Raw genomic sequence first — 72,089 nt, forward strand, 5'->3', positions numbered from 1 at the left:
AAGGTATCTCACAAATTACAGATTTTGTTTTTTTAATAGAAATGGTAAAATTTATACTTTAATGGAATTTCAAGACAATTGCGACACTGAAATATCTTTTGTGACTTATTATGGTGTTGTTCAAGCAATTAGAAAATATTAAAAATAGTTAAAAATTGTACAACCAGACATCTTCTCTTTACTGGATGACACTAATGAGGAAATTCTTCTCAATTAAAAAGGGCTCTAGACAATACTATTATATATTAACAAATAAAACTAACGTTATAAAGGCTGAATCAAAATGGGAAGAATTATTTCATTCCGATAGCGACTAGACAAAAGTATATTCCAAGCCGTTTAAGACAACCCCAGATACAAAGTTACGATTGTTTCAGTGCAGAATACTACATAGAATTATCACAACTAATCTGTTTTTATTAAAAATCAACAAAACTGATAATAATCTTTGTACATTTTGTAAAGACACTCCAGAAACTATAGTTTATCTCTTTTGGGAGTGTATTCCAGTCAAAACATATTGGAATGCTTTTGTCCAGCTGATACACGATAACTGTCCACACATTTATAACTTGTCTCTTGGTGCCGATTTGATTTTTTTCTTGGTGAAAATAACAAAACAATAACAGATGATATTTTAAAAATCTTTTTTTATTACTTTCAAAGTTCTTTATTTACAAATGTAAAGTAAAGGATAAATTATCAAATATTAAACATTTAAAATATGTTCTAAAATCAAGATATATAATTGAACGAAACATCCATCATAGTAAAAGTTTACACCATAAATTTCAAACAAAGTGGGCTATGTATTATAATTTATGTAATATATGTAGCCAGGCAATAATTGGACAGAATTTGATAGTAATATTTTATTTTTGTATGTTTGTATTTCGATGTTTTAAGAACATTCATTATTTTAGTGGAGATGATCACAAGTGGCCCAGGAGACCTCGACCTTCCATATACTCACACTGCACTTTTTAAATGTAAACCTTTTGCCATGTCCTGATAGACCAGAGTTAAAATCGCATTCGGTCTTTTTGCTTTAATGAATATAATTGTCATCTGTGTCTCCGCTAAGAAGTTGAAAACTCTTTAATAGTTGTTTAATAACAAACTGAGAATTCAGCATTTGTTGAAGACATCACTCACGAATTTTGCCCTGCACAAAGGCATACTCATACTTAGTCTTTATGGGCTCAGGCTGTAAAACATTTCTGAAAGTCACCTGCTTGAAGTCCTTATCACTATATACCTAACTCCGTACCACTGATGTCAGCAGTCACCGACGCTAAGGATACTGATATGTCAATGCATAATCAGACAGCCTACATGTCACACATGCATGTTCTGTATTTAGTGGAGAGGTCCAGATATAATTTATGATCGTCACTTTGTAACGAAAGAATGATCTCTGTTATCGTCATCGCAGGTTAGTACACGTCATAGCTGGATCTGATAGTAACTGTCGTATCCGTGATCATGGCAAAGGGAAGTGAGAAATGTATTGCTACAAAAAGAAGCTATAATCTCCTAGATCATCATTTCCTATCTCCACATTGTCATAAAGGTTGTTTATAGTAGAAAAAATTGCATAAACCTGAGATAAAAAAGTGGCACTAACAGAATACAAATAAAGCAATGAAGTTCCTCTTTCGAAGCACACTGAATAATGGCTAGGTACCGCGCTGTCCTCTAGCTCTGCCATTGCCTTCTCACACCCCCATTTGTTGGTCCGGTCTTGAGCTTGGCGAGTGCAGAGTATCTAAATGCCGCACCGTTCGCTATCCTTCACTAACACTCTGATGAACATCCAGTACACAGATTGTAACAGATGTTCAGCATCAGAGATAGACTTAGTTCCAGTTACAATCTATCAGGGTTTCTGCCAAAGGGTAAAACGGTTATGGAGCCATACCCAAATGTTTTAGCAGATTTTTTTTTTTAAAGTTAACCTTTTGATAAATTTAATTGCTGTTATTACTGTATGATTTTCTTAACCCTGACCCATTTTCTTTCTGGGGGACAGCAGGTGCATGCAGCACACACATTGTAAATATTCAATTCCATAGCGCCATACCAAAAAAATATCTTTCTGGCAGAAACACTATCTATCGTACATTAATTTTGTTCATTGAATTTAAAATAAAATTATTTCGAAATATATTGCGCTTCCCATTGTTTCAATATAATTGGCACATTCTTCATATTGATTTCAAGATGAAAATTGCATCATATTGTAAGCATGACAGCATGGAATGGTTGTAAATGTCACGACTCCTCATTTATGATTCTATGTTCAAGGGGTCCAACATGTTCTTATTTTAAATCTCACGAACAACGGCCATCTTGGATTTGAAGATCAAGACAACAAAAATAACCCCAGCAATAGACCGTGCATCAATTTTTCAACATAAAAATAAATACTCTTCACTTATTATTTAAACCAAATATTGCGAGAGCTTTGGTGTTTTCTAATGATCAATGTTGTGCACAACGGCCAGCGTGGATTTTAATGTGAAAATGCCTTCAAATTACAAAAGTTACCACACCAGAAGATTAGGCACCCTCAGTCTAATGGAACAGATTCTAACTCACATATTAAGTTAAACATGGTGATTCCCGATGTTTGACCACAGTCCACAATTAATTTCGCTATATGTTTCTATATAGCCTTAGTGGCTATAACATTTTTTTTTATTAATATCAGCAGGCTCGTGGATTTTTGTATATACCTTTGGCTTTCTGGGGGACACACCCTGAAAAGGACAACCCCTGTTGTCCAGCTCTTTCTCCTAACATATTGGTTTAAACAAACACACCCTGTAAACCTGGCCGGAGTACACCCATTTTACACAAAAAACACTACTTTTGCATGGGCCAGAATTACCACAAACAAGTCTTCAATGTCAACAAGTTACACGTTTACAAACTACATGCTCTACCCTGTCACTTCAGTCAAATAGTTGCCACTTCATAGCTGTATGCCATGAAATAATCACAGTCAAACAGCAGACTACTTGCGCGGACAAATTTCCAAAATGGGAAGATAACTGTAATCTGAGGCCGTTTAGTATGGAGGCCGGCGGCCATTATGGCTTTGGCTCTCTGGTGGAGTTAGCCGCAATTTTCTTCGCGAGGTACATGGACAATGTTTTTTCTAAAGGTCCCAAAGACTTGAAATCCACTCCCAAACTTTGGTCCCCGAATAATGGTCACGGGGCAGCCAAATAAACATCCCGCTATTCTGCAGTAATCGAGTAACCCTGGCTACAGTCAGGTTGTTATCCAAACAAATTGCGTACTATTTCTTTTTGTAATAAAAACAACTGAAAAAACAACAACAATACAATACAATAAATAAATAGGATAGATATATATAATTGAATAAACAAACAAACAAACAAACAAACAAACAAACAAACAGGTTAACAATGCGACAAACTATCATTTTTATTCCTATATTTAATGCCTTGGTTGCACAAAATTATCCAATGTGTCCATAATGATATCTACATCAAACTGATATCTATTTCTCAGTTGACAGATCCACCAAAACCTTCTGGCCAGCTTCGCTTCCAGTCTGAGATGAGTTTTAAGTTGTTCCATATCCATCGCACCTACAAAATGTACTAGCTAAATTATCATCACAAACCCATAGGCGTACAGGCTCCCATTTTCGTAGGGGGGTGGGGGTGGGTGGGGGTGGGGGGTGGTGGCAGACTGGCTTTTGCCCGAATTAAACGAAAATGCTCGAATCTCGATATTTTTTCATATTAGCATTACTACCAAACAGATATATATATAGGGTTGGAAACGAAGTACTACCTTTACCTGGATTACAACAAATTGTGGGAGTAGAATATAGAAATACATGGTAAAAAGGTCTCAGGTTAGCACATTTTGTCCGAACATCTGTATCTTTTGCCCGAATTTGAGGTTTTGCTCCTGCCTCATACGCTTATGCACAAACTTACATTTTCAGGGGCGTAGCGTGATCTGGACCTGGGGGGGGGGGGGGGGGGGGAGAAGGGGTTTCGAATATGAACCAAGTCGACCTTTTTCTATTTTGTTTTTGCACCACCAGAAACTCCATATGTATACACCTGTATGTTTTAGTTCTGAAAGCGGACCATTTGCTTTCCATTTGGGGTGGGGGTGGGGGGTGGGGTGGGGTGGGGGTGTTCGTCCGAACCCCTCTAGCCTACGCCCCTAATTTTTCTGCATCTAAAAGTAATATAATGATTATACTGATATGTTAATTGTACTGATATGTTAAATGTATATTCTACGGAGATAAACATTATAATGCAATTATACAATTTTATGTTTAAGCATCTCACACAATACGATTTGCGCATTCAGGTTGAAAGAAACTACGTTATATGCTTAATGTGTTATTTATAGTGGTTTTGTATTGTTTGAGTTTTTAAATGCTTAATACATAAATATTTTATATGTGTATGTTATTTCATTTTATTGTTTAGCTTATTAATATATTTGTGTAACATAAATTAAATGGCTGGGGCGATTGGACACATTTGGTCCCACTACACAGATGTCATCTGCCATTGAAACCCATGTTAAATTGCCCAACTTCAAATGAAGATTGCCAATAGAACGGGTTCTCGTTGGCACTAACAACATACACCATTGCGAACATACATTATATAACATTTCCGTCTCAGTTTTTTGCTATATAACCGCATCTGGTTGTAATACCGGTCCGAACAGGTGGTTCATTAACCGATTCACCCCAGCTGTCTCTAACGCTATACACCCATGTCCCAAAAGTTCAATGCATTATATTGGACATACATATTGTTTTAATTCTTCACCATTTCCTAAAAGTGAATATGTGAATCATAACTTGTGTCACAGTTAGGAACTATAGTGGAACGTGATCAATGAACTCTCACTCGGAAGTGATCTGTGTAGTGCGACCTTAGATGCGTGGGAGCTGCGTCAGTGTTACTTCCAAACTTATGAAACCTCAGAAATACTTCCACACTATTCTCGCTTTGCTAGTTTTGTGCGTCGTTAAATAAAACATTGCTTCCTTTCTCGCTCTGCTATTTGTTTTTTTTTGCATTTACCATAATTTGACACTCAATAGCCGATGTATTTACCATAGTTTGACACTCAATAGCCAATATATTTACCATAGTTTGACACTCAATAGCCGATGTATTTACCATAATTTGACACTCAATAGCTGATGTATTTACCATAGTTTGACACTCAATAGCCGATGTATTTACCATAATTTGACATGCAATAGCCGATGTATTTACCATAGTTTGACACTCAATAGTCGATGTATTTTTAATGCTGGGGTGTCGTTAAACATTCATTCATTCTCGCTCTGGTGGGGCGGGACGTAGCTCAGTGGTACAGCGCTCGCTCGGTGCGCGGTCGGTCTGGGATCGATCCCCGTCGGTGGGCCCATTGGGCTATTTCTCGTCACAGCCAGTGCACCACGACTTGTATATCAAAGGCCATGGTATGTGCTATCCTTTCTGTGGGATGGTGCTAATCGGAAAGAGTAGCCCATGAAGTGCGACAGCGGGTTTCCTCTCCCAATATCTGTGTGGTCCTTAACCATATGTCTGACGCCATATAACCGTAATTAAAATGTGTTGAGTGCGTCGTTAAATAAAACATTTCTTTCTTTCTTTCTTTCTCGCTCTGCTAATGCTTATGTACCGAACCGTGTCCTTCCATAATTTTTTTACTAACGTTTTGTACATAATTCCTGTGAAAATCGTAGCGACTCAATGCTGAACCTCCCCCATAGTTCCCTTGGCATTCCATCTCATGTCACTGCCCTCCCCCCTAAATGGAGTTTCTGGATCCGCCACTGGATATGGTCGTTTTACCCAGATCGAAGACATTAAAAACGTATTATTTTGATCAATTGTTTGTAAAGTGAGTTAAGAGCGTATTAATAGACTAATTTATAACAAAACTCATCATGTAGTATCTATACACCTGAAATATTATGCATAATAAGCAAACCCCACCCCCCCAAAAAAAAACACCCCAAAAAACCCAACAACAACAAAACCCAACCAAAAAACAACGATTTAACATTAGCATCGAAAGTCTATACCCCCCCCCCCCCCCCCCTTCCCGCCTCCAGTTGAAAGGGAAACTAATCTATTACTGGTCACCCCAGATGCTTCCGTCTTGTGACGCCTGTGAATAGCTGGGGGCGGGAGGCGGGCGGGGGGGGGGGGGGGGGGAGAGCGAATGTGTTACATTTTAAAACCTTTATTCATTCATAACATATGAAGAAGGGATGTTTTATTAGTAATAGTTGGGCTGTTAATATGTGTCTTGCTTATATAGACATGGCCGTTTTATCCAGATAGAAGCAATTAAAATTGTATTGTTTGGCACAATTGTTTGTAAAATGAGTTGATTGATTGATTGCAAACATTTTATTGTACAAGAACAAAAGAATTGGGCACAAGTTTGACAAATTACGAGGCCCTCATCTATATAAAATTAGTTAAGAGCGTATTAATAAACTAATGTATAAGAAGAAAACACACCATGTAGTATCTGTACCTCTGAAATCTTACGCACATTACACAAAATTAACACAAGCGTCGAAAGTCCGCAAGTCTCAAGTCTGTGTATTCCTCCCCATCTTCCAGTTGAAAGGGAAACTAAAACATTACTGATCACTCCAGTTGAAAGGGAAACTAATATATTACTGGTCACTCCAGTTGAAAGGGAAACTAATATATTACTGGTCACTCCAGTTGAAAGGGAAACTAATACATTACTGGTCACTCCAGTTGAAAGGGAAACTAATATATTACTGGTCACTCCAGTTGAAGGGGAAACTAATATATTACTGGCACTCCAGTTGAAAGGGAAACTAAAACATTACTGATCACTCCAGTTGAAAGGGAAACTAATATATTACTGGTCACTCCAGTTGAAAGGGAAACTAAAACATTACTGATCACTCCAGTTGAAAGGGAAACTAATATATTACTGGTCACTCCAGTTGAAAGGGAAACTAAAACATTACTGATCACTCCAGTTGAAAGGGAAACTAATACATTACTGGCCACTCCAGTTGAAAGGGAAACTAATATATTACTGGTCACTCCAGTTGAAGGGGAAACTAATATATTACTGGCACTCCAGTTGAAAGGGAAACTAATATATTACTGGTCACTCCAGTTGAAAGGCAAACTAATATATTACTGGTCACTCCAGTTGAAAGGCAAACTAATATATTACTGGTCACTCCAGTCGAAAGCCAAACTAATATATTACTGGTCGAAAGGCAAACTAATATATTACTGGTCACTCCAGTTGAAAGGCAAACTAATACATTACTGGTCACTTCAGTTGAAAGGCAAACTAATATATTACTGGTCACTCCAGTTGAAAGGGAAATAAATATATTACTGGTCACTCCAGTTGAAAGGGAAATAAATATATTACTGGTCACTCCAGTTGAAAGGCAAACTAATACATTACTGGTTACTCCAATTGAAAGGCAAACTAATATATTACTGGTCACTCCAGTTGAAAGGGAAATAAATATATTACTGGTTACTCCAGTTGAAAGGGAAACTAATATATTACTGGTCACTCCAGTTGAAAGGGAAACTAATACATTACTGGTCACTCCAGTTGAAAGGCAAACTAATATATTACTGGTCACTCCAGTTGAAAGGGAAACTAATACATTACTGGTCACTCCAGTTGAAAGGGAAACTAATATATTACTGGTCACTCCAGTTGAAGGGGAAACTAATATATTACTGGCACTCCAGTTGAAAGGGAAACTAATATATTACTGGTAACTCCAGTTGAAAGGCAAACTAATATATTACTGGTCACTCCAGTTGAAAGGCAAACTAATATATTACTGGTCACTCCAGTTGAAAGGGAAACTAATATATTACTGGTCACTCCAGTTGAAAGGCAAACTAATATATTACTGGTCACTCCAGTTGAAAGGGAAACTAATATATTACTGGTCACTCCAGTTGAAAGGGCAACTAATATATTACTGGTCACTCCAGTTGAAAGGCAAACTAATACATTACTGGTCACTCCAGTTGAAAGGGAAACTAATATATTACTGGTCACTCCAGTTGAAAGGGAAACTAATATATTACTGGTCACTCCAGTTGAAAGGGAAACTAATATATTACTGGTCACTCCAGTTGAAAGGCAAACTAATATATTACTGGTCACTCCAGTTGAAAGGGAAACTAATATATTACTGGTCACTCCAGTTGAAAGGCAAACTAATATATTACTGGTCACTCCAGTTTGAAGGCAAACTAATATATTACTGGTCACTCCAGTTTGAAGGCAAACTAATATATTACTGGTCACTCCAGTTTGAAGGCAAACTAATATATTACTGGTCACTCCAGTTGGAAGGGAAATTAATTTAGCATCCATTAAAGGCTTTTGTAGGAGATATCGCTGGCACTATAATTTGCGATATCTCCTGCGATATTCTCCGCAGGAGATATCGCTTCTTAAAATCTTGATTGGTCAAATTTTAATAACTGCATTCTAATTAAGTCAGTTATCAGGAACTACTTTTTGCTGTCATCTCACCTAAACAATGGCTGCCATTCAGGTATTTAAAGCTGGTGATAGTGTAAACATTGACAGATCAGGGTTTGCAACCGATTTAAATTGTATAGATAATGGAGTGTACACTGTACAACTTGATGGAACTGACCACATCTTCCATGTGCAAAGCCACAGATTAAGGTTAGTGCAGTCTTCAAAGTCACTGACAGCCGGCAGTCATCAGACGTCACCAAGGTTTGTTGACGTTGACATAGACCGGGAGCCAAGTGAGATGTCATTGTTGTGAGAGTTCCAAAAGGTTTGAGGTGGTTGAGGTGTAGAGGGACTCCAACCAATCTAATTAAAATTAGCTCCACTATTACATGTGGATCTAAAGACAGCCAGTTGGAGCTCATGTCCACCAATCAAAACCTTACTTGCAGAATCCTGCCAGTGATTTAAAACTAACAACACTGCATAGTCCCCAATGTCCAGGTAACATTTCGTCTGTAAATAATAATTTAAATATTGACCAATCACACTTCGCCTTTTATAACGTTAATTGGGAGCATACAAATTCTAAAAATATCGGGCGAGTCTATTTTAGTGGCCGCAGTACAGCGAACCATATCAATACGTACGGGGTGGGTTATCAGTCTTCAATTTTACATTAAAAATTATTTATTTATTTATAAAATAAAAAAAAACCTAAATCAGTCTTCAGTTTTACATTACAAATTATTTATTTTATAAAATATAACATGTTTTAAGGCATTCGTAATTCACACGAAACATGTCGTATACCCTCAGGATAATTCGGAATGTTTTCAAATTATTTTTAAATCACTGGCAGGATTCTGCAAGTAAGGTTTTGATTGGTGGACATGAGCTCCAACTGGCTGTCTTTAGATCCACATGTAATAGTGGAGCTAAGTTTAATTAGATTGGACTCCAACTGACTACAGAAACCTTATTCTTAAGTAAATATAGAGCGGGAGTAAATAGGGGGCGCTACTGAAATTACCCCCAAAATGTGATTTAATTGTTGTGAAAGTTCCATCCAAAATTCCTTTTCTACTTATTAGAGGACATCTCACTGAGCCCAAATCCACAACTTAAAAAAAAATATTTTGCGGGAAAGGCTACTTTAGAAAGACTCTAATGAGTGCTAATTAGGGATTTAATTGTTGTGAAAGTTCCATCCTTGGAACCAAATGTAAAATGTAGAGTATGCTCACCCGATTCAGAAAAATATATTGCGGGAAAGACAAGATAATGACTTATAGCATCAATGTGAAAGGTGTTTTTTTTCTTTTCTTTAGAACATGGACATGTAGTGTATCAGTGGATAGCTTTTGGCGAGTATTGTACAGATAAGTCAATATTATATATGAATATGGTATACAGAGTCATAAAACATGTTAATAGCCATTTTTAATTAAATATAGTTTTAAGAATATTAACATCATCATCCAATTCATCATCATCAAGGACAAACGTGTGTCTTTGACGATAGAAACATGCCATTTTGCATTTTAGGACATATCTTAGGAAATATTTTTGAAATAGCAACATTGGAGATTTATTCGGTGATTGTTGTGGCAGCCATTTGGTCATTTTGGCTGCCATGGAAGCCAGTGTAGGTGTCAGAATTGAACATACGAGTATTTATTACTATATAACACTTAATAACACAGATTTACATATATAAGTCCGTTACACATCTTGTAGTTTACTGCTTAATGACAATTCCATGTTGTTTTTTCTTTTAATAGCTAATATTGTTTATACTAGACTTGTATTTCAAGGGCAGCATCAGAATTAATGCCACCAAACACTATTTATTGGAAAACACCTCTTGGTCAATACCGATGCACTTTAGAAACAATCTATGGGGAACCAAATGTGAACTGATCAACACCACACAATTCATCACGAACACACAAATCCTGATCTAAATTAAGAGCCGTAACAGAACAGAACAGAACTTTATTACACTCTAAGCCATGGTTCGATGGCATTTGAGGAACACATATATACATACATATCAGCGTCAAGATAACAGGCTTCAATAAAACAAATAATTCATATACTGTACATACTAACCAAGTGTTTGAACGCAGAAGAAGAAGAGAAGGGTTATGTCCACCATATATATTTGGGGAAAGTGACTTACATATTTAATTATGTTGCGAACATCGCAGGATTCATATTACATTGGTTAGTACATATGCCCAATGCACATATTGCAGGCATGAACCTCGTAGGTCATATGAGTCAATGTACCAGGAATAGTTTTTGAATGGTATGGTTTTGACGAAGATGAGATTATTTCGTGGCTACATTCCACGATAACCATGAGCCAGGGAGTACCACCCCCGAGAGGAATGTGCCTATCATTTCTGTTGTATTCCTGTTTTTGTAACGCTGCCTATTCATCACTCAATGTGTGTAGTGAAAACGGAAGTTCGCGTTCTGAATCCCAACCAAATATTCATTATTATTCTGGACCACCCTTTGTATGCCAATGACAAACGTATTGAATGTATATGTCTATGTTTCTCAGATGCCTTCATATGAAAATGGCAGCATTCAAAGTGGTAGCAGATCTATATTCTTGATGGTAGTGAATTAGTGGATGTCCTAGTATATATAGGCTGGAGTTGCCTCTTCAGGATCGACAGACTCCTTTCCCAAAAGTCACTAATGTGACGCATCCCCACCCTCCTACAGTAGAAGACATGTATGATTTATACTTCATCAGTCAAAGACTGCTGCAATCATAGAGCTGAATCATGAACCCTGTTCCAATTTTGTTTTTCAGTTCTGCAGTTGGAAATAAAAATAATGCTCTTTCTTTAAGCATTTGAAAAGCAAACTTCATTTTGCATACAAGTATTTTATCATTACTGGTTTCTTGAAACAACACAAACTAGGTGACTTTCAGTGCATTTGCAAGATTTGGCGACACTTAATGAATAACATGTTGATGTATATGCTGAATTTTGGCAGGGTGCTTCACAATAAAAAACAAACATGATAACCATTCTTTGCTGTTACTACTGACCAGGAACATGAGGAGAATAATGATTCTATGAAAGGTGGTAGCAGAGATGGAGTTATCTATGAAGATTGGTCAAAAGTTGAAATATCTCAGACACCATGAATAGACCAAATACACACAGAAGACATTTCTGAGAAATATCAGATTGGGACATATCGAAAATATATTTAAAGAAAGCAGCAAATAGATGAGCCATTGAAGTCCAAACTTTCAATGATATGATGAACAGACTTATTAAGATGGGCAATGACAAGTATGGTATATTTATGAAAGAATGGCTTGTTTCTTAGATCGTTTCGAGATGAATAATCTTTTCTTCAAATGACTTCTAGTTTATAATAAATCCAAAGAACAACAGCATCTGTCTTGAAGGAAGACTGTTCCAGGCTTTATTACATTTCTTGTCAAATACAGACACATTTTGCTTTAAGCAGGTGATGCTGTCAGTGAAGGACATTCTAAAATTCAAATACACACAATGGACAGTTTTCTTGGTTCTGCGTTGGAGTAACATAGAGCTAGAAAGTTTGTTTTGTTCAATGACTGGCTAGTGGATGTCAAACATTTGGTCATATAATCTAAGAGGAAACCGCTATAAGTTTTCGTTTTGGGTACCATGCAAGCGCGGGGTACTGGCTGAGGCAGGAAAAACCAATCAGAGCTTGGGTTCACCTAAGGGATTCAATCCTTCGATTCAAGCATCTCAGGTGAACGCTGTACTTACTGAGTTAGATCCTGCCCCCACGGAGAGGTAGAAGTCAGTGTGGACAGTCCTACTGTAGGCCATTAATGCATGTCAAAAACTACATTTATGTCGCTGCAAGAAATGGTGTTGAAATGTTTCAAGACTTTTCTGTTATGCAGAGACATGTCAGTATGTTACACAAGCAGATCCTGGTGGTACAGGGGGTGTAACCACTTTTATGACATACTAGTATTTGCTGTATTGTGACAGGCTGCATGGTCGAAAACTATTTGTTATTAACTCTTTTAAAAAAATCTTTAATATATTTTGCCTTGCAATAAGGGGCCACCTATAAAGTACATTTGCACAGAAAAGGGGGTGGGTGGGGTGGTCGGGAATTACATGGGGAGAGGTACATACGTCAAAATTATTATTTTATTGGTGTCGTATGGATGCAGTCCATGCTCCTAATTGTGTGCGATGTACTTTACAGCGTCGAAGATTAATTTACACCTGAACACGCGTGGGGGGGGGGGGGGGGGGGGGGAAAGGAGAGTAATGATCAAATATACAAAAGGTGTTCATGGAGCAGGGGTGATACAAAAAATCCCCCATTTTGAAAAAAAACCCACTTTATAGATGGTCTCCAATTAGCAGTCTGAAAAACCCATTTTACAGTGACAAGATGGCGCACATCTCTCAGCAAAAAACATGACAATTAACATGTTTTATGACTCTGTATACCATATTCATCCATAATATTGACTTATCTGTACAATACTCACCAAAAAGCTATCCATTGACATACTAAATGTCCATGTTCTAAAGAAAAACCTCCACCTTTTACATTGATGCTATAAGTCATTATCTTGTCTGAATAGGGTGAGCATTTCACATTTGGTTCCAAGGATGGAACTTTCACAACCATTAAATCCCTAATTAGCACTAATTAGAGTCTTTCTTAAGTAGCCTTTCCCACTAAATATTTTTTCTTAAGTAGTGGATTTGGGCTCAGTGAGATGTCCTCTACCAAATAGCAAAGGAATATCTGCAAACGCAAAATGAAAGCAGAAATTTACATGACATCCCATCCAAAGAGCTCAATATTTTGGTATGTAAATTAATTTTGACCATACGCAAAAAGAACGGAGATGAATTCGCACTGAATTCAATACGTTCTTTTTTCAGTTCCATACACAGACACCTACTAAGACACAATTACGGATATTCACTCAACCGTAGCATTGAATTTAGCAAAGCCCAACAAGTATATACGGCAAAACAAAAGGAGCTTAAACAAAAGGGGAAAGGAAACTTACCAAACCGATCGCAGACGATATCGGTTTCCGAATTCGACAAATTGTACGACGCTGGCCAACTCGGTTCTTCTACTCCTGACGCTATTGTGAGTACATTGTGGTTTAACAATACGGTCCATTTTGGTTTGAGGGGTTCACATGAACACAGAAACATGGCCTGGGGAGATATTGAATTAAAAACAGATACCAATGGCATGAAGTATCTTGAATTTAACGAGCGCCAAAGCAAAATTCGCACAGGGATAAATCCACGTGATGTCCGTCACGTCACTCCAAAAATGTGAGCAACGCCTATAAATCTCGCACGTTGTCCTGTTTGAGTATACAAACTGTACAAGTCTTTACAACCAGTTGATTATTATTCCCCTGAAACTCCATTGTATTTGTCTTGTACAACAATAAAAAATCTTCTACCGGGTACACAGTGGTTTAAACGTAGTTCGGTTGGCATACACAAACTTGAATCGACCATAAAGCGTATGACAGTGGCGGTAAACTTTGTCTTCCCACAAAAAACTCACTAATCACAGTGAAAGGGAAACTAATACATTACTGATCACACCAGTTGAAAGGGAAACTAATACATTACTGGCCACTCCAGTTGATAGGGAAATTAATATATTACTGGTCACTCCAGTTGAAAGGGAAACTAATACATTACTGGTCACTCCAGTTGAAAGGGAAACTAATACATTACTGATCACTCCAGTTGAAAGGGAAACTAATACATTACTGATCACTCCAGTTGAAAGGGAAACTAATACATTACTGATCACTCCAGTTGAAAGGGAAACTAATACACTACTGGTCACTCCAGTTGAAAGGGAAACTAATGCATTACTCACTAATCACAGTGCTCGCAAACACCTTGTTCAGACACTAGTAGATTCCAGTATTATAAATATATGTTTTGGGGAAACCTCCCACAACGTGGATGACTTCAAACAATGAAGTAAGAGAGGAAAGATTACTGACAAGGTAACACCGTGGTACCCACATTATGGTGCATCAACAATGAGGGCCTTACCCTGATCAAAATCCTAATGGGGGGAGGGGACACTACTTTTTATAAACAAATGAAACACTATACAAATTAAACCCGGAAATGTGTATTCTATTTTCTGGATTAAAAAAAAAAAGAGAAAAAAAGAGAGCGAGATTCTCAGTTGACCCCCCACCCCTGCCCCCGAAGGGTACGGCCCTGCAAGCTGCTTAATATTACATATTAATTAAATTTCCGTTACATTTATTACAATATAACGTAATCCCATTGGTTCAGCCGAAGTACGTGCATGCGTAATGTTTTAACATGCTCATATACCACAGGGGCCCAACCCGGGGCAGATCCAGCCGAAGTAACGGGAGTTTGTTCTTTTCTCGATGAACGTAAAACGTACGTCGTCAGGGTATATCTGATGATGTCATTTTATATTGTTATTTTGTTTTATTAAGCGATCTTGTTTATGGACAAAAAATAAATCCAAATAAAATATGAACATTTAACGTATCATCAGTAAGTATGTTTTAAATTTAAATGTAGTTATAAGGGCTATCTGTTGTTTGTTTTTTTACGTTCATTTGGGTATAATTAAATTTCCGTTACATTCATTACAATATAACGTCATCCCATTGGTCCAGACGTAGCAACGGGAGTTTGTTCATTTCTCAATGAATGTAAAAATTACGTCGTTAGGGAACGTCATACCTGATGACGTCATTTTATATTGGTAATTTGTCTTACTGAACGTTATTGTTTTAATCATAAGAAATAATGCAAAATAAAATATGAACTTTTCATGTTATTATTAGTAAGTACGATTCAAATTTAATTAAAAGTATTGTCTGTTATTTCTTTTACGTTCATCTAGGTATGAACAAAACAAATCATCCCCAAACGTATGTGAGAAAGGCTTCGCCGATTCACACAGTTTGCGGATGATTTTTTTCCTGTTCATACCCCATTGAACGTAAAATAAATAACAGACAATCCTTAAATGAACAAAACAAATGAACCGCATACTTATGTGAGAACGGCTTTACCGATTCACACAATTTGTGGATGATTTTTGTTTTTTAGGTTTCATACCCTGATGAACGTGAAAGAACTAACAGACAATCCTTAAATAACGTTAACTCATGGAGTTTCGCAAACAGAAGGTGGGCGTGTCCCAACTTCAAACAAGAATCTTCGTACCTAGGATAGGATACTTACAATAGCAATGGCTTACCTATATAAACGTTCTAAAAATAAAACAATTCTCTAAACCATATTGCATAAGGATTTACTGGTATTTAATTACAATCCATAAGTGGTTCTAGCAGGCTTTTTTGCCTGTGTGATATAGTACGTACATTACACTATCCTTAAAAAAGTTTGTTTTGTTTAATGGAAAAACTAGAGCAGATTGATTAATTAATCATCGGCTATTGGATGTCAAATATTCGATAAATCTAACTCATAGTCATCAGAGGAAACACTACATATTTCCTAAAGCAGCATGGGATATTTTATATGCACTTTCCCACAGAGACAGGAAAGCACATACCACGGCCTTTTACCAGTTGTGGTGCATTGGTTGGAACGAGAAAAATCCAGTCAGTTGAATGGATCCAACGAGGTGGTTCGATCCTGCGACGCAAGCGCTTCAAGCGACACTCAACCGACTGCACTATCTTTAATTTCAATGAAATAAGAAATCTGAAGACAGTATAATAATCTAGTTGCGTTATCATTTATATAGTGTACCACAGACCCTATACATATCTCATATGATAATGATGTATGGACACGTCCCATAAATAACGCACATGCCCCAATTCACGTCACCTTTTTTTTACTAAGTCACCCCCCTCCAAAAAAAAAAAAGAAAAAAAAAAAAAAAAAAAGTTTTTAATTTATTTTTAAAAGTGACCCGGTATTAACAACCTATAGAGATAACATATTCATTTCATCTCATATTCATCTGATGTGTGAGCAAAGATAAGAATACTTTCAACTAACGAACAGTATTCTGGAGTATTTAAAAGGGTATGGATAGGGTACTTGAATTTACATCACTGCGTATTAGCGACGTTTTTATAGAGACAAGTTTACAAGGTGACGCATCAACCTATTCTTGGTGAATTCACGTTATGTTTACTGAACGAACGATATATTTAAGAATTGACCGCAATTTTATTTTGGTTCATGCAAGTATGAACCGAAAAAACGATGTGCACACTGTATGACTCCGCGTAGAGGCAGATGCAAAAGTTGCGGTCAAATCTTATAATTAAATTTATATGCATACATTAACAATACATAACTGAATTTATTTTGTTTAGCTTTAAATACGCTTGTAGTATTGTTTGTGTAAACTTCATTGATACTTATGTCGCGTAAGAATGGAAACGTTCATTCACTATTATTTGAATCACGCCATTTCCTCTAGCTGCTGTGCATTTTTACAGATCATTTAGTTAAATTGGAAGGAATTGTTCTATTCGTGTTTAGTTTATATTTTTATGAAAGTGAATGAAGGGAACGTGTCGAACATTTATGCTGTCGGTAGAACCGTTTAATTTTCGCCAACAGCTATAGAACATCGCTTACAAGTAAGTTACAGGTGTAAAGTTTCCTACATGATTTTTTTACCTACCATTTCATGATTAGCGAAGGGTTTTTTGTTTTGTTTTAAATCAATGCGTATAGATCTACATGTCTACTCTGCTATAGCATTTTCCATTAATTTATCGTATTAATTTTTTTATTGCTTTTGTAGCTTTTGTTTTCTTCAAAATATCTAAATATGGTTACCTGAATAATCCTGCTTGTTGCACAAAAGTAGTGCGAGTCGGGGGGGGGGGGGGGGGGGGGGGGGCTAGTAGGCGTGGCTTAATTTTTTTCAGTTCGAGATATTAACGAAAAAACGTTATCACCTCTGGACCAATCAAATTGCCGTAAAGTGTATAGACGCAAAGAAAATTTAATTATATATTCACACACACACACACATACACACACGCATACACACACACACACGCACACACACACACACAGATATATATATATATATAGAATCCATACCGCCCAACATATATACAGAACATCACATACGTTGGTTTCGCTTCCGATGTATTGCACGAGTTTATTTTGCGCAAGAATATATACCATGTTCTTTCTCAAAATAAACGTATGTGAAGTTCTGTATTTTTTATTACATACCTTCTTTTATGTTTTGCAGAAACGGTTTTTAATTTAACGTCATAACAACACTGTTAAATCTATGATCAAAACTCCTTTCATGGATTTGCTTAATTCTCCATTTAAAAGCTCCGGTCCAGATAGCACATATGTGCGATACAAAATACATTTATTACTATAGTAAGACTGAATGGGTATGTAATAAAATACTTTATTGACCATCCCGTGAAAACCCCCATATTGAATTAAAAAAAAAACCCAATCAAAACAAAACAAAAAACAAATCCCACCCCAAAACAAAAACACCCCAAAACACACACACACCCCGCCAACAAAGAAACAAACTATGAAGTATATATATTGTTTGTGACCACGTGCTTCAGTTTACTGTGATAATTACCGTGATGGTCCACCTTGTTTGCTATTACTAAGATTGGAAGTCCTCGCAATTCTCTAGCGTCCAGTATCATATCCAGGTCAACACTGGCCTCTCGTATGTTATTCGGGTCAGCACAGTTCACCATGAAGATTATCCCTTCAGTTCCCGGATAGAAGTATTTGTACAGTTTACGATAGGCCGGTTCTCCAGAAAGGTTGTAGATAATGTACAATATCTTAGTCCTACGGGAATTCAAGTTAGCGGTCTCGAAACCCGGTGTGTGTGTTTCGTTTACAGCGTTGTCAGCTCCCACAGTCAGTGCTTGGAGCAAGAAATTTTTTCCTGAAAGTACAGTTGCGAAAACATTGGCGAATGCAGAAAAGAGTCACAGGGGTCCGAAGACCATTGTACAAAAGAAAAAACGTTCCGTCTTGACCAACGTTCGAGGTGCATGATGAAATATTTACGGAGTGAAAACAGTAGTGATATATAACATTGGTTATTGGTAAAACCCACCTTGGTGACATTGGTGAAACCCAACTTCACAAAATCCTGGATCCGCTACAGCCATATTTAATGCATAGTATAATTATTGTGGTTGTCACGGGGATCCTATAATACCCGTAACTGAATAAAACACGATTATCCAAATATCTCTCCTAACTGTATATCTATTTGATCTCTCTGTATCGGGCAGTCTAATACCCGAGTGGCTCGGCTCTAGGTATATCAGAGATAAGATCTTATATACATATATATATATATATAGCACGTTTAGTTCACTAGAAAACACAACAAAACACAATACACTTTGGAATTTGTATTAACACTATGCTGACAAAGGTACTTGCCGCAGTAGTTAATTAACAACAACAATATAATAACAACCCAGCGCTAATCACTTAATTAGTTAATTACTAGGTGTATAGTTTACACAATATTCTAATCACTTCACGGTAATACAACCCACACCCGTGTGATAATTGAGAAACGCTGCCAGGGGAACTTAATTAATAAAGGAATTACAACTATTCCTAACTGGTTAATTTTTAATTAACCGTAACTACTCATTCAGTAACCGTGTAATACAGAATTAATACTGGTAGATATCACAATAAAGACAATAACCTACAGTTTACCTAGGTCCTCTAGGATGACCGACTAAGCTTTATCTTACCAAATACTCGTATAAAAATATTAGAACAGTGAAGTCTACAATTTACTTCGTCAGATTACTGAAGACACTGTTTAAAGAATATTGGTATAATACAGTATTAAAATATTTAAAGTCACATCAATCACATCACAGTTATACAACAGAGCAGAAATATATATTTACCAAGTCCAGTCGGACTGCGTTCCCCGGGAGCCTTCCAATGATTCTCCCCGATATCTCTAAAATCCTATCTATTTATTAAAAAATCTCAGAGACAGCGAATATCGCCTGGGGGCACAACGCGGTACCTCACCTATTAGGTGATAGTTCCACAACTCCCAGAGACAGTATATTTCCTTAGATGGCCAGACTTACAGTCGCCAGTTCGCCAGAAATACCCGGTCGTAAACCGCACTATCTGAGGTATTACGTAACTACTGGCCACATGGCCTCCACACCTGATCTAAGTGCATATTGGAAACGCAGCTCTACCACCGTCGCGCGGGGGTATTACGTAACCAAGCTGCACATCGCCTCTAAAACAATTAACATCGCCACAGGCAGTAAAGACAACCACTTGATGCAATGCCGATTTCACGTAGATCTGAAAATGCTTCAGAGCTTGTACCATGGCCAAAGCTTCCTTCTCTATAGTGGAATAGTTCACCTGGTGTTTGTCAAACTTTTTCAAGAAGAAACTTACAGGATGGTCCAGTCCATTTTCGTCTTCTTGGAACAGCACAGCTCCAGCTCCCACGTCACTGGCATCCACAGCCAGCTTGAAAGGCATTCGGTAGTCTGGTGCTGCCATCACGGGAGACGAGGAGAGCATCTGCTTAAGACGGTTGAATGACTTCTCGCATTCGTCTGACCACTGGAACTTCGATTCCTTCTTTAGTGCCGCACGTTTTTCAGGTTTTATCCGATAGGCATGCTGTCAACTCGGTGTAGCGTTGGGTTCCAAGTGCACATCCTGGATTAAGGTATTGGTAACCGTTGGAAGGTCCTGACAAATGGAAACACTGTCTTGTATCAACGTAGTCAGCTCTGCTCGCTGGGGGCTGTCAAGGTGCAAGTCTGCTAGATTCTGGCTGTTGGTTAATTTGATCTCTGCAGTCTTGACGTCATCACAGGAAATTGAGTGACTCTCAATCTGGACAGGTAACACTGGAACTATCGGCAGTCTGTGAAAATAACCTTTTAGCAAATTGATGTGACAATACCTACTTTTCCTAACCCTATCAGGAGTGTTTATCACATACCCTGTCTCATTAACCCGTTTGTGCACAACATAGGGACCGAAATACCGGTTCTGTAATGAACCCCATTTAATGGGAAGGTACAGCAGCACTTTATCCCCTGGTTTAAATTCCCGACTCCTAGCCTTCCTATCAAACACTGATTTTATTTTGCTCTGAGCATAGCTCAGATGCTTACTAGCTAGTTCGGTCGCCGGCAACCTCCTATCTCTAACTCTCTTATTCATTAATACTCCCTTGTCCATATCATAACCTGACATCTGATCCTCCATCTCACCCTCTGTTAACGATGTAGTGCGCGCTGCCAACAAATTTGGATCAGCCCCCTGCTCTAGGATTAACTCTTGTCTATTACAAGGTAAGTCCCCTCTATCAAACACAACTGGTTCATTTCCCCTCTACGGGAGGTCAACAGGTTCCACCACATTTAGTTCCTCAGTTGACTTATCTACCATTTTACTGATAACCTCATCCACTCCAATTTCATGGCTCACACACGTATCAGAGAAATCACAATTTTCCTCTGGGTCTCGTGCAACCCTTCCGGCCATAGCCCTAATCATTACACACGCAGGATAACTAATCTCATCAACCTCACACTCTTCTATGGGTAAAGGGCTGTCTTCAATTAACAATTTGTCACCTTGCGGCTGGCAACACTGACTAGTCAAATCGTTACCCAACAAAACTCCCATGTTTTCAAAAGGCAAGTCCTTCACAACACCCATAACGACTGGTCCCGTCACAAACTTCGAACACAAGAAAACGTTATGTAACCGGACAACCATATTTTCTCCAGTAACCGAGGTTAAGGCCAAACTACGTCCTGTATCTGAATTTTCAATACCAGCTAAACAATCTGACGTTATAAGAGATTGGGTACACCCTGTATCTCGATAGATTGATATTGCCTTCGGACTCAACTCTTGTTTCACATCACAAACCATACCAGTGGACACATACGGGTTTACTTTCCCTGCCATGGGACTAACCAATAACTCTCTCGCTAACGGAGCTGACCTCACTAAACCGACCACTTGCGCATTATCGCGTTTCCTTTTAAAACAGTCCCCGACAAGATGGTTATCCTTTTTACAGTAACTGCAATGTGGACGAAAAGTTCGTGCATTGGCTGATAATACAGGTTTATCCTTACTTTGCCCACCAGGTGCATTCCTTGCCTGACTAGCTGACCAACTAGATGACTCTCCCCGATAGTTACTTTCCCGGGAAAAACCTGGCTGAATTTTTTTTTTATCACCTTGTTGTATAGAGCTACCCTGTACTGCCTGAGCTTTGTGTAGTAACACGTAATCATCTGCCACTGTGGCTGCCTCCTCTATTTTTTTGATATCACGATCCTCTAAATGAATACATAAGCTAACTGGTAATCCATTTTTAATGTCCTGTAAGATCAACAATTCCCGTAACTCGGTATATGACCCTACCTGATGAGAAATCACCCATTTACCTGCTTTCTTAGCCACAAACTCACTATAAGACTGACCCTGCGTTTTTCTCAACTCGCTATACCGTAAACGATAATCCTCAGGTCGTAACTCATAAGCCCTCAACACTGCAGACTTAACTAGGTCGTACTGACTTGCTCGCTAATCACTCATTGAATTATAAGCTACGCTAGCCTTCCCCTTAAACTTAGACACGGCTAACGATGTCCACTTAGACTGCGGCCAATTTAGCTGCTTAGCGGCCCGGTCAAAAAGTTGGAAGAACATATCTACCTCCTGGTCGTCAAATACAGGCACTGATCTATAAGCCTCCTTCCACTTTTAATTTTGCTAACTGGAATTCTCTATCCTATATCTCTCTTCTCTATCTCTATCTCAATCTTCTTTTTCTCTATCTCCTCTCCCTCTCTCCCCCTCTCCCCCTCTCTCTCTCTCTCTCTCTCTCTCTCTCTCTCTCTCTCTCTCTCTTACGCGCTCACTTAATCTCCACTACACTGAGCGTAGGCCTATCCAGCAAATTCTTATCCATGTTTAGGTATGACGCACTTATTATTATTATTATTATTTTTTTTAGTGAACAACGTTGCTACTTCTAGTTAATTTGTAAAAATAATTTATAAAGCCCCCATTTACAAACAATACTTTTTAAATATGCATGTCCCGTTTCAGATCCTGGACGAGCACCCCAATTTTTTACTCCTGTCATGGGGATCCTATAATACCCGTAACTGAATAAAACACGATTATCCAAATATCTCTCCTAACTGTATATCTATTTGATCTCTCTGTATCGGGCAGTCTAATACCCGAGTGGCTCGGCTCTAGGTATATCAGAGATAAGATCTTATATAAATATATATATATATATATAGTACGTTTAGTTCACTAGAAAACACAACAAAACACAATACACTTTGGAATTTGTATTAACACTACGCTGACAAATGTACTTGCCGCTGTAGTTAATTAACAACAACAATATAATAACAACCCAGCGCTAATCACTTAATTAGTTAATTACTAGGTGTCTAGTTTACACAATATTCTAATCACTTCATGGTAATACAACCCACACCCGTGTGATAACTGAGAAATGCTGCCAGGGGAACTTAATTAATAAAGGAATTACAACTCTATTCCTAACTGGTTAATTTTTAATTAACCCTTAACTACTCATTCAGTAACCTTGTAATACAGAATTAATAGTGGTACATATCACAATAAAGACAATAACCTACAGTTTACCTAGGTCCTCTAGGATGACCGGCTAAGCTTTATCTTACCAAATACTCGTATAAAAATATTAGAACAGTGAAGTCTACAATTTACTTCGTCAGATTACCGAAGACACTGTTTAAAGAATATTGGTATAATACAGTATTAAAATATTTAAAGTCACATCAATCACATCACGGTTATACAACAGAGCAGAAATATACATTTACCAAGTCCAGTCGGACTACGTTCCCCGGGAGCCTTCCAATGATTCTCCCCGATATCTCTAAAATCCTATCTATTTATTAAAAAATCTCAGAGACAGCGAATATCGCCTGGGGGCACAACGCGGTACCTCACCTATCATGTGATAGTTCCACAACTCCCAGAGACGGTATATTTCCTTAGACGGCCAGACTTACTGTCACCAGTTTGCCAGAAATACCCGGTAGTAAACAGCACTATCTGAGGTATTATGTAACTACTGGCCACATGGCGTCCACACCTGGTCTAAGTGCATATTGGAAACGCAGCTCTACCACCGTCGCGCGGGGGTATTACGTAACCAAGCTGCACATGGCCCTCTAAAACAATTAACATCTCCACAGGCGAAAAGATAAGAGCATGTTGCGTCACAGTGGTCTATTTGTATGCACTTTGCCAAAGATCCACATTAAACAGGCCTCGGTGGCGCAGTGGTTAAGCCATCGGACTACAGGCTGATAGGTAGAGGGTTCGCAGCCCGGTACCGGCTTCCACCCAGAGAGAGTTCACCGACTCAATGGGTAGGTGCAAGGTGACCACACTGACTTCTCGATAACTAACTACTAACAAAAACCACTAACCCACTGCCCTAGACAGACAGCCCAGATAACTGAGGTGTGTGTCCAAGACAGCACGCTTGAACCCACTACACTACCATAGCCGGTGATTATGCACAAACTGACAAATTATTTATATGAGGAAGTTAAACAAGGGGAATGCATGCTTGTTTACTCGGCGACATGTATCAGCTGTCTAACATAATGATTGCGACAACTGATAGTGGTTGAGAATTGGTTAATTATTGGAATCCTTCATGTCATCGTTTAAGTATATGTTAAGCTAATTATCATTGACAACTAAAACGTCTGAGAAAAACACTGGTACACGTGGAATATATATTTATGGGGTCTATTCATTATCGTTGTCATTGGGGCGGGACGTAGCCCAGTGGTATACCATTCGCTTGACGCGCGGGTAGTCTAGGATTGATTCACGTCAGCGGGCCATCTCTCACAGTATCTGTGTGGTCCTTACATATATTTATCCTGCAACCACAGTTTCTATTGGCCGATTATGATGACCGATTAAAGCAAAGTCATAAACGTATAGGAGATTACCGAAAATAGCGAACTATTTGGCTCATTACTGCGCAAGCGTAGTGCCGAATTCTACTTCCGTGGACTATTGTCAGGCGGAAGCCGTCTGGAAAGTTCAGATCGGGAAAATCAGGTCCGGATTCCTGATGTTCGTGCAGGGGGACACCTCGGATCCGGCATCACTGATGGGCGGACTAGTGGAACCAGAGCTGAAACAACTGCCTGATGGAAGCGCTTACGAGCTACACACCATCAAGTCTACAGCCGACAAGACAGGGTTGGTACTAACTCAGCGCCAAGAAGGAGTTTACCGACAAGCGGTCCTAGTTAGAGAGATGGATAGCCACACCATCCACATGATCGTCAAGGTCCTTTTCGGCAACAACTACCGGAGTGTCATAACCATCCTCGCCGACCAGAGATGGAAGCACTTCATCCCCACCTTTGCCAGTTCTCCGCTCATCAGTTCGCCGTACGCCAACCTCCACACCGTAATGGCCTTAACGAGGCCACTCACGTGAACATATAGATCGGATTTAAAACATTTAGACCTTCATTCAAAAATTTATGTCGAAATTACTTCTTTTTAAAAAATATTATTAAACAGTCCGATCCTCTCTTCTATCTCTTATTTATTTTTGGACTGTCCTAAAATGCTCCAAATTATATAAATATTCGGCCGAGCAGTCAATTCTTTTTATTTTTGGCTTGTAATTTTTTATTATTTGAATTTTTTTTTATTCTATTAACCTTTTTACTAATTGCTATTTTCAAAATTCTGCCCATTTTCAACACAAATGAGGGATTTATGCAAGTACAATATTATTTAACCGCGAAACCAGCCATTTATGAACAAGTTTTGAATTAGAAAATTAAAAAATAAATCTAATATTTATTTGATTACGTTTAGTGCTAGACTATTAGGGCAGGGCTAGGCTTATGTGTATGTGTTTATTGTTTTGAATAGTGCAAAGAAGAGTTCCATGCAACAAGGGGAGCTAACCTATTTTCGGTCATCTCCTATACTAGCAAATTGTGACTTTGTTTTTAAAATCCTGCAACCATGGTTTGTATTGGCCAATTATTATGACCGATTAAGGGGAAATCTTACTATTCGATCAAATTTTAAAAGTCTTTATATATTCTTGAAATTTTCATATATTATAAAAATAGATCACCTGAAATATTTTGATTCACGGGCCATAAAGTGAATATGTGTATAACTCACTATGACGTTTCTTTTTTCCGTGTCTAGTCAAATCAACCATGCTTTATATCAATTAACTTTATGAAATTTAACCTTTTCTATAATGAAAAAAAGTTATATTGCTTAAAATCAAATCCAGCAGAGACAGAAGTAAATATTTTCGACATTAAAACGGAGTTTTAAATATACTGGAACTAAAGAAAAGGGTGACCTATTTAAATCTTTAATGACCATTTACTCTACAGTTGAATACAGGTATCTAAAAAGTCATTACACATTTTTAATTTTTGCACAGATAGTAATGCGAGTAAATCAATATGAGATATAAAAATATAGTTACAGATAAAAATGTTCTACAGTAAGAGCTTGAAATACCCCATACATAAATATAAAAAAAATCATTAAAATTTCACAATGATTCGTTTGAACGTTTTTTATTTTTTTTATAAACAGCTTTATTGGAGTGATGTTCATAGAAACTCTAAAAGTACAAATAACATTATTTTACATCAAAAATTGCATCGTGGAAATGGGTGTAGCTGCGCTCGGGGATGGAGGATGGTGAGGTGGGGATGGGGGTGGAAGGGGTTTCATTATTCCCACATAACTATTTACTGATACTGATGTCATAAAATTACCTACCTGTGAAACGTGACGAACTAGTTAAACAAATCATATTTGACTGAACATGAAGACAAAATGACAGCCACGTGATTGTCGTCCATTATAGGGCTGACATGGAAATACTTCACAGTCTATATAGACCGAATATTTCTTTCTCTGTAAAGCATTATTTCAATTTTTATATTAATTTTTTTAATGATTTGTGTACTTTATATTTTATATTTTATGTTCAATGGCTTTTACAGAGACAGAACGTTGTCTATGATAAATCTGGGAGACCCAGCGGGCCGTATGGTTGCGCTCGATTTTCCCACCTGTTGTTGCAAATTCTACTCAAAACAAACGTACTAATCCATTCTTTAATAAGTTTCGCTTTGACTGAATCAATAAAAATCACCAAACGTCCTATGTAGGAATGTCAACAACAAATTTTAGTTTCAGTCGAGACTTCCCTTTCCAACCAACGAACACGGGTGAAACGCCAGAAATTATGGACCAATCAGAAACAACTTTTGAACGACTCGGAAAGTTTTCCGGAAAACGAATGCCTGAAATTTTGCTCCTATACCAGTTCGCCCCCAGTTCGCCTCAAGTGTCAGTTCGCCACCAAAGAAGTGTCATATCGGTAATAAGCATCGGTATAGGTAATAAAGATGATTTTGGAGGAGGTATTTTTTTTCTTCTTGTTTTTTGTTAGGTGCACGTGTGTGTGTGTGTGTGTGTGTGTGTGTTTATTTGTATTGAGGATTAAGGGAAGGGAACAACTATTCTGTTAAATATTAAAATCTATATATTAACACCACAAATATATTGAATAAAGAAATTGGTTAAAAGGTTAGTCATGGAACTAAAACAAATAGGTTTATACCATCATTATTATATCGTCTAATACCAAAGAGTGCTTTGAACTACATAGATGATGTGGCTTGTTATGTGTATAGGTGGTATTGACTAAATAACTTCATAATATATATTATCAAACACCGCAGGATGTTTTGGCATTGATTTAATCTTTGTAGTATACTGCAGAGAAAGCTTTGCACGTCTAGCACCCAAACTAGGTTCGTGTGCATCGGCGTAGAAGGATATGTTTTGAAAGCACCAAGACAAAGCCGAAGTCCCTGGTTGTGTATAGGATATAGCACTTACAAGTAAGTATTACGTGTGACCCATACACAATGCATACATAATCAAGTTTAGACCCAACTAAAGATCTATAAAGTCGGAGCATAACATTTCGATCTGCTCCCCATTCTGTCTTGCCAATAACTTTTAAGATATTGAGGGCTTTCAAGCCCTTCTTTTTAACATACTGTAAATGAGGAACAAAAGATAGCCTCCTGTCAAAAATAATCCCATACATTTGGTCTCCTCCACAACTGTATTCAGATTTTCGTCCAGAAACAGCTGAGAATCTAAATGATGACCTCTTTTAAGGCAGATATACACACAGACCGTTTTTGACTCTGAGAATCGAAATCCACAATCAGTTACCCATTGTTGAAGTTTATTAAAACAAAGCTGCGACTGACGTTCAATGATACTCATACTGGACGACCTGTAGCAGATCTGAAAATCGTCGACATAACGAGCTATCAACACCAGGTTTTAGATACTGGATGACACTGTCAATTGTCACAGAAAATAAAATTACCGACAGGATGCTACCTTGAGGCACACTCATCTCTTGTGAGTGAGAATCAGATAACGTAGATCTCACACGTACTTTAAATACCTATTTTAAAAGAAATTTGAGATAGTCAGGCATACGGCCTCTTAGGTCCATGCCATGAAGGTCCTTCAAAATCCCATACTTCCACGTGGTATCATAAGCTTTGGATCCTTACCAGGCTTGGAAATAGGAATGACAATAACTTTTCTCCAGTCAGAAGAAAGTCACCAGAAATCCAGATTTTGTTAAATATATTTAATTAAGGATGATTCAGGTAAGTGTTTTAAGAGTTGATAGTGTATTTCATCTGGACATACTGAAGTATCATGGTCTCCACATAGAGCGTCCTGCAACTCCCCCAAAAAGAAGTGTCTGTTGTATACTTCAGCGTTTTCAGATGAAAAGTTAAAGTTGCCTTTCAGCTTTATGTCTGACAGATGTAAAAGCATTTGTACTGAAAGAAGACGAGTTATGAGAGAAATTATCTGCCAATACATTGGCAATGTCACGATGAGACCTCACATCCGTGTCATTGACAGACAAATGACGAACTGTATTATTGGATTCTTTTCCCTTGATTTTACGTATCCTATTCCAGATAGATTTCATCGATGTTTGAGAACTCAACTTGGAGACATGATTTCTCCAAGATGATTTCTTACTTTGTCTAATACCTTTTCGAGCCTTTGCCCGAGCAATGCGATAAGTATTCAGGTTATCCCCGGTAAGTTCGCGTTTAAACCTCTGGATGGTCCTGTTTCGCTCTTTGATTGCATCTTTGCAAGTTTTATTAAACCATGGTTTATTGAAACGCTTCGGTACTGCCGAAGTCTTAGGAATAGTTTCCTCTGCAATATCTTTCAAGATGGATGTGAACAAAAACATGGGATCATCGGTACCAGTCATGGCAGTTTGTTGCAGTCTTGTGCTGCATAGATGCCGAAATTCATCCCAATTTGCCTCCATCAACCTTCATCTCTGAGCTCTTTCAAGTGATGACGGTCCATCATTCTCCAAAATAATCGGAAAGTAGTCACTGCCACAAGGGTCTGGACATACTTTCCAGGAGAAATCAAGACAAAGTGATGGGCTACAAAGTGTTAAATAATTGGATGTGCAGGATGAAAGTATGTATGACGTTTACATTAAATAATATTTTCATTTTTAAAAATTAAATTTTCTAATTGTTTAACTCTATTATTTATGTCATCGAATCCCCACAAAGTGTAGTGAGCATTAAAATATCCCATGATAACAAAGGGAGTAGAAATTTGATCAAGAAGACCGTGAAAGTCCCCAGGGTTAAAATTATTAAGAGGGGGTAAATAAACTGAACATAAAGTAATAGTTTTATGAGCTGTGACCTTTACAGCCACAGCTTGTAAATCTGTCTTTAATAACTACTCTGGGAAATGTTTTCATTTACAAGAATGGAAACGTCCCCGGACGCTCTATTTTCAGTTTCTTGACATTTATGGCACATATTAAATCCTTTGATATTAATACTGTCAGTATCCTTCAGGAGGGTTTCCTTAAGACACACTGCCAGAGGATTATACCTATGAATTAGAAGACTTAATTAATCAAAATTGGGCCTAAGCCCACGACAGTTCCACTGAATAACTTTATTTTCCATCATGTGGGGGAAGTATGGGATCTATCTTTATCTTTTCCTTTAGTTTTGGCCATGGTGGTTTTTGTGGCTTTGAATGATCCTGAGAGGCATCATCCATGCCATCACTCACATCCATCTCCAAAGGATCAAAAGGATTGCTAACCGGGACAGATCTTTGCTCTATCTTCTTGAGCCGTCCCGACAAGGGGCCCTGTTTAGATGTGGAATCTTTTCTTGATGGAGAGACTGTATGACCTGGCACTCTAGTGCTCGCCTTAGGTGGTGGATACTGGGTATCCAAAGACACTTGGGTCATTTGTTTTTTCTTCTTCTGAATAGCTTCATTTTGCCGTACAGATGCTTTTGCTGTCGTTCAGCTTTTTCAATATCCGAAATGTTTTTGTACTTGCTCTCATCAAAAGGCCATGTTATATCAGTATTTACCGAAACACTTCTGGTGGAGACCTTAACAGCAGCGGCATATATGACTGGTGATGTGTTCTCCACCAGTTTCCTTGCATCAGGAAAAGATATGTGTTTTTTCAACCTTTACCTGCTGAACTTTCTTTTCCAGTTTCTATCTAGCACACTCTAGAATATGCGAAATATTTAAATACCTAGCCTTAATTGATTTTAGAAGGATTGGTTTAACCATACTGTGGTTCTGACAGTTCATCAACCATGTCCCCACCCACAACAGAGTCGAACAAGGGGGACATGATGCTTCGGATAACCAGCAGGCACTTATGCCAGGGATACATAGTTGATATACTCGGGCAATAATATAAAACAACAAATCACCCGATTGACCCTAGCCACCACCCCAAAGGCAACAGATACAAGCAGTATATCACAGTGTCCGTTCTTGACAAATGTCCTTTGCTCTCGAGCTTGGTATGGCCAGCCGATTGATCAGGTCGGGCCTTCCTGACCGCCCGTCTGTTTGAACTCCAGGCCAAAGTGGTGTATTGTCAGAAGTCATACAAGTAGATACGTCTCAACTCAACAACCAGGATCCCATCATCCATTTTCACGGGTCACACCTCACGGAAAACAAGGTGCCCCAAATGGGGAGCTGTGCTGTATTAACCATTCTCAAAGAGAATGTTACATCTCTGCACCACGGTGCGATTACAGCACGTACAGGGTGGGGGTGGGGGTGGGGATGGGGAACGTAGCCCAATTGTGAAGCGTTCGCTTAATGCACGGTCGGTTTGGGATCGATCCCCGTTGATGGGCCCATTGGGCTATTTCTCGTTCCAGCCGGTGCACCACGACTGGTATATCAAAGACCGTGGTATCTGCTATACTGTCTGTGGGCTGGTGCATATAAAAGATCCTTGGGCAAATGTAGCGGGTTTCCTCTCTAAGACAATATGTCAAAATTACCAAATGTTTGACATCCAATAGCCGAGGATTAATAAATCAATGTGCTCTAGTGGTGTCGTTAAACAAAACAAACTTTAACTTTTTACGCACAATGTTCGTACCTTTTACGGTAACGTCAAAAACGCCAAGTTGTCAAAACTAGCAAACCTGCTCAACCGGCCACCTGTATTAAGCAACCACCTGTTTTAAAATATCATCTTTTTCGGCTCCCTGTGGTGGCTGCTTTACAGATTTTATTGTAGGAAGCAGCTTTTTAATTGTAAAAAACATTGGTATCCTTAGCAAGTTGTGTAGATTCATAACTATTATACAAGCATTTCTGTTTCTCCTGAGACTTCTATTATGTATAATTTATCAAACCATGTCATCTTGAAGCTGTTATATTATGTACAAATTTATGTATATCTTACATTTTCAGTGTGTAATATATTTCAAATAACATACTTCAAGAATTTGATAACTTTGCAAATTAGAAGGTGCCAAAAAGTGTGTGTGTGTGTGTGGGGGGGGGGGGGGGGCCGCACACACACATAAATACATGTATATAAAAACAACATCGCTGCTCCCAGTGTGTGTGTGGGGGCATATGCCCCCTTACCCCCCCCCCCCCCCCCCTACGCTAGTGTAACGTACTAGGGTGATACTCCATAAGTGACGTATGCATTCAGTCATCAAATAGAAACATTTCAATAGCAATTTCACACTGAAAGCTGTTCAGCGTTCAGAAAACAATAAACGTTATGCATTAGTTTATTTTGATGTAAGGACATCCAAAATGACGTCATTCGAGTTTGACGTCATTTCGATATATACTATTTCCCTCTCTAGGTACTTAATTTTGTCTGGGCATTTCTATTGAAAAAACTATTACTGAAGATGGTACCGTGCAGGTGAAAGAGATACAAGTCAATTTCATGAAAGTGGTATTGAAGGATATGCACGTTAACCTATTCCACTGGTTGTGGACGCCGTGCATTATACCAGGGTATAGTCTTTGACCAAGTGTGAAAACTTGAATGCAATAAGAAAACTTGAATGCAATAACAAATTGCTTGCTTGGAAGATTGTGATGGTCCTTCGTACACTTATGTTGTAATAATTAGAGAGAAGTCGGATCCAAGTCAGAAATGTGCTTAGCTTATTTACCAGAACTACCCAGAGGTGCAATTCGTATGATGTCAGCATACATTATTCTGTTCCAGAGGCAGATAACTTCTTTGCCCTGAATCAAACGAGCTGCTGATGATGAATGAGTAGCAAAGCCCCAGGAACACTCTATACCACAGGGCTGGTGCTTATAAAACCTTTAGTCTAGACTCGAGACTCTAACAGACAACGACATACAAATTGTAAGCGTGTGACGTCATTAGAGATTGAGTCTGGACTCTAAAAGTTTTATAAGCACTGGCCCAGGTGTCACTACTTCACGGATCTCCATTTACCCCCACAGTCTCAGTAGAGCAGATCTAACCAATTATCTTTGGAAAAAAGGTATGCTTTATGAGACATCTGTAACCCCCCCCCCCCCCCCCCCCCCCCAACAACAAAAACCAAAAAACCCAAACAAAACCCCCCACCAAAACAAAGAATTGGTGAGCATAACAAGGAGGCTAAAGACTGATGACAGTGTAAGCATGCAAGAAGACACAATTCTTAGCCATAAATCCTGTTTACTACCAAAGCTACTTCCATATATCAGACCACTCGGGGAAATGTACCTTATACACAGAAAAAAGAAAAGAAAAAATTCAGAATTGAATTACAAATGACAATATTTCAGTATTTGCCTGTTTGTAACACTTATAAAATTGTATTGAGGTGGTTGAATAGGATATATAATAAATGCTAATGGATATGGTAGGCGAGTGATTTTATTCAACAGTGCATTTGTATAATGTAATATCGATTTGATACCGCAGTTTGAGATCACCACGTGGAATATAGAAATCGTATTTATACTTTTGTTAACAAGTTCACGATTAAAGTATTTCCCTTGTAAAGTTTTACGATGTCAGTATCGCTTCATAGTTGTTGTTTTTTTTAGTTTGATGAGTACCAATGCATCTGATCGTATTAAAAAAAAACAAAAAAACATCGTAATTTAAACAATTGTACTTATAAAAATGGATATGAAGTGCAATTACGATAAAATATCTAAAACTGATTGAACACGATGACACGGTGTCCCGTCATTGAGTGTAGGCTAAAATTAAACTTGGCGTTCGATTTGTTTTGTTTTTGAGGATTTTTTTTTTTTGGGGGGGGGGGGGGGGGGGGGGGGGGGGATCGCTTTGTTAGGTACGTTTGCACAGCAGTATTATTATTTAAAAATTAAATAAAGATAATTTTAATTTATATTTCTTTAATAAGTCAAGTAAACAAATTTCAAAAGTGCCAACGGAACGCATATATCATGACGCTACGCGTTTTCGATAGGATAAGCGAAATATATTAACAAGAAAACCCACCGAAATATATAATAAAAAATTAGGACAGATATATATATATATATATATATATATATATATATATATATATATATATATATATATATATATATATATATATATATATAATGAATGAATGTTTAACGACACCCCAGCACAAAAATACACATCGGCTATTGGGTGTCACAAATGGTAAGTATATGAAAATATTTATTATGTTATATAATAAAGAGACCATTTCATGTGTGAAAACCATAATGATAATAGGCCTATAGGCTAATCGAAGCAAGTAACCCAATAAATTGCGAAAACCCACACATTTGCAACGTCCTATTCGGACTACGAAGCAAGGTGAAACGTACGTGCTAAAATTAAATTATAAAACATCTTTCCGACCATGGTGACGCCATGAAGGCGTTGTAATGAGGGCATGGTTCAAGGTAGTTACCTCATCCATCACTCGAGATTCGTCTAGTTAGACCACGGTTATTGCGGACATTGAGAAACTGAAACTAAAATTATTTACAAAAACATATTTTTGTAGGAGGATGGGATGGACAGATGGCGATTATTTAATTTGATTGCAGAAAAAATAAAATGAACGAAAAATGTGTACCGGTACTTTAAGTATAAAACATGATCTACTTTGGTATTTTGCATCTTCCGCTATTCAGGGTTCAGTAGATAATTTTATAGTTTGTTTAGTTTAACGACACCACTATAGCACATTGATTTATCAATCATCAGCTATTGGATATCAAACATTTAGTAATTTTGATTCGTAGTCATCAGAGGAAACCCGCTACATTTTTCCATTAAGGTCAACGAGTCACTTTTTGGATCCTTGTTTTGGCTTCGTACACAATAAATAAAACATATCCAAAGTTAAAATGTTGATATGATATATTTGATAAAAGGTACTTTTTATTTCTTTCATCTTTTAAAGGGACACACACTAGTTACGGCTAGTTGTTAACCATTACGGCGTTGTTTTTCGCTATTAAACCCATTTTTTTCACAAATAAAATTGCACTTTACTTACAGTTTATTATTTAGAATATACATTTCCATTCACCTGAAGTGTTTTTTGGTAATCCTGGTAATCCTGGTGTTTGTAATACCACAAAATGCATTTTTCGTATTTCTGAAAAACGGACGCACGTTTGAGAAAAAACCGTTGAGCAGACAAGGTCTAATCTATTTTTAGACGGGATATTTCCATTTCAATGTCACAGACGTTGGTATACCACGTGACCGTTATCATTTTGGTTCGGTTTGTTTTCTCGTGCACGGTTCGCGCGATCAACATCATTTGTTGTTGTTCATTTGTGAGATTTTTCTTCACAGTTCGTGAACATTTTCAGTAACAATAAACTTCAGACAAGTAAGTATCTCAATACAAAACGTTACAAACCCTTAAAACCAATAATTTTGCTAAGTCCTACGATATCTGGAGAGGGGATACAACCAGGACAGAACAGTTGGTACATGTCCAGGAGAGGTGAAAAGAACGCACCTCAAGTCTGTGAAATTTGTCGTGACGTAGGCATTGTTGTGCTTCGAGCGACATCTACCGGTGCCATCAGAATACAAACTTTCAAAATTATTTCAAGCAATTGGGACATGGGGATTCCCATGGTATTTATCGATATAAAACCTGCTTTTTCACTCCATTTGATAAAAACGTGATCTAAGTGTGTTACAGGTTTGTAGATTAAGCAAATTATAATTTATTTTCGCTGGATGGAACTAGGGTGTGCGGCTTTAAAACTTAAACTTAATATTTTGTCCAGAATTGTGAAACATAAAAAATACCGACCTGTAAACAGCGTTGTCTGCATGTTAATATACCAGTTTTTATTTTAATGTGGCGCAGCATTGTAATATAACTAATTTTGAATTTGAATGACGTCAGTATTCCAATGACGTCACTTTACATTTCGTTACAATAACCATACACTGGATAGATCTACATGACGTTTCCGTTTCAAGAATGCTGAAAAAATTCAAATGCAAAATTGCTATTGAAAATGTTGTTTGAACATTACTAATATATCTGAATGTGTTTGAAGAAAAAAATGTGATTAAAAAATTGTAACTTTTACAAAATATGGATTTCAAGTGAAATTACGGTAAGATATGCTACATTTACTGTGTACGAAGCCAAAACAAGGGTGCGAAAAGTGACTGTCGTCGACCTTAGTAGCAAGGAATCTTTTATATGCACCAACCCACAGACAGGATAACACATACCACGGCCTTTGGTATACTAGTCATGGTGCACTGGCTAGAACGAGAAATAGCCCAATGGGCCCAGCGACGGGGATCGATCCCAGATAGACCGAGCATCAAGCGAACGCTTTACCACTGTGCTAATCTCGATTGAGATTCAAAACTTCTACTGGCGTCGTTTGAATCTCGACGGCGAGTAAATAAATCAGCACTGGAAATTTTACAGGACGGATTCTGACACTAATATCGAACGTTCGTAAAAATCCAAACACCTGTTGTCGGCAAATATATGTTCCTCCAACATGATCGTTTTTTACATACCTGACAATGTCAAGATTAGTAAATTTCCAAGCTTTTAATCCTTCTGACGTTCAAAGTGACTCCATTTTTTTTTTTAAATGGCTGAATATGATCCTATAGTCTGTTCTAAAGATTGTTAATATTATTGTGTACATTCCACCTCTATTGGCGGTCCATTTTTTCTAGTGAAATTGTATGTTTTGACTTGCATCTTATATGAGTCGCTTTGCATTAATGCTAAACATTAAATAAATTTATATAAATAACTGGAGAAAAAAAAAAAATATATATATAGTCATTTATTAGTAGTTGGACTATCACATAGTGAACATATTGTCATGGCTGTCCCAACAATTTTCGTAACTGCTGTGACGTGGACCTTTCTCTAGTAATTTTAATATTGGACAAAACACAATATTTATTTTTACATTTAGTAGTAATTATTTGCATATTTGCTTGTATTCTGTAATGTCTGGAACTATGCCATTTATTATAGTTATTGTTTAATGAAATTCTTAGTAGTGCCGTTTGTCGTGTCGCGCACTATAGGCAAAAACGAAATTGCGGGACTATTGTTATTATTAGTGATCGTTTGGATGCACAATGCGAGCTACATTTAGTTGTATTTCATAATAATATGTTTATAGTGTATGAAATTATGTTTGTAAATAGTTGCCGTAATTTATTTATGGGATATTAGTATATTACGATCGCTAAATGTGTTAATTTAATGTTTGACGTCCGTGTTTTGGTCTTGCGGTCTTCGACTTTATTTAATTCCCAAATTCCTGTGCATATAAAAACTATGACACAACGTTGACATTAATATTATTGATGTAAATATTTTCATAACTGCAAAGTGTGTGTACTTACACACTGAAAACATTCCATGGGCTCATAAATAAGCCTGGGATAAATTTCCGTTTGATCTACTATTTTGACATGGCAGCCGGGATTGACCTTGCCCTTCAGTAAAGTTTATTTTCCTCCAAAACTTGTACGATCGATTAGCTATTTTCTTAGTTAAACGTATCCTAATATTGTTTGTACATTATGGCAAATCATTTTATTAATTAAGTGAGGTAATAACTGTAAAACTGATTACTGTAATATTAGTGCTTTTAGGAACTATATCCTTGTACGCTGAGAACCTGTTTACACATACTGGTTGCTAAGGTCCGATATATCGGTACACAATGTTTGTAAACAACAGTATAAACATGCTGTTTTTATAATATTCCCAAAGGCTTTTTTATTAAAACTATTTTATATTGAAATTAGACCAAAAAAGCAATTGTGTAGTGATAGTCACGTATTTATGCACATTAGAATTTTTTGTATTATTAACCCGAATTCCCAATGTCTTTGCAATGCACTTTAGCATGTCTTTGTGCCTAGTGAATAATGTCGTTTTCACAATAATCCCAAAGGCTTTTTCATTAAAACTATTTTATATTGAAATTAGACCAAAAAAGCAATTGTATAATAATAGTCTCATATTTATGCACATTAGAATTTGTTTGTATTATTAGCTTGAATTCCCAATGTATTTGCTATGCAAAATGAGCGTGTTTTGTGCCTGGTTAATAATGTCGTTTTTATAAATATTCTAAAGGCTTTTTCTGTAAAATTGTTTTACGCAAATTTTAGACTAGAAAAGCAATTAAGAAATGTTAGTTTTATCTTTATGCACTTTAGAAATTCGCAGAATTAATTATTTCAAGTTGGTAATGCTTTTGCTATGGGCTAAACTGACGTATTTACAAAAGTTGAAATTTCTTAGGATTTAGAGTGTGCATTTACAAACTGTAAACTGCAAACGGAAGCTGGACCAAAAAGCAATTACTTTATTTATTGAGCAATTGTGTGCATAACGTAATTATTAAATGAAATGATATTTATTTTGTAAAGATAGATCTCTTCCTAGCGTGACGTAATTTCTGATTGGCTGTTATGACGTCACGTGGTACCTAAGAAACAGTATAAAAGGCTGACGTCAATGGACGTCAACGGTTGTTCTCTCACTTGTTCGCGGTATGACAAACAAAGATTAAAGACATGTCCCCTTGTCCAACTTTTCAACTTTATTACATTGTATACATTTAAATTGACACTGGAATAACTTTTACTTATATTTTTTAAGTCAAATTTTATTAACTTTACCATCTTTATTTAATTAACTTGTTTTATGGAAGCAATATTTATAAGCAACTGCAAGCTGTTTACATTTATTGGAGATTTAATCTCACTGGTTTGATATAACTAGAGCTGAAAGGAAGAGATCTATCTATATGTTGGAAACTTACCTGTGAACATTAACTTTATTTCTATTTACTCATCACCTTTAAATAAATTTATAATTCTGAAAACTGGAACACTTCGTCTTTGTCATCTGTGGATGTTATTTGTATTCTCTGGACTTTGTTAATATCCTTGGGACGCGGCCACAACAATATATACAATTAAAAGCACACATTTTTATTACATTTTGATACATGTATTATACACACACACACACACACACACACACACACACACACACACACACACAGAGTATAATATATAAAAATGAGTGCTTTTAATTGTATATATTTTCACTATGTAATAGTCCAACTACTAATAAATGACTATAATTTTTTTTTTTTTTTTTTTTTTCCAGTTATTTATATAAATTTATTTAATGTTTAGCATTAATGCAAAGTGACTCTTATAAGATGCAAGTCAAAACATACAATTTCACTAGAAAAAATGGACCGCCAATAAAGGTGGAATGTACACAATAATAATAACAAGCTTTAGAACAGACTAGGCCTATAGGATGATATTCAGCCATTTATTAAAAAAATGGAGTCACTTTGAACGTCAGAAGGATTAAAAGCTTGAACATTTACTAATCTTGCCATTGTCAGGTATGTAAAAAACGATCATGTTGGAGGAACATATATTTGAAGCCAACAGTAGTTTGATTTTTTTACGAACGTTCGATATTATTGTCCGAACCAAATTGTTAACAACTACAAAAAATTACTCTCCTACCTTTAATTGCCATTAGATTTCCTCCAAAGTTTGTCCAGACACAAATCACAAAAAACCCACTACAAATATACAGATTCCACACACGAGACTGCAACGATGTCGCCGATATTGTCTTTGCTGAGATTGCATAGGGAAAAATACATGCAGTTTTCTGCCGTCTGCCATGTTGCTTGTTTATGGAATACTCTTCAAGAGGGGTGAAAGCCTCCAAAGTATGTGACACAATTACTATGAAATCCATGATCTCTAGTGGTATTATTAAAATAATAATAATAATAATAATAATAATAATAATAAATAATAATAATATGACGTCATCACGTTTGCTTTTATATCGTAACATGTTATGACGTTGTTAGATTAAGTCCTATCCTTTCACCCCTCTTGAAGAATATTCCATAAAAAGTCAAAATGGCAGCTGATACAAAATTACATGCTTTTTTCCCTATGCGCTCTCAGCGAAGTCAATATAGGTGACATAATTATCATCTGGTATGTGGAATCTGTATCATTGTAATTGTTTTTTCAAGATTTGTGTCTGGACAAACTTTGGAGGAAATCTAACGGCAATTAAAAGTAGGAGAGTAATTTTTCGTAGTTGTTAACAATTTGGTTCGGACAATAGTGTCAGAATCCGTCCACAGGTGCTTGATTAGCAGATATCAAAATAAATTCTTATTATTTTTTAAATTAAAAAATATTTGCAAAATAAGCTAATAAAAACAATACAAAACATCATCTAACCAAAATTTTACCTTTCTGTCACGTATTTGAAAGTGTCTTAATATCGACCCCCGTCTACTATAATTAGACCCAGTCCACCCTCCGCCCCCTAAACAGATAATCAATCGCACCAAAATGGCGAGTCTTTTATAGGATCGAACTTAAAACCCCCAAAACAAACACGTTATATGACTATAACATTGACATGTATGAAGAGAATATCATTAAATATTGTGAAAAAATATATAATTGACCAATCTACAAGTGCCTGTGCTGTGATCGACCTTAATAAAAACATTCATCAAACCTCCTAAATGATATGTACATTTTGTTCCAAACAAATACCTGAACCAGCTGGTCCAATCATGAGTATTTTATATCCCACATCAGTTGAATAAGACCCTCCCATCGGAACGGCTTTTTCATTTGATGACAACCAATATATTTTAATTTAACGACACTCAGTTTAAATTCGCATTAGCGTTATTAAAATGTACGTCATAATGTAAACAAGCAACGCAACAATGGGGTTTTGTAATGACGTCATAAGCTGTGTTCACATTTATGGTCCGTTTACACCACGGGCATTCTAGGTGTATGATAAGTACCAGTCGATGGAACACTCATGCTCGCTACACTATATTCCCTGTCTTCATATATATATATATATATAAAGCATATAAAAGTAAATTTCTAAGTACCCACACAAAACCGACCCCCACCTACTCCTTTAGTAAGTCTATACTAGTACAGTGATTTTATTTTATCTCATGGAAACACAGAAAGGAAAAGTAAGAATCAGTCAGGTAATGGGGGTGAGGTGTAGCTCAGTATTATAGTATATGCCACAGAGCCATCGATTTTTCTACCCCAACCAGTGCCCCACAAAGGCTGCGATATATGCAGTCCTATCTGTAAGGAATTGCATATAAAATATCCCTGGATGCTATGTGATAGGAGTGGCATTAAAGGCATTCTCTCTCACCATCAATGTACACGACGTGTCAAAATATCCCTGAATGCTATGTGATAGGAGTGGCATTAAAGGCATTCACTCTCACCATCAATGTACACCACGTGTCAAAATATCCCTGAATGCTATGTGATAGGAGTGGCATTAAAGGCATTCTCTCTCACCCTCAATGTACACCACGTGTGAAAATATCCCTGAATGCTATGTGATAGAAGTGGCATTAAAGGCATTCTCTCTCACCATCAATGTACACGACGTGTCAAAATATCCGAAACATTAGACACCAAACATTCATAATTTAAAATGTGCTGCGATACAATATTGAAGTACATTTAATTACCCCCCCAACCCCCCCCCAAAAAAACCCCCCACCACACACCCCCCAAAAAAACAAAAAAACAACCCCAAAACAAAATATCTTAAGAAATAACCAAGCAAACAATTAAAAGTCAAATTGTTTTGGTTTATAATCTAGGCTCTAGAAAATGGTTGTTACGGCATTTTGGGGTAGAATATGGTATACAGTTGTTTTTATATGATTTGGACCTGCTGATTCCAAAAATGCTGTATACCAAACTGAATTTTGTGTTGTTAACCCCCTAAAGCCCCAAAACAAGATGGCCGCCATATTTTATATAAGATTGGATTATTTCTCATCTAATTGAGATATTATAGTCATCTCAGATCTGTTTTTGACATTTGAAGTACCCGGTAGTTCAATGAAAGCAAATTCAAGTATGTAGGATATAAATATTTACAGGAAAGGTCACGGTCACATTTTCAAGAACACTTCAATAGAAGAAGAACCATATTATTATTCTCAGCTAAGGTGTAATAGCTAATAGCCCAACTCTGTTATAGGAGTTTTCTTACACAAACAATATATTTAAACATGTAATTAAATATTCCAACTTGTCTTTACAATAGAGTATTTATGTTTGGTATTCGTGCACCTAATAGCGGTGGGGGGGGGGGGGGGGGGGGGGGGGGGGGGGGGGGGGGAGGGAGTAGATGCCCACATTTGAAATTCTAAAAAGATCCTTAGATTTCTAACATTGGTCCAGCAGAATTTTTGTTGATATAACTCTGGCATACACCAAGACTTAGCAATGCACTATCTCGGTTTGGTCAAAGACATGCTGAAGATCCTAACTTTATGCTATAGTGGGAATATCTGCAGATGGTGAAAGTGCTGTTGATGTTTATCTGTGTTAACGAATTGGCATTTGGGAGCTACACATCTTTGCATTCCAATGTATGCTTCCCTATTTTCACACATATGATCGTACAAATTATGCAAACTGGGGGGTATTATATATCTTGCTGAGATGAATCAATTGCTCAGTGATGTTCTTGAGCAGTTCAGAGAGGGAAACCTTGTAGTGAAGGTGGGGAATTCCAGATTCAACCAAGTGGATCCTGATCAGTCCCAGGAATGGCTGAATGGAACAGGTAAGAGAGGAGGTGGAATAGTTGGAATAACAAAGACTGTATCTGCTTTAATTAGAAGGGCTTTATCATTTAACCTACAAGCACAGATTGCAGCAGTCACTAGGCAGCGCAATGATCTTGCACTCGATGATTCATTAGTCCACAAAGAAGCTACCAAGAGCCAAAGACAGAGGTATTGTGAAGATGAAGAAAGAGTTATATAGGTTCTAAACACTTTTGGTGTGTTCCAAGAAGATGAACATGATGATGCAACACTATGCAACATTGCAACGAAGGACCAGGCAACAAAAGAGATTACAGAGTCGTTGCTTCATGCAAGAGACAGAGGGCAGAAGCAAGTTGGAGAATTTGTGAGGGACAAACTGATTCATACTGGTGAAGGACAGTTTGGAAAACCGTTCAGAGATCCTTTGCAAAGGAATAAGTCACTGGCATTTTCCAACATTTACTTATTGCTTCTGAAGCTGGTCGAAATGTTGACTTGAAAAACATACTAAAGCACGAACTTCTGCCAGTACGTCTGTCACTTGCACAGATGGATGGTAGTCTTCGCACAGGACACAAATCAGTGCTTATGGAAGCACTAACAAAGAACATATCTTGTCTAGCGACCATAGAAATCCCTAATAGTGCAACACTTATAGTTGTTGCTTTAGGGAAGCCGCAAAATTCATGAACATTTGGTGATTTTGCAGATATTTTTGTACAGGCAGTCTACCAATCTGTGCAAAGTACAGTCGAATTGATATCCTTTTTGACAGATACGAACATCATTCTATCAAGTCAGGAGAAAGAGAGGAACTGCTATTCGGACAAAGATCGAGTGAAGACAAATACCCTTACCACATGTCTGGCCTGGGTTTCTATCCCACCAAGACAACAACATTGACTTAGCTAGATTTTTATCAGATGAACTGATCAGTACATCCCCATCAGACAAAAGAGTATTGTAGTTGCTGGAGGATTCACAGATGGAACAGATGTCAGAAGCAACACTCCAGACAGCAACATCACACAGTTACAAGGTTACCAGGAGGAGGCCGATGCTCGAATTGTGCTTCACTATGTGAATGAAGTTCCGACACCATTATGGTTTCTGATAGAGACACTGATGTTTTCCTGCTGCTCATTGCACATTATGCAAGAATGAAGTGCACCAATTTGTGGTTAAAGGGAGGGACACACAAAACACAAAAATTCATTTCAGTAAGAGAGGTTATCGATACACATGGTTTAGACCTCCCAACAGCTCAACTTCTTCCTTTTCATGCGCTAACAGGTTGTGATACAATTTCATACCTGTCTGGTCACACCAAGAAAACAACTCTTGATATCTTCTACAAGTACAAAGAACTGCTTGAGGGCCTTGGAAAAAGAGCCTCTAACAGAACATACAATGCATAATGCTGAGTCATTAATTTGTAAGATCTATAACGTTCCCAATGCAGCCACTACAAACAAGGCCAGATATGTAGTTCAAAAATGCACAGCGTCCAGAAATGCTCCCTCCAACAAGTGATGCTGCAAGATACCACATACAAAGAACTCATTATCAAACCAGCATTTGGCTTCAGGCCAATACATTACTTCTAAATATTCCACCTGCCACAACTATTAGATGGGAACTGAAAGATGACCAAATCCAACCAGTTTTAGTATCCCTACCATCTGTACCAGCAACCTGTTTGCAACTAATTGCATGTGGCTGCACATCAATGTGTTCCTCTCAGAAATGTAAATGCAGAAAGGCAAAACTGTCATGCACGGGTGCTTGCAAATGTGCAGTTGACTGCATGAACGTTGACGTAGTTGAACAATGATAGATTTAATGTCTGTGTGACCCAACGTAAGAAGTCTATAACAGTGTGACTTTGAATGCAATATTTGAAGTTTATGTTTATATTAATATAACATGTCTCAAATGTTAGTTATTAATCTAATGTTATACTTTGGTGCTTAATTTCATCAATTATCAATGTCTTGTTGTATTGAGAAACCACCTTGCAAACTGACCTTGACCTTCATGTAAATTACCAAAACCTTGATACTACATACTTCAGTTTGTTTTTATTGAATTGCTGGATGCTTAGTATGTCAGAAAAATGCCTTAGATCATTGTTATATCTCAATTATTTGAGAAGTAATGAAATCATATAGAAAGATTGGCGGCCATCTTGTTTAAGGGCTTTAGGGGCTTAAAAACACGAAATTCAGCTTGGTATACAGCATTTTTGGAATCAGCAAGTCCTAGTCATATAGAAACGACTGTATACCATATTCTACCCAAAAATGCCTTAACAAGTCTCAAATCTCCAAAATGTGCCTAGACTATTTACATATATATTTACTAGCTGACACCATGCCATGTCCTGCCCTCAGTAATTTCGTTTTCACCGAAGTAAACCATTAACAGATGGGAGCTTACATCCTCCCCCAAATCTTCAAGTGTTATTTACATCAAAACCCAAAACAGAACAGGTAAAAAAAAACCGGCACACTAAAAATAAAAAAAATAAAAAAAACCCAAAACCCCCAAGAAAAACATGTTATGTTTAAACTAGTGACATATCAAGTACCATAGCCCTTTCTCTACTCTCAAGAGCTATAAGACCCCTTCATCGATTGTCTTCGATAGACATTTGCTTAAAATAGGTTTGGTCTATTAATAACCACTAACACGAAGTAAACCATTAAAAGGTGTGTGTGTGGGGTTAAGGTGGTCGGAATTTGAAAAAAAATAGTAAAATTGAGAATAACCATGCCTGGGCAATTTAGGGGCAAAACAAAAACAGATGAGTGCTCATCCAAAGTTTGAAGGTGATTGGAGAAAGTTAGACGGACTGCCAAAAATAAAGGTTGACGGACTATCTACAAAAAAATAGAAAATAATAATAATAATAATTTTTTAAAATGACAGCCAAAACGTTTTAAGTCTAAGTCCATACTCACGCGAGGCAAAGGAGGTTGGAAGGAAGCTTGACTACGGTGTCCCAGTGAAGTTGGTGACGTCAAGCTGAGGGAGATACTGCTACTATCTTGGCTATGAAAAGATAGTCTTTCTCCGAGCTGTTCGTCAATATCCGGTGTACTGTTGGGTTATGCATGTCTGGTAGCAGCATCCCAGGTGGTAAACTCCTAACTGGGGTATCATGACGCACACCGCAGAGCGTCCTTCCTGCAGCTTGACTTTGTGGAGTGCACAATCCCGCTCGACACGGCTGGTTGGTAACGGCTGGTTGATAACGGCTGGTGTCTCGTGCTTCGGCATATTAATGATCTGCCTGACGTCCTCCACGTTGGTCTTGACAAGGTGATTTCAGCGCTGATGGAGCTTGCCGACCTGTAGTGACCACTGTTCAGCTTGTTCCATGGCAGGCTTCGGCGGTTGGGTAACAGGAGATCGTGGCTTGTCTGGTTGTCTTCCTTTTGACAACGGCGACTAGTTGGGCCTGCGTCTCAACAGGTGCACTCTTCCGCTGTGGGGGTGGGGGTGGTGGGCTATTCCATAACAGCCTGGTAAAGGTCCTCCCCTGGCGAGCATGTCCAGTCCGACAAAGCTGGCTCGGTCAGTTTCACTGGTGTAGACTGGGCCTGGGGCCATACAACAGAAGGAGCCGCTGCCGGCAGTTGAGCTGCCGGTTTAGGACACCCCCCCCCCCCCCCCCCCCCCTTTTCCGCCTCTGGCACGCATTTCCTCTTCCTGTTCCTCTTTGTCCTCTTCTGTACTGCGTCGCCATACACCAAAGTCACGGTTGCCCGTGACCCCGTGTATGCGACGCGGTACTCTAGCAGCAGTCTATAAGACGTGATTAATACCCCCAGGTTGGGGGGGGGGGGGGGGGGGGATCCACAAAACACGACACGTCTAGCTTCATTGCAGTCGAGTGGTTGTGGAATGGTCTGAATGTAAAGAAAGTTGTGTTCAGTGAAGTCAACACTAAACTAATTTCGCATATCTGCATTTGGTTATGTCCGATTTGGTTTTGAAGGCCTGGAAATAAATTTAGGTGGTGCCTGTTAAATTATCTACTGGGTACACATATTAATTTATTACAGTTCTCTTTATTCATAGCTCTGTAATATTATGCACCATGACACAGTTACACGATACAGTGAAACCTCCTAAATCGGATATTCATGGGCCAACTTGAGCCCCAATTAAACAACAAAATTTCATTCCATGCATGGATATTCAGTTTATAGGGCTTAAGTTATACTGAACTAAGAGCATTTGTTGTGTACAGTTGTTCTGAAAAAAAGTTTTTAAAAGTATAAAATGTTTTACAATGTATTTGTACTGAACTGGATGTTTATTTACAGGCGTTTACAAAGCTATGAATATCGGTTATACGTGAGGGTCATCTGTACACACCCAGTGGTTCAATTCAAATCTTTTGTCATACAAATTATGTGGTCACAGTTTAACTAAACAACATCATGTTAGTGAAAACATGATTGTATTTGGCTGCCATCCATATAATTTCCTGACATCGTAGACCTAACATTACAGATTTTGACGGATAGTGTTAACAACCTCTAGTCCTTCCCAGCCTCCATGAACATTGTTTTTTTGTAAATAATTTTAGTTTGATTAGACGTAGGCCTAAATAAAATAAAATAAGTGTTTTGGAAATAATAATAATAATAATTAAAAAAACCCTAACCATTTGTGTTTGCTATTTAGAAAACAATAGGCTCATAAATAAATAACTTGTAGTAAATACAATAGTGAGAAAACGACATTTCCTGATGCAAAGTACTGTAGATCAACATACTGATACTATATCATGTAATATTTATCTGCCCTGCATCCACAAATAATACAATTCAATTTTAATTTGCTCAACGAAAACATACCCTTTTATCGTATTTGCAATATTTGACTAGTTATTGCAATATTTAGTAACCCGAAGATCAGAAACGGTGTTTATTATTTTTGTGACCACCATCTTTTGTTGTTTATGTTGCTTTCAGTTGCACTTATTTAGCCATTAGTAGTGAGCTTTTATTAATAGTTGTACATTCTTTTTTTATCAGAAACAAATAAAAATAAATAACAGCGGAAGTGATCAGGTTAGTCTTGAGTAATAAACTAAATGCACACCGACTTTATATGAAAACGAAACTTGATTATCGTAGCACACCTGTTCTTGAGAAAATGTTTCTGAAACTTGTGTAAAAGCCCTCAGAAAAGGTCTTTAATTAATATGCTGTTAGGACTACGTTCAATACAAACATGTGGCTGAAGTCAGACCTAACTCATTGTAAACATGATTGTGTGCATGAAAAATAAAATCGGGAAAAAAAGGTGATTTAACAAAACGTCACGTCGGTCGGGTTTGTAGAAACATTGACTTGAGTACCTTTATCCCCAAATGTCAGATTTCGTTTTTGCCAGTTTGGCGAAACGGGAATTATTTTGTTCGCCAGCTGATATTTCCATTAGCCCATGGCGAAATGGCGATCGGCTGGCGTGAGCCTTTTTATGTAGCCAATAAATAAAATAAATAATTAAAATAAAATAAAATAAAAAATGAAATAAAACCCAAACAAGTAAGCAAATAAATATATTACAATTCTTTTTTTTAATTGGCCTAGGGCAAACTAATTATTAATATAAATATAAAATATAAACAAGTAACCTACATGTTGTACAATTGTTTTTAACATTGCCTTACGATATGTAGTTACTCAGTACCTGTCAATGAGTCAATAACTCAACTGGCCATTTCTTCGTGGAACCATGAATGGCGCTGTGACGGTACATGCTCTTAATTTCTTTTCGCCTGTGGCGATAAATTGTTTTAGAAGGCCGTGTGCAGTTCCAAATGCACTTTGCCCAGGTGGGCAACTTGTTACGTGATACCTTTGCGCGACGGTCATCGAGCTGTACTTCTAATACACACCCAGCCCAGGTGCGGAGCCATGTGGCCAGTAGTTACGTAATACCCCCGCGAGTGCGGTTTTTACAACCGTGATTTGGCGACTTGGCGTCATTGAGTCTGGCGATCTAAGAGAAAGATATGCCGTCTTGGTCGCTGTGGGATTCAGATGATACGTGAGGTACCGCCTTGTGCCCCCAGGCGATATTCGCTGTCTCTGAGAGTTTTGAATAAATAGCTAGGGTTTTAGAGATATCGAGGAGAAACATTTGGAAGTATCCAGGGGCACGGACATCGTCCACTGAACGATCTATATTAGTTCAGACGGGACTTTGGTAAATATATATTTCCTTCTCTGTGTATAACCTTGATGTGATTGATGTGACTTTAAATATTTTAATACTGTATTATACCAATATTATTTAGACGGTGCTGCCGGTCATCTGACGCAGTAATCTGTAGGCTCACTGTCCTAAATAATTATAAAAAGCTTAACCAGTCATCCTAGAGGACCTAGGTAAACTGTAGGTTATTGTCTTTATTGTGATAGGTACCAGTATTAATTCTGTGTTACAAGGTTATTGAATGAGTATTTAGGGTTAATTAAAAATTAACCAGTTAGGAATAGAGTTGAAATTCCTTTATTAATTAAGTTCTCCTGGAAGCGTTTCTCCATTATCACACGTGTGTGTGTTAGCGTTTCTCAATTATCACACGTTATTGAACGAGTAGTAAGGGTTAATTCAAAATTAACCAGTTAGGAATAGAGTGTAATTCCTTTATTAATTAAGTTCCCCTGGAAGCGTTTCTCAATTATCACACGTGTGGGTGTTGTGTTACGTTGAAGTGATTAGCATATTGTGTAAACTAGACACCTAGAGATTAACTAATTAAGTGATCAGTTCTGGGTTATTATTATTGTTGTTATTAATTAACTACTGCGGCAGTACATTTGTCAGCGTAGGTTAATACAGATTCCAAAGTGTATTGTGTTTTGTTGTGTTTTCTAGTGAACTAAACGTGCTATATATATATACTTTATATAAGATCGTATCTCTGATCATACCTAGAGACGAGCTACAGCGGGTATAACTGCCTGTTACAGAGAGATCTAATAGATATACAGTTAGGAGAGATATTTGGACAATCGTGTTTCATTCAGTTACGGGTATTATAGAATCCCCGTGACAGGCGCTTTCGACAATTTTCCCACTTTTCTCGGACACTGCCGATGTCTACTGAGGTAGTCCTTTTCTTTGAGGCATATTCTCTTTTAGGTACAAATTAAATGTATATATTTTCAGATAATACGTTGTTGGGTCATTAATTAGGTCAACCATCTGTGACTGAGTGCCTTTAATCTTTACTGCTGATATTTGGGCAATCATTAAAGCTCTGGAACAGATTAAGGATTCCAACAAGTTGGCCTATTGCATAAATAGTCTCGCCCGATATTTTTAGAATTTGTATGCTCCCGAATAACGCTATAAAAGGCGAAGTGTAATTGGTCGATATTTAAATAGTTATTTATAGATGAAATGTCACCTGGACATGGGAGTCCACGTAATGCTGTTAGATCTACTGGCTAGACCCAGCAGAGCTAATTTTAATCAGATTGTGAAAAGGCAGATGTTATTGCTAAGTCTGCTTTGAATTTGCCCCATGACAGTGTTGGTATTCCCTTCAGTGATTTTAAATATATCATATTAACCAATATATATTTTGACTTGGCAGGGTAATTGGGATGAATGAATGAATGAATGAATGAATGAATTAATGTTTAACGACACCCCAGCACGAAAAATACATCGGCTACTGGGTGTCAAACTATGGTAATGCAAATAAATAAAGTGATGATCAACATCAATATAAAAATTCAAGACTTAAACAAAAACAGTGTAAAGAACTGTTCAAAAACACAAATATCACAGAATTTTACGGATACTGAATTTTACTCAAAACTTCAATTTTGTGCTGTATTGGCCATTCTTAAAGAGAATGTTACACCCCTGCACCACGGTGAGGTTACAGCACACGCAGGGGGGGGGGGGGGGGGGGGGTACAATCTCGAACAAGCTTCATTCTTTCAAGCCGGTCCTAGGAGAGTGACAGTCTTCCTACAGGCGTAGCATGGAGGCTGAAGTAGTCTTGTGCAGTGCCCGCATCGGCCATACATATCTGACGCATTCATTTATTTTAAAGAAGGACTCTCCTCATTAGTGTGAACATTGTCAGTACACACTGACTAATTGGTTAAAAAAAAAAAGAAAAAAAAAAGAAAAAAAGTTTTTAAAAATAAAATAGGCTAAATAAATAATTGAATAAATAAACAAACAAATAAGTAAATAATGCGACAAACTATCATTTTTATTTCTAGATTTACTTCTTTGATTTTTTCTTCTCTTTTACCACAAAACGATCAATTCTTTTCATAATTTTGTCTACATCATGCTGATTATTAGTTCTCAATTCACAGATCCACCATTTCCTATGGGCCAGCTCCAAATCCAGGTCGAGGGTCGTTTTTAGTTCATCCACAGATAGCGCACCTACAAAGTGTACAAACTAAATTATAATCACAAACATACTAAATTATTTTTCTGCAACTGAAAGTAATATAATGATTATACTGATATGTTGAATGTGTATCCTACGGAGATAAATATTATAATGTAATTATACAATTTCATGTTTGAGCATCTAATCATTTTATGATGTCAAGCTTTTAAACTAATTATGTCCATGTAACCTTAAAATCAAAACCTCTTAACCCTGTATTAAAACGGTTAAAAAAAATCCTGCATGATTCAATGATACAGGAATGCGATATGTTAGCTTTAAAACATCAAATTGCAATAAAAATGTTGGTGATGGGAAGTCTATGAGATATTCTTGGATATTTAAAGTAGTGAAATGTCCGCTACAATAGTGATTCGGATATTTCCGGTTCGTTGGGTACGGATTTGACACTATGAGATATTAATGTGCTACTATGAGATATTTGATTCGAGACATGCCAGGGGATAAATATCACCAACGTAAGAAAAGTGGCCAGATAAACATTAATAAGTGTTGCCAGGTCAAAGCAAGTGGACAGAAGTAATACAGTGATACGAAGATAGATGAACCCCCGGCATTGGCGACTCCCATAAACACAGCACAACCTAACGACAGCAGCTATTAGCTCAGCGACCAGGTTACAGACACCGTCCACATCACGCCTGGTGAGGGAAGGTCGACACGGAAAACCGAGGTAGACATATAGAAAACTAAAGGCAGAATCAAAATGTTAGCAACTACGATAAACTGCTCTCCTATCTTTTTGAAACAACCCATTACAATGACACAGATTGCATATACTAAATAACTGTCACCTATATCGACTTCGCTGAGATCGCATAAGGCAAAAAGCGTGCAATTTTGTATATCTATCTATCTATCTATCTATCTATCTATCTATGTATGTACAGTATATATATATATATAAAGTTCATAAAATAAGTACACTGAATCTATCACACCCAACATAATACTTTCGTGACCATCCCTTGGAAAACCCCATATTGAATTTAAAACAAACACACAAACAAACAAACAAATTAGAAAAACCCCACCCATAAAGTATATTATATTCTTTGTGACCACGTGCTACAGTTTACTGTGATAATTACCCTCAAGTTCCACCTTGTTTGCTACTACTAAGACCGGAAGTCCGCGCAACTCTGGAGGTCTGTCCAACTCCTCCAATACATCTCTGGCGTCATCTATATGACTGTGGTCGGCACAGTTGACCACGAGGACGACCCCCTGAATTCCTGGATAGACTTCTTTGAAGATTCGACGATAGTACGGGTTTCCAGACAGGTTATAGACAACGAACTTTAGATTAGTCCTAGGGGATTTGACATACTCGACAGTGAAAGCCTCCGTTGGTTGTCTAGAAACGACTTTGTCAACTCCCACTTGCAATGCTTGAACCAAGAAATCTTTTCCTGAAAGAACAGTTGCAAATGCATTGGCGGGTCCAGAAAAGGGTCACAGGGGTCGCGTGATATTGTAGTAAAGAAGAAAGTTCCGTGTCAAATTTCAAGGTGCACTTTGAAATATTTAGGAAGTAAAACAGTAGTAATATGTGACATTGATTTTTGGTGAAACGCTCCTTGGTGACATTGGTGAAACCCACTTTAACTAAATTCTGGATCTGCCACATCCATATTTAAATGTTACTGTATAATATAATTGTGGTCTGTTTGGGTGCGCTTTGTGGCTTGTAACCATAGAATCACATTAATGTGAACTATACCCATCGAACAATCCAGCTTGGATGTCCCTAACAGAAGTCCACGCTCCTGCTGGCGTACCGACTCCCACCCAGAGAGAGTTTAACGGTTCAGTGGGTAGGTACAAGGTCACCACACCAACTTGTCGCTGACTAACCACTAACAACTAACCACTAACCCACTGTCCTGGACAGATCCCAGATAGCTGAGATGTGTACCCAAGATTGCATGCACCACCCGTAGACCGTAGACGAACCGACAAATTATTTATATGAGGATTTTTGTTTGTTTATTTTGTTTAACGACTGGACTAGAGCATATTGATGTTTTAATCATCAGCTTATGGATGTCAAACATTGGTAATTTTGACAGCCATAGAGAGGAAACCCGCTACATTTTTGCATTAGTAGCAAGGGATCTTTTATATACACCATTCCACAAACAGTATAACACATACCACGGCCTTTGATACAGCAGTCGTGGTGCACTGACTGGAACGAGAAATAGCCCAACAGGCCCCCGTTGCGGGGATCAATCCTAGACTAACCGCGCGAGCGCTTTACCACTGGACTACATCCCGCCCCCTTACATGAGGAAGTTAAAAAAGGGAATGCATTCTTGTTTACTCTGAGCAATCTATTAGCTGTCTAACATAATGATTGCGACAAATGATACTGGTTGAGAATTGGTTAATTATTGGTATCCTGCATGACATCGTTTAAGTATATGTTATGCTTATTATGATCGACAAACTAAAACGTCTCAGAAAACACGGGTAGACGTGGTATAGATATATAGATATATATATTTATGGAGTCTATTCGTTATTGGGGTGTTATGTAACTCAGTGGTATAATACCGTTTGCTTGACGCAGAGGCGGTCTAGGATTGACCCCCGTCAGCGGGCCTATTGTGCTGTTTATATTTTCAGTCAGTGCTCCACAATTGGTGTGACAAAGGCCGTGGAATGTACTATCTGTGTGGGATGCTGCATAAGACACATCGGACAGAGTAGCGTGGCGTGGCGGCAGCGGGTTTCCTCTCTCAATATCTGTGTGGTCCGTAACCATATGTCTGACGCCATATAACCGTCAATAAAATGTGTTGAGTGCGTCGTTATATAAGGCATTTCCTTCCTCCTTCTTTGTGGCATCACCCCCCCCCCTCCCCCGTGTGGTATTTTATCATATTTATCCTGCATCCACTGTTTCTATCAGCCGATTACGATCACATATTAAAGCAACATCATCAACTTCTACTAGCAGATTATCACTTTTGAGGCCACTCGCCACTCAAGGGCGGACCCAGGAAACATTTTAGAGAGGGGTCCAAGGGTAAAGGGCACACAGAGCAACTCCCTGAAAAGAGCACTTCAATGAAAATTGTAAATAAATTGTTAAAAAATGGGACAATTTTATTTTTTAGGGGGAGGGACAGGTCCGTCTGGTCCCCACCCTTGGATCTGCCCAAGTCACTCAAGTGACATCAACGTAAAATGTTGCTGAAATAACAGAATTGATAGCCTTTTCCCATAACTGTTTTGGTCAATAAAATGCATTTTCTTTTTTTTTAAATCGTTTAAATAATAATTTTCGGAATGAAAGCAGCATTAACGAAAACCTGGTCACTACTATTGTTTCAAGTCATCCGCCTTATAAAATAATTATAGCGCAAACATACTGCTCGTAATATCGGTTTTTTTAATTTTATTGTTTTATACAACTATAGCCTACCAACCATTATTACCGATTTAATTTATTCCGAATATTCATCACAACTGGAGTACGATTACGAAGGTTCATAATTCGGCAGAGTCGCCATTAGGCCTACTTACTTCCGCATTCAGTCAGCGTGACACGGACGTTTATAAATAGAGATTATTACACGAGCTTGTGTGTCGTACTGATTTTACCAAACGAGTGTCCGGATTCTTGTATACATGACTCCTGACACGAGTTTCGTAAAATCAGTACGACACACGTACGCGAGTGTAATAATTTCTTTATTATTCATATCATTATTGTTATTTTTTTATGAATAACAAGGACCGTCTCAAAATGCTTCAACCACAACTAGAAGGAGACGACGAAATGACGTCACATTTCACATGCAAAGTCTTAGCCAGGACTGGGTAAAACAACGTTATGATGTCGCTTCCTAAAATTACGTCATTACACTTGTTATTACACGTGTGCTTCGTATGATTATTATTAACTCGATTATGTTGAACTATGTGGATAATAAATAGAGATTACTACACGAGCTTGTGTGTCGTACTGATTTTACGAAACGAGTATCAGGTTTCCTGTATTGCCCGAGCGAGAGCCAGGGTAATACATGAATCCTGACAGGAGTTTCGTAAAATCAGTACGATTCATACGCGAGTGTAATAATTTCTTTATTATCCACATTATCCATAACACACACACACACACACACACACACACACACACATATATATATATATATATATATATATATATATATATATATATATATATATATCCTCGACAAATACCGATTAACATAATAAATGCGAATTCTATTTATCCTATAACACTTCTAAAATAACATTTTTTTTTTTTTTTTAGTAAATCACAATACTAAAGTCGCCGCCATCGATAATATGCCGTCATCACGATTAGTTTGACGTCACGCATTTTAAACAAATATTTGAAAACGTTACGCTCAGGTACACGAGTCTTGTTGGCTTGTCGAGGTTGATATTTTACATATTAAAATACACGAGTAAATTCTATTTATCCTATAACACTTCTAAAATAACTTTCAATTTTTTTTTTTTTAGTAAATCACAGTACTAAAGTCGCCGCCATCGATAATATGACGTCATCACGATTAGCACAGATTAGTTTGACGTCACGCATTTTAAACAAATCTTTGAAAACGTTACGCTAAGGTACACGGGTCTTGTTGGCTTGTAAGCAAATGACCCATCCACAGCAACACATTACCTAGAGACCTTGCAAATTTGCATACCATTATTAACCGGGTTAATAAATTAAATTATCACATGGGTTTATGACATGGATATCATGGGTGAGTTATAGGACATATATATATATATATATATATATATATATATATATATATATATATATATATATATATATATATATATATATATATATATATATATATGAATAACAAGGACCATGTCAAAACGTTTCAAACGTAACTAGAAAGGGAAGGATTGGAAGGAAATGTTTTATTTAACGACGCACTCAACACATTTTATTTACGGTTATATGGCGTCGGACATATTATGGTAAAGGACCACACAGATATTGAGAGAGGAAACCCACTGTCGCCACTTCATGGGCTACTCTTTTCGATTAGCAGCAAGGCATCTTTTATATGCACCATTCCACAGACAGGATAGTACATACCACGGCCTTTGTTACACCAGTTGTGGAAACGTCAAAATGATGTCATTTTGGTAAAGCGGCGTTCTCATTATGCGATTAGTCGTACCGATCGAATCGTACCTTGAGAACACCTAAATCGGAACGACTTTAGTCTTATACGACAAGTCGTGTCGGAATCGTACCGATTAGAACATGTTCTATTTCTCACGATAAATCGTAAGCTCTGCTCAGCATATCAAATCACATTAAAGTACAACCGTTTAGTTTAGTTCCGTGTTTTTTCATTTGTTTATAAACATGTCAAAATGTCCGGATTTCATGTGTCTATAAAACCTATTATTGTCCAGATGTGGTCAATAATTTTGCTACATAATGTCATCAATAAATTGTCTACTTTTCCCGCAAAATATTTTTAAACTGATGAGCTTTGTTTGACATCATCAAACCTTATGACGTAACGTCTTCCCACACCCACGATTCGAGTTGCTACAACAAATCGCATGCAACAAGTCGGTGCGACTAATCGCATAATGAGGACGCCGCTTAAGCGATTGCGCAGAGCTGTGGAAGCCGCATTAAGTTATGACGTTTTGATACACTTACAAATTACGGTTACATTGTTCAAAAGCAAAATTTCCGTGTCAAAGTTTGAGGTGCATATTGAAATATTTACTGAGTAAAAACAGTAGTAATATAAGACGTTGGTTGTTTGTGCAAATACTATTATTCATTGTCAATAAGTAAATACACTTTTATTTGTTATACAATTATTATATTGTATACATAAGAGGTTGCAATCAGTGTAGGGTACCCCACTTCCCCAATGGAACTGCGATTTTCAGCAGAAATGAGGGTTCTTAGGTCGACATCAGCCACTTTTCGCACCCTTGTTTTTGCTTCGTACACAATAAATGTAGCATATCTCATCGTAATTTCACTTGGAAGCCTTATTTCGTCAATAGTAAAAAAAATTAATTACAAAATTTTCTTCAAATACATTCTGGTGTATTAGTAATGTTCAAATAAAAACTAAATCAATAGCAATTTTGCATTGGTGACGTCGTGGGAATACTGACGTCATTCAAATTCAAAATTAGTTGTATTATTACAATGCTTCGCCACAGTAAAATAGAAACTTATCTACTATTAATAACCTTGATCCCTGTCAAAATTCTATAACGAGCAGGCAACGCTGTTTATTAAGTTTAAATTTTAAAAGATGAAAGAAATAAAAAGTACATTTTGTCAAATATATCATATCAAAATACTACCGTTGGATATGCTATATTTATTGTGTACGAAGCCAAAACCAGGTGTGCGATAAGTGACGGTCATAGACCTTAATAAAAAACATTAATAAAATCTCGCAAATGGTATATCGATGTACATTTTATTCCAAACAAATACCTGCACCAGTTGGTCCGATGAAGAGTATTTTTATCGCCACTGTACTTGTTCTACACCCCATCAGAATGGTCTTTTCATTTGACGGGAACCAAACTCTTTCAATTTAATGACAGTCAATTTAAATTCGCATTCGCGTTTGTAAAATGTACGTCATAATGTAAACAAGCAATACAACAATGGTGCATTGTAATGACGTCATAAGCTGTGTTCACATTAATTGTGTTGCCCATTTACACCTCGGGACAAAACATAGTTTGTCCCGTGGGTTGGAATTGCCTTAGGTCTCACTACACAGATGTCATCTGCCATTGAAACCCATATTAAACTGCCCAACTTCAAGCGAAGATTGCCCATAGAACGGGTTCTCGTTGGTACTAACAACATACACCATTGCGAACATACATTATATAAGCATTTATTTTCACTCCAAAATTGAGAACATTTCCGTCTCAGTTTTTTGCTACATGACCGCATCTGTCAGTAGTACCGGTCCGAACAGGTGGTTCATTAACCGATTCACTCCGGCTGTCACTTGCGCTATATACCCATGTCCCAAAAGGTCGATGCACAATATTACAAAATAACATGGGCAAAATACAGCCAGAAGGCTTACAATTAAACATACATATTGTTTTAATTCTTCACCATTTCCTAGAAGTAAACATATGAACCATAACATGTGTCACAATTAGGAACTATAGTGGACCTTCATCAATGAACTCTCACCCGGAAGTCATCTGTGTAGTGAGACCTTATCTATATCTCACAACGGTGCGAGTGCGAATAATTTTTACATGCTCATATACCACTAGAGTGGGGGGGGGGAAGGGATATTTTTGAAAATGGGCAGAATTTTGAAAATAGCAATTAGTAAAAAAGTTAATAGAATTTTTTTTAAAAGAAGAAAAGTTACAAGCCAAAAATAAAAATAATTGACTACTCGGTCGAATATTTATATAATTTGAAGCATTTTAGAAGGACAGTCTAAAAATAAATCAGAGAAAGAAGAGAGGATCGGACTATTTAATAATATTTTTTTTTAAAAGAAAGTAATTTCGACATAAACTTTTGAACGAAGGTCTGAAAGTTTAAAGTCCGATCTATATGTCCACGTGAGTGGCCTCGTTAAGGCCGTTAGGGTGCACAACATGTAGAGACGAGATGGGTTACATCCCGTCAAGAAAACCCCTAGATTGACAGTCAATAGACGTTGAAGGTGTAGTGCTGTGCTGAAATACAGATCTTGAAAAGCCGGATCCGTCTAAACTAGGGTATAGTCCAGTCGTCATGGGTTGGTATAGTGGTGCGGATGGGCCCGACTCCGGAGGATACGAGATAGTATCACAATAAAACAAAGTAAAGTCTAGAAAAGAGTAGTAGGGGTAGACCCCACTTCCTATTTCTTCTTAGAGTGGGGCGGTCAATCTTCCAGTGCTGTTAGGACAGGCTCGAACATGTAGAGACTAAACGCGAACAACCGTGGCGTTCTGCAGAATAGCCGTCATACGAGTCACGAAAAAACAAGTCAACATAGTCAGACGGAGAAATGACGTGGAGGCGGGGAATCTCGCTAAAAAAGAATCCAACCTGGTGGTGCAAACTGTCGAAACGAGAAGTTTTCCAGCGTTCAATCAGTTCCAATGGCCGCATAGATCCCAGTAGAAAACTTCACTTCGCTGATAAAAACAACAAAGTGAAGGATCCCCAAGTCGAGCCGCGAAAGCACGTGCCATGTGCACAAGCGAAACAAACACATCTTACCGCGAGGAGCTCCTGACTGGCAATGCTCACAACGGTGATAGATTCTATTAATGTGAACTATATTTTTACATAAACCTGACGTAACGTCATAACATGTTTTACGACGATTGCCGTCATAACTTATCTTTTACAGAATTCTGTTGAATTAGGTATTCCCCAAATTGCCATTTCACGTTGTATCATTGTTTTAAAAATATTTAAACAAATTAATATTTTCAACTTTATACTTATTGTTTACATTTTTATGTCGTTGCATAATGTGGACTATATTTTTCCGCGTATGATTAAATGTGTTTGTAGGTGAAATGTTTATGAATCGTTCTACAATAAACAAACCGTAGCTTACAAAAGTAATGTTTGTTACTGTAATTAAATGCAATTATATATACAAGTATATGTATTATTTTACATATTATATATATTTTTAATTAATTTTTTTTAATTTTAAATTTTAAATGTTTTGTGTTAACCCTATTTTTTTCCTGGTAGTTTTTTTGTTTCATTCAAATAATTTATTAAAAATAAATACTAGTATTCTGATGAAAAATTTGGAAGAATTTACATTATTCTGCAAACGAATAATTTGTGGTTTTAAACACGCATATATTCATATTAAATCACGATAACAAACATTCCATAGAATCCGTTTTACATTAAATTTTGACGGCAACCAAGATGTTTCATTTTAAAGATACCCCAATTAAAATTCGCGTTTGTAAAATTTATGTATAAAGATACGTCATAATGTAAACAAGCAACGCAACAATGGTGTTTTGTAATGACGTTATAAGCTCTGTTAACACTTATTGGCCTTTCACACCACGGGCGTTTGGGTCCTGGTTGGAGTTGCTAGGTAGTGATAGCGAGGGGCATAAAACAAATTTCATTAATTTCGTATGGTACTTCGCGAATTTTATAATTTATTTATTATCCACAAAGTGTGCTTTATAACAAACGGGGTCATATTGCCGCAGAATATTCGCATGGAAACAAAGGCAAAAGCAAAATATTGAATTGTGAAACGTCTGTCGTATGTGGAAGGATTTGTGCTAGCGGATGAGAAGGATTGCGAGCAAATCCACGCAGAGGGATCTGAGGGTCCTCACCCACACCTCCACATCCTCTATCGAAAAAAGCATAGTAATGAATGAACGAATGAATGTTTAACGACACCCCAGCACGAAAAATACATCGGCTATTGAGTGTCAAACTATGGTAATGGAAACAAACAAGGTGATGATCAACATCAACAGAAAAATTCAAGATATAAATAAAAATAGTGTAAAGAACTGTGCAAAAATACAAATACAAATATCACAGATAGATACTGACTTTTACTCTAAACTTCAATTTGTGCTGTATTGGCCATTCTCAGAGAATGTTACACCCCTGCACCACGGTGGGGTTACAGCACGCGCAGGGGGAAAAAACAAAACAAAAAACAAACAAACATAGTAAAGACATTTGCACCTGATAGGACTGCATTACATTAGTTATTTCAGTAAATCAGAATAACAAAACTGGTATTTCTGCACAAGGCAGAGTACAAATGAATCTTAGACACGGTCATGGCAGTGTGATCCCATACATCACAATCAAACGTTTTATCTGTAGAATGTCACCCACTCCCCAGGCCTTAGTTTTGTAAAATTATACAAAGATTATCAAAACCCACACTAATATTGTGTAAAACACAAACAGAAAATTGTTATCATCTGTCGTCAAAACTGTGGATCATGTGTATTTGTATTCCTCATACTACCAGGTACTTAAGGACATTTCGTTTTGGTAAATATACCAGGACAGACCATGCTGCATGTTGGTGAAAAACAATCGATGGATTCAACATATTTCATAGTACGGGTATTAGCATTACGAGAACAGTAGGGAAAGGTTTATTAAAAATGATACACACGGATTCCTCATGAGACTTAGCTGTTGGTAAAATTAACACCAAACTTTATAGGAAGTCAGCATACCATGCAGTGCACTCGGAAACAGAACCACTGCCAAAAATATAAACAAGTGAAAGTGTGTTGACTATAGAACTGTTTTGAAAGATTTCGTGTTTGGTACATCCGTCTGGGCCATCTTGGAAGGGTTTCAAGCAAATGGAACATTAGAGTATTTACCTTGATTTTTCTAAGTCGTAACTGGTGATTTTTAATTACTGTCATTTGTTTATTCGGCAATTCTTTATAAAATATTAGAAACTTTTCATTTTGGGGGTATCACCGCTTATAAAAATAACGGAAGTGGTAGTGTTCATCATTAAAAGTATTTTTCATGGATGCCAAATTATATATACACCGCCTTTACAAAAACGAAACTACTTTTTATCACCTGGGGATATCAGTGCGATCGATTCATTCGATGAAGAAATAAAAAGAACATAGACATGTTATCCCAATTTAGGGGATCACCTTTATTTTTTTACATATCTTGAAAACTTTATTAAAATAATATTAAAACAAGGGGTATGTCTTCGCAAAGTCGACCAATACCCAACGATAGGCCTACACGTAGCCCAAGTACTCGGGCTAGCCTATACGGTAACCATGTTTCCCACCTCTTTTTTTTCTTTTTCTCTTCTGGTTTCTTTTTTTTAGGGGTAGGGGGGGAGGGGGGGGGTAGGGGGAGGGGGGATTCCGCCCTCCTTTAATTTTTAACCAGCGAGAATATTATGTAGGCCTACATTTCCTTCTGCTCTTTTTCAATTTTCCTCAACTTCAAAATATGGTCATAAATTTGATTTTCAAATTATTTTTTGAAAGACAATCCGCAGCATCCTTTTTGTGATATTTGTATTTTTTCACAGTTCTTTACACTGTTTTTATTTAATCTTGAATTTTTATATTGATGTTGATCATCACTTTATTTGTTTGCATTACCATAGTTTGACACTCGATAGCCGATGTATTTTTCATGCTAGGGTGTCATTAAACATTCATTCATTCATTCATTTCCTCGATGCGCGGTCGGTGTGGGATCGATCCTCGTCGGTGGGCCTATTGGGCTATTTCTCGTTCCAGTCAGTGCACCACGACTGGTATATCAAAGGCCGTGGTATGTACTACCCTGTCTGTGGGATGGTGCATATAAAAGATACTTGCTGATAATCGAAAAGAGTAGCCAATGAAGTGGCGACAGCGGATTTCCTCTCTCATTATCTGTGTGGTCCTTCACCATATGTTTGACGCCATATGACCGTAAATAAAATGTGTTGAGTGCGTCGTTAAATAAAACATTTCTTTCTTTTTTTTTCCTTTCTGTAACTTGTGCTAATTGGATCAGATTCAGTGTCATTCTGCTCACTGGTGTTATCATAAGATAAGTGTTTGATTCTATGTTCAGTATTATTGTCAACATCTACTGGACTGTATTTATCATATTCATCCAATACAGTTAAAGTTAAAGTTAGAGAACATTGATTTAATAATCATCGGCTATTGGATGTCAAACATTTGGTAATATTGACCTATAGTTTTACAGAGGAAACCCGCTACATTTTTCTATTAGTAGCAATGGATGTTTTATATGCACCATCCCACTGACAGGATAGCACATACCACGGCCTTTGATATGCTAGTCGTTGTGCACTGGATGGGACGAGAAATAGCCCAATGGCTCCACCGACGGGGATCGATCCCAGACCTACCGCGCATCAGGCTGGCAATTTACCACTGGACTACGTCCCGCTCATCATCTAATACACATACTGTTTCTTCCGTTTCCACTGTTCTTAGTCTTGGTCTTCTATTTTGAATTCCAAAATGTGCCTCAAAGAGTAGGCCAACTTCAGGCTCTTGTAAAATTAAAATATAAAATCTATAAGGAAAGAAAACAAACTCCTTCTGTACACATGATGTGAAGTGAGTAAAGTGAACAGATATTATAATAATTTAATAATTATCACACACGCACGCACGCACATACACACACACACACAGCAATAATAATAATAATAAAATTGGCTGAGGGAGAAACCACCTTTCGAGAATTGATCTACTATACCTCCGCATGTTAATCTCTAGACCACCTTATGCAATGTCATCATGACGTATAATAAAGGTATATAAATGAAACGTTTCTGTTACCGTACCGCAATGTGTGTGTGCAGACGACAGTAAATTTGTTTGCAAACGATGGTAAAATAAATAACTAAAAATGTAGTATTGTTACAGATATAGATATATATATATATATATATATATATATATATATATATATATATATATATATATATATATATACACACATACATATATAAAAATTTTTTTTTTTTTTTTGTAGGAAATGATTTAGTTTTCAGTATTTAGAACAGGTAGGCCTAACCGAGTGGGTAGACCCATGCAACCCGATACGATCCTAATTTGATGTTTGGTCTAACTTATGAATATTGTATATAACATCTGGAAAAGTTGCTGAACTTTATGTTATGTATAATCATGTACGTTATAAAAAACGTGTGATACTTGCACACCATATCGATATATATAGGACTTCGCCCTATGCTTGTAAATGCGTATCAAAGTACTGATGGTATCGCTAACAATCTCGACCAATGTTCTTAGGTACAAAATACAAAATAGTAACCAAACACTATTGTACATACAGATATATGTTTACTTCAAACTGATCTTCATGTTAAAAAGAAGATGTCAGCTTCTAAATTCTTCAAAACAAACAACCCAAACAGCATGTCAAGTTTTACTTCTGCTCTTTACACATTATAGAAACATGACTGAAGTACTTGAATATCACATTGAATATATTGTATGCAAATATCACATAAAGAAATATTATAATGGGGGATAAAATTTCAATTTGAAGTGTAAATTGCCGGGGTTTGTCTTCTGACACTGTCAAGCGGACAGACATCTTTGCCCGTTGTAGGAATAATTACGATATTACATTCATTATTGACAGCCATTGCAAAAAAGAGTTTGAACCTTATTGGAGAAATGAGTGGGGCTACCAAGCTTGTTTTAGCTCTCATACCAGTAACAGTAGGGGAATTATCATACTATTTAGAAACACCTTTGAGTATGAAATTCACGAAGAAATAACAGATCCAAATGGAAATGTTTTAATATTAGACATGGCAATGCAAGGATATAGAATTACTCTGGTAGCACTCTACGGACCAAATAAAGATAATCCACAGTTTTATAAAACCATTTATCAAAAACTTAATTTACTATTGTTTGGTATCTGCGTGTCACGGGTATCCTATAATACCCGTAACTGAATAAAACACGATTATCCAAATATATCTTCTAACTGTATATCTATTAGATCTCTCTGTATCGGGCAGTCCAATACCCGAGTGGCTCGGCTCTAGATATGATCAGAGATACTCAGTCAGTAACCTTGTAATACAGAATTAATACTGGTACATATCACCATAAAGAAAATAACCTACAGTTTACCTAGGTCCTCTAGGATGACTGGCTAAGCTTTAATATTTTAGAACAGTGAAGCCTACAATTTACTTCGTCAGATTACCGGAGACACTGTCTAAATAATATATTGGTATAATACTGTATTAAAATATTTAAAGTCACATCAATCACATCAAGGTTATACAACAGAGCAGAAAAATATATTTACCAGTCCAGACGGACAAACGTTCCCCGGGAGCCTTCCAATGTTTCTCGCCGATATCTCTAAAATCCTATCTATTTATTCCAAAATCTCAGAGACAGCGAATATCGCCTGGGGGCACAACGCGGTACCTCACCTATCATGTGATAGTTCCACAACTCCCAGAGACGGTATATTTTCTTAGATGGCCAGACTTACTGTCGCCTAGTTCGCCAGGAACCCCGGTCGTAAAACCGCACTACCGGAGTTATTACGTAACTACTGGCCACATGGCCTCCACACCTGGTCTGGGTGTGTATTAGGGGGTACGGTCGCGCGGGGGCATTACGTAACCATGCTGCACACGGCCCTCTAAAACAATTAACATCGCCACAGGCGAAAAGATAAGAGCATGTACCGTCACACTGTGTATACCTTTTACAATATATATGAAGTATCAATAAAATAACTTTTTAAAAATTAACCCGTTTTTAATATATTCGCAATAAAAAGTCGCGTTTTCCCCATCGCTTGCCAAAAAGCCTCTGAACTCCAAGAGTCAAGTCACGTGACCCCGTGACGCGCTAACCGGCATAACATGAACACGTGATTCGCAGCCTTTCAGTCATTTTATATGGAAGTGGAACACGTGTATTTTTAAAACGCGAAAATTTTATTCTATTGAATTGAATTGTATGTTTGGAATATTATTTTGAAGATATCTTTCAAATGTGAAACATGGTGAACCATTGATCGGTGTATGGATGTACAAAAGCTGCAGTTAAAGGCAAAAGAAGTTTGCATATTTTTCCGAAAGACAAACCGACAATGTTTGCATGGAAGCAGTTCTTTAACCGAACACGTGCGTATTGGAAAGGACCGTCAAGATGGGATTCGATTTGCAGTGACCACTTCACACCTGGGGATTACGACAATTATCTAAGATGGTCGATGGGAATGACACCGAAACTTTTGTTTAAGAACTTGTCTGTTCCAAGCCTGTTCAGCCTATTTGCAGCCCAGAGCCCGAACGTCGCCCGGAGACAAAAACAAAGCCCGAATGTGCCGAGGTATACATTGTTCATATTTGGCAAAAAGATACACCTCAACACGATGCATGTTAAAAAAAAAAATGTAGAAAAAATATTTTTTAGAAAAAAATCGCATTTTTCATGTTCGGGCTGTACATAACGATATCTCGAACATCGCCCGAAAACAAAAACAGGTAGGCCTACCGAATGTTAATGCGACTTTTTCTAAAAAAAAAAAATTCCTACATTTATTGTTTTAACATATACAGTCAGATCTCGTTACAACGACCGTCATTACTGCGACATTTACACCATCCGACCACAAAATGTCGAGAACAAACGTACATCAGTGTTATTCTGTTCATTACAACGGTATTCACACCTTCCAACACCGACAGAGCAAATTAGGAACAAACGTGCATCCGACATCTGAAAACACCTCTTTACAACGACATTACATAATCACAGATACCGTAACATATTGGCAGTACACACACAACCACTTAGATTCCTTGATCTCGTAGTGAGCCGACTGTGTCACATGCTGTCCGGGCTACCGATGTCTACGAAATCTGTAGACATGTATTGCTTTTGCAAATGAGCCTTTAATTAACCTTTCGTATTTTGTAAACGAAACGGGTACCAATCGTAGTTGTCTGTAACCAAGTTATGATTAGACTGACGATGAATGCGTCTTGTTTAATATATTTAATGATGTTTTTTAAAAACGTATTTAATATATGTACGTGTATTTGTATTTTTAAAAATAATAAATGCAATACATTAATTATTTAAATGCTATCCAGTCATCAGTTAATATTAATTAGTATTTTTTCTAAAAAATATTTTTCCTACATTTTTTTTTTTAACATATATAAATGCATCGTGTTGAGGTGTATCTTTGTGCCAAATATGAACAATGTACACCTCGGCATTAACATTCGGGCTTTGTTTTTGTCACCAGGCGACGTCCGAGCTCTGGGCTGCAAATAGGCTGACCGCATTTGGCTCGACGGATCATCGTCAGTGTACTACGGTTCAAACTGATAGGGAAGTACCCCTAACGGATTTTCTCCTTCTTCCTCACCAAACGAGGTAGCATTAGAATAAATAGACAAATATGAATGATAAGAATGAGCTATTTTCCGAAGAATCATTACATGCTGTCGCCATGTTAACCTACTAATGAATGAGTGGAATTCACCTGATGCTACGTCACAGGTCAGATGCGGGTCAAATCGACTGGATCAGTGTTATTTCCCTGAGCGTTTTACAAAAAGTCGCTTTATTAATAACTGGGGTGGTATTTTTGTATTTTATGGTTAATAATGTAATCTTTATGTATTTTTTTTTAATATACTGTGTATTAATAATGTGCCATAATTGTGGACCTTTAAATTACTTAAACAGAAACAATCCTAAATCACATGAACAAACTGAACTAATGACTTCAGACTTGAATTTAATTGATGTTTGGAGAGAAATGCATCCCAATATCAGACAATTTAGTTGGAGGGGTCCAAATAACAAGCAAGGTTGACTGGATTACTTTCTTACTTCTTCTGATCTTCAACCTTTTTTAACTGGCGCTGAAATAGATGTAAGCTATAAATCGGATCATTCGCCTGTAAAAATTACTTTTCAATTTATTCCACACGAACGTGGTAGAGGAACCTGGAAATTTAATAATAGTTTATTACAGGACATGGAATATATTGAACTTATTAAAACATGTATAAAAATACTATAAAGCAATACCAAATAGAAGGAGATAATCTAGAAGAACCCAACTTTTCTATTAATGATCAGCTTCTTTGGGAAACCATTAAGGTAATGATACGGGGTGAAAACTATATCTTACTCATCATTTAAAACAACAGGAAAAAAATGGAAAGGAATTAGATTTGGAAAAAAAATTAAAGCAGCTTTACGAAACTAATAACTCACTCGGGCACACTTGTAACGACATCAATGAAATGGAAAGGGAATTAAAAGAATTAAGAGAGGAAAAAGTGAAATGAATGATTATTCGGGCTAAAGCAAAATTAAAGTAGAAGGGGAAAGAAGTACCAAATATTTCTGTAATTTAGAAAAACGACACTACATCTGTGACGGTACATGCTCTTAATTTTTGTTTTCGCCTGTGGCGATATTAATTGTGTTAGAAGGCCGTGTGCAGTTTTAATTGCACTTTTAGGCCAGATGGGCGATTGTTACGTAATACCTCCGCGCGACCGTACACTCTTAGCCCAGGTGCGGAGCCATGTGGCGAGTAGTTACGTAATACCTCTGTGAGTGCGGTTTTTACAACCGTGATTTGGCGACGATGGCGTCAGTAAGTCTGACGATCAGAGAGAAATAATACCGCTTGGTCGCGGTGGAAATATCAGATGATAGGGGGAGGTACCGCCTTGTACCCCTAGGCGAATTCTGATTTTATAATAAATAGCTAGTTTTTAGAAATATCGGGGAGAACCAAAAAGGAAGGTATCCCGGGGGAACGTGTCCGTCCGGACTGGTAAATATTTTATTTCTGCTCTGTGTATAACCTTGATGTGATTGATGTGACTTTTAATATTTTAATACTGTATTATACCAATATTCTTTAGACAGTGTCTTCGGTCATCTGACGAAGTAAATCGTAGACTTTTTGTTCTAACATTATACGAGTATTTGGTAATATAAAGCTTAGCCAGTCATCCTAGAAGACCTAGGTAAACTGTAGGTTATTGTCTTTATTGTGATAGGTACCAGTATTAATTCTGTGTTACAAGGTTACTGAATGAGTAGTTAGGGTTAATTAAAAATTAACCCGTTAGGAATAGAGCTGTAATTCCTTTATTAATTAAGTTCTCCAAGAAGCGTTTCTCAATTATCACACGTTATTGAACGAGTAGTAAGGGTTAATTAAAAATTAACCAGTTAGGAATGGTGTTGTAATTCCTTTATTAATTAACTACTCCTGGAAGCGTTTCTCAATTATCACACGTGTGGGTGTTGTGTCACGGTGAAGTGATTCGCATATTGTGTAACTAGACACCTAGAGATTAACTAATTAAGTGATCAGTTCTGGGTTGTTATTATTGTTGTTATTAATTAACTACTGCGGCTGTACATTTGTCAGCGTAGGTTAATACAGATTCCAAAGTGTATTGTGTTTTGTTGTGTTTTCTAGTGAACTAAACGTGCTATATTACATATACTTTATATAAGATCGTATCTCTGATCATACCTAGAGACGAGCCATACTAGGGTTTAACCGCCTGTTACAGAGAGATCTAATAGATATACAGTTAGGAGAGATATTTTGATAATCGTGTTTTATTCAGTTACGGGAATTATAGAATCCCCGTGACAACATCGAAAAACTAATCCCAAAAATACTTGAGGACAACAGGGAATTAACAAACCAGGTTGAAATTATTAACGCTCAAAAAGAATATGAGACGCTATATGAAACTAGGAAGGTAACTATATCAGAAGACGGTGAGAACACTTTTTTGAACTATGATAATCCTTTTATTAATTTTTAGACAAAGACAAAAGTGATAAATTAGAAGGATTATTAATATACGCAGAATGTAGTATTCCATTGAAAAATATGAAAAATGGTAAATCTCCTGGTCTTGATGATTTTACTGCTGAATTTTACAAGGTTTTTTTGGCGAGATTTACATGTATATATGATACGTTCTTTAAACTATGGCTATGAACATGAACGTTTGTCCGTAACACAAAAGCAGGGAATAATTACTTGTATCCCAAAAGAAGGAAAACCCAAATACTATTTGAAAAATTGGCGTCCTATATCTCTACTTAATGTTGATTTTAAAATTGCATCTGCAGCAATTGCTAATCGAATTACAAGTATTTTAAGTGATACAATTACTGAAACACAATATGGTTTTATGAAAAATCGATATATTGGAGAATGTACTCCAAAAAACAGAGGACGAAGACATTCCTGGAATTCTTCTTTTAGATTTTGAAAAAGGTTTTGATTCTTTAGAATGGTCTTTTATTAAACATGTTTTACGGTTCATTGGTTTTGGTCCGTCCATTGCCCAGTGGTTCAATACTTTTTATTGTGATGTTTCGAGTTGCATACTAAATAATGGACATTTGTCTCCTTTTTTTCCAATAGAAAGGGGGGGGGGGGGGGGGGGGGGGTCAGACAAGGCGACCCACTGTCACCATATCTATTCCTAATGGCAGCTGAAGTTTTATGTGCAGCGTTAAAATACGACCCCAGTATTAATGGAATTAAAATTAATAATACAGAATATCTTATCACGCAATATGCTGATGATACATCCCTTATGTTGGACGACACGGAATAGTCACTGAATAGAGCACTTCTTTTAGTAAACAAATTCGCCGCCTGTTCTGGTCTGAGAGCAAATTTTGATAAACACAAGCTATATGGATTGGGGCAACACGGGGTTGTGGTGTGGAATACAACACAAATAAAAAAATTATATGGAAAAAAGAAGAAGAAAGAAGTGTTTTATTTAACGACGCACTCAACACATTTTATTTACGGTTATATGGCGTCAGACATATGGTTAAGGACCACACAGATTTTAAGAGGAAACCCGCTGTCGCCACTACATGGGCTACTCTTCCAATTGGCAGCACGGGATCTTTTATTTGCGCTTCCCACAGGCAGGATAGCACAAACCATGGCCTTTGTTGAACCAGTTATGGATCACTGGTCGGTGCAAGTGGTTTACACCTACCCATTGAGCCTTGCGGAGCACTCACTCAGGGTTTGGAGTCGGTATCTGGATTAAAAATCCCATGCCTCGACTGGGATCCGAACCCAGTACCTACCAGCCTGCAAACCGATGGCCTGCCACGACGCCACCAAGGCCGGTCAAAATTATATGGAATCATGATTGGAAATTTAAACTTCTCGGTATTAAATACAATGTAATGCAAGTTTACGACTATTCTGAGAATTTTAGGGATAAATGTTAATCTTTTAAAAAACTCTTAAACGATTGGTCTTTCAGAAATATATCTATAATTGGAAAAGCAACTATAATAAAATCACTAGCATTACCAATTTTAATTCAAATCTTGACAGTCCTCCCAGACCCACCACTTCATTATTTAAAATAATTACAGTCCACACAATTTAACTTTATATGGAATGGAAAAATTGATAAAGTTAAAAGAAATATACTTATAAAGGAATATGAAAAAGGTGGCCTGAAAATACCTCATATCATGTTTTGTTTTTTGTGCGTTAAAAATGTCATGGTTAAAAAAACTCGTTGATCCTTTTAATTTATCTGCTAGGAAGAGCCTCCTTGTAGATGATTTGGAGGATCTGGGAGAAGACAAAATTTTATTTTTACATTAGGACTACTATAGGAAAGTAATATCTAGATTTAATCCATTTTGGCAGGATGTATTTTCATGTTGGGCTGAAGTTCAACAAAACCCCACCACAACCCCACAAGACATTCTATCTCAGCCTCTGTGGTTTAATCCATGTATTAAAGTAAACAGTAAGTCAGTTGTTGTTTTTTTATAATTCTTGGTGTACAAAAAGCATCTATTTTGTTAATGATCTGATAAATAATCAAGGTAATTGTTTTTTTTACTTATGAGGATTTTTGTATGTTTTATCAACTAAATGTAAATTATTTATAGTATTATGGACTTTTGGATGCAATACCAAATGAATGGAAACACACACTAAGATTTAACAATTTTAATAAATTAGATAAAATACACAATTCGAATGTAAATCTTCTAAACAAAAACGAGAAAGTAACAAAGCCATTTTACAAGCTTTTCATTGATAAAATAAACGAAAAACCAATTAAATCGCAACAAAAATTAAATAAAGGGATCAATTTGGAAATTGTTTATAAAATGCCTTTTCGAATAACTGACGATGCGAAATTACAATCTTTTCAGTTCAAAATTAATCACCGAATATACTATACTAACAGTAAGCTGATGCAATGCAAACGTTTTGAAACTGAATTATGTACATTTTGTGGTGATACTAAAGAAACTCTAGTTCATTTATTTGTTGAATGTCAGTATGTTAAAACTATTTGGTATTGCTTCCTAGATGACCTAAATGTAAAATGCGGCACTGTCATACCTAATGCCGCTGAGGTACTTCTTTTTGGTATTTTTATTAATAGTCCAAATATTGATATTATCAATCTTTTTTTGCTTTTAATAAAATACTATATACATATTTGTAGAATGAAAAAACTCAGCCATATTATATTTCATGTTTAGCTCACATACGTCGTTATAAGCAGACTGAATTGTATTCTCTTTATCTTTACCCCCCCCCCCCCCCCCCGAAAAAAAGCTAGTAAAATAAGAAAAAAGTGGCAATATCTTAGTAGAGTACTTCACATGTAATACATATCTTCTTGTATTAATTAATAACTGTGTTT

General features: G+C 37.1%; 2 protein-coding genes across 2 annotated transcripts; both read right to left on the bottom strand.

The window, feature by feature from the left end:
* Nucleotides 1-3,436: 3,436 nt before the first annotated feature.
* Nucleotides 3,437-40,410, bottom strand: LOC121370928 (ADP-ribosylation factor 6-like). The gene is made up of 3 exons (XM_041496468.1): nt 40,246-40,410; nt 18,217-18,537; nt 3,437-3,623 (listed from the first exon to the last, which is right to left on the bottom strand). The coding sequence occupies exons 1-3, from the start codon at nt 40,307-40,309 to the stop codon at nt 3,469-3,471; spliced, it is 540 nt and encodes a 179-aa protein (XP_041352402.1). The 5' UTR covers nt 40,310-40,410; the 3' UTR covers nt 3,437-3,468.
* Nucleotides 40,411-50,553: 10,143 nt separating this feature from the next.
* Nucleotides 50,554-57,463, bottom strand: LOC121372227 (ADP-ribosylation factor 1-like). The gene is made up of 3 exons (XM_041498516.1): nt 57,281-57,463; nt 51,879-52,199; nt 50,554-50,756 (listed from the first exon to the last, which is right to left on the bottom strand). Exons 1-3 carry the CDS (start codon nt 57,339-57,341, stop codon nt 50,587-50,589), a joined length of 552 nt encoding a protein of 183 aa, XP_041354450.1. The 5' UTR covers nt 57,342-57,463; the 3' UTR covers nt 50,554-50,586.
* Nucleotides 57,464-72,089: the final 14,626 nt, after the last annotated feature.

Source organism: Gigantopelta aegis, chromosome 4 (genome assembly GCF_016097555.1).
Source record: "Gigantopelta aegis isolate Gae_Host chromosome 4, Gae_host_genome, whole genome shotgun sequence".
Classification (NCBI taxonomy): domain Eukaryota; kingdom Metazoa; phylum Mollusca; class Gastropoda; order Neomphalida; family Peltospiridae; genus Gigantopelta; species Gigantopelta aegis.

Bases quoted from the DNA above. Each gene is read 5' to 3' on its own strand.
- LOC121370928 (XM_041496468.1), bottom strand. From the start codon at position 40,309: ATGGGAGGGTCTTATTCAACTGATGTGGGATATAAAATACTCATGATT. The intron at 18,538-40,245 runs GTATTTGTTTGG...CTGTACTTTCAG, and splicing joins GATTGGACCAGCTGGTTCAG to GAAAAAATTTCTTGCTCCAA. The intron at 3,624-18,216 runs GTAATTATCACA...TACATTTTGTAG, and splicing joins AAACAAGGTGGACCATCACG to GTGCGATGGATATGGAACAA.
- LOC121372227 (XM_041498516.1), bottom strand. From the start codon at position 57,341: ATGGGGTGTAGAACAAGTACAGTGGCGATAAAAATACTCTTCATCGGA. The intron at 52,200-57,280 runs GTATTTGTTTGG...CTGTTCTTTCAG, and splicing joins CATCGGACCAACTGGTGCAG to GAAAAGATTTCTTGGTTCAA. The intron at 50,757-51,878 runs GTAATTATCACA...TACACTTTGTAG, and splicing joins AAACAAGGTGGAACTTGAGG to GTGCGCTATCTGTGGATGAA.